We start from the raw sequence: 70,780 nt of genomic DNA on the forward strand, positions 1-70,780 counted from the left end.
TGGAGGATGAGAAGGATTTGAAAGAGGCAAAGATTGAAAGTCAACGCCTCCTAATCAACACACTCCACACCCGAGTGCAGAATCAACATCTTCTACTGGACCAGGAATCTATCAAAAATGCTAACTTGAGGGCAGACCACTTGAAGTTCGGCGATAGAGTGGCTACACTTGAGATGAACCTACCAGCTACAAGTGCTCTTCAAGCTAGTCTCAAAATGAAGATCAAGGACCCTACCAGAAGATGGGATGTTGAGAAAGAGGCTACAAATTCCAGGGTCTCCTCGATTGAAAATCAGCTTGCATCTTCTGCCTCACTTGATACACTGGTTGCTGAGAATGTGACACTCCGAACCGAGTTGGAGACCGTTCAAGCCAAGGTAACGGAGCATGATCGTCTGAATGCATTGCAATTGAAGACGAATGAAGATTTTGTGATCAAGCATTGATGTTCGGGTATTTTGTATATATATTAGTGAGTTAATTATGTAGTTTTGTTTAGTATAGTGGTAGAACTTTGGTACTTCATACGTGCTTTTGTATTTCAGGTCATTGATCGTTAAAGATGCTAAATTGAAGACTTGTATGAGCATGGAATGATATCTCGGGAATACCAGAGCATAAATTGAAGTCTTAGGAAGTGTTAGAAGGATTCAAGAGGAGTTTGGATGAGAAACCTAAAGCCAATGCTAAAACTGAACAAGATGGGTTCACAAAAAGCGACCAGGAAGTAAAACGAGCATATCCTGGGCTAGAAAATGAGTTACGGGACCCATAATATATGAAGTTTGGATTTCTTGACGAGAGGAATCCAAATATGAAGTTATTTTGAACCATCACGATTCCTAGACCATGGGGCTGCGCGATGGTTCCCAAAAACGGTAAAGTTAGGGTTTTTGTTTAAAACATGTTTTCACGACCCTAATGGATTCCATTCAGTTTCCAGAGCAGTTTTAGGGAAGGAGAGCAGCCTACCATCACTTCCAATCATCTCAAGGTCATCTACATGTTCCATAACATCATAACCGAAGACCGAGAGATGCTGATGTGTTAGTGAAATATCGAGTATTAAATGAGTTATACCACTTGCTTTGTGAGTTTATATGCCGGAAACACGTTTACTTTGTGTGTGTTTGCAATTACAGGTGTGCGGAGCTTAAAGGAGCTAAATGGGAGCACATGAGATGGAAAGGAAAGGAAGATTTTATTGCATAGAATGATAGAGCAAGTGAAGACGAAGACGTGGCCGAAAACGGGGCATAAATCGGAGTTCGGACGAAGAAGTTACGCGAGAAGTAAAATGGTGGGTGACAGGCCACCGTTGCCTACGGTGGGGGCTGCCACCGTAAGGCAGTAAGGGCCACCATAAGCTACGGTCCCCACCGTAGCCTATGGTGGGGAGACCGTAGCCTACGGTCTTCTGGACAGGAGAAAATCAATTTTTCAGGTTTTTTGGAACTATTTAAGGACGGTTCAACCCTAGGCCGCCTATCTTTGATATCACAACACCCTTGGACGTTTTTGGAGCATTTTTCCACAATCTTAACACCTTTCAATCACCCGAATCATCCATGGCATCATCTTTTCAAGAATCAAAAAAGCTATTCAAGACCACCATGCTAGGCTGAACCACTCGTGACCCTCTCCGGGTGTAGGGTTGAGTTGTTCATTGGATTGTTGGTACTATAAACCTTACTTTTGGATTTTGATTGTATGCTTGAACATACTTTTGGGTAATCATTGAGATTTGCAGTTTATCAGTTATTGATTTTGGTCATCAACGATTAGGATTGAGTTCTTAGTGTCATTGGCCTAGTTATCTTTAACCATAGAACTAATATTTCATCATTGCCTAAGATTACAATGAAATAGATCATTGTTTAGCTGTGTCAATCAATTGGATTAAGTTCTAACGATCATCATAGTCAAACATTTAGTCTTTTGGTTTATTGATTCAAACAAAGTGTATAATTCCATAGGTTTAATCATTCATCCAATTGGCTTCAAAACATGAACCCTGGAGTTTGGTTGCTTTTTAATTATTGTTTACAAATCAAAATCTTTAAAACCGCTTGACATCGTTTTTCCACTTAGTATAATAATTAATAATTAAGTATTAGAATTGATTAGCACTTTCCGCTGATTCCCTGTGGATTCGACACCTTACTTGCCCTTGCTAGTAAAGGTATTTTATAAATAGTTTTGATGACCTTTCGACATCGATCAGATGCCGAGACGCGGCTAGACCTTCGAGTCATACCCGGGATGTATAGTTTGTAATCTTTTAGTTTATTTCTCATGTACTAGAACAACTAATTGTAATTATCTTGATGTTAATCTATGAGTATTGATATTTAGTATGTCTGTGCAATCAGTCGGTTTAGGTTTATTTCGATCAGAACGATTAGTTTGTCGGTTGCTATAATAATTGCTCGTAGGATTGTTTTGACCTGTTAATTGTGAGAAAGCATACGTTTGCCCTTAGTTGAGTCACACTGGCAGGGACCGTTTGATAACCAGTGCCGTGTGTTAGCGAGCGTGGATGCCTAAAGTTTAACTGGTTAGTCAGTCTGTAGTTGACACAGGATAGTTTATCTGTTATGTGCATGCATGAGTTTGCTGTTAGTTTGCTTACTTGAATTCCCGGGTGTGATCTGCTTTGTTTGATTGATTGAATACTTGATTAATTGTTCGTTTATTATAAAACACAAACTGTTTGCTAATGTGATCAGCACTTTTAATTGAACTACTTCATAATGTTAAGAACCAGTTTCACATTACACTGACCACATACTCCTCGTGGTTCGACACCCTACTTACCCTGACTAGCTTAAGGTGATTTGGACACTGATTTAATTGTTTTTGACTAGATAGCGACAGTCTAGCATCAAGCATCAAGTCACCTCAGACCTTATGAGTATATACGAAGGTGACTTTCATGGTCTGGAGGACCGACTTGATGCGGTTTTCAGGAGTTGGAGAAGGTCTGGTGAGACTTTTCAGGTTGGTGGATCTCAACCTATCGCGGGACCAAGTGTGGCCCTGCGAGGAGTTCAGGGTGTGCAATTGGAAGGCGAGGCAACTGTTGGTCGTATTGTACAACAGGTTGGCCAAGCCGTAAGTGGAGTGAGTACCAACTTGGGTCCTAAACAACAGGTACCCCCCTCAGGCTCAAGCTGGTGGTGACGAATGTGAGAATGTTGGTAATGGTTAAGATGGTGATGATGAAGACAATGATGATGATGAGGAAGACGAGGATGTGGACGAAAATGTCCATGATAGCTTTGACGATGATGATGATGCAGGCGGTGACGGTGGAGATGGAGGGGCCAGTGTAGTAGGAGGTGGAGGAGGAGTTAACACTCAATCACCTCCACATTCTCAAGAACTTCCTCAAGACCCTGCTGCACACGACTTGACGACCAAAGTCAGGGAAGATGACTCACGAATTGACGATTTATATAAAGATATTTTCCCTGCAGGTAACATTGCAGGTATGATGGATGCATTCATTGAAGCTGGGAAGAGCTTGGCAGATTTCTTTGCAGCAACGAAGGAGGCGGTAGACACCACTGAAGATTACATCAACAACTCGCCAAATCTTGACACTCCACCAGCTCAAGCTTCAGAAGCTCCTGCCATTGATCCCATCTCAGATCCAGCTGCCGACTTGGCACACGAACCACCAAAGAAGAAGAGAAAGACGCTAATAGTGTCAAGTCGTGCTTGTGCCCACATGCTCAACTACCCTTATCATGATGACTCGTTGATCGTCTATACGAAGTACGATAAGAGGAACAGTGTTTGGGCCATTAGAAGATACAGCGGAGACCTTATCTATCTCGACCACCACCAGCTGAAGACGTTACCAGAGCTTGACATCAACTATCTCAGAAAAGCTCTAGGCCGTGGTGAGTACGGTAGTTCGTTGGAAGGATGGGTCACAACGCATCTGCATCATCAATCGAAGGAAGGCTGCAAGGACTTCGAGTTGAATAAGGGTCACACGTACAAGAACCCACGAGAGATCGACCCAACTACCGAAGAGCCCCGAACCATGTGGAGATACTGGGAACCTAAAGACTGTCACGAGATTTATCATGGCGAGCCATATCTTCCAACACTCTCCGAGACTTCATTGGTTGGGAGTTTGATAATAAAATCGGTGAGGCCGTCATCCACTGCCGTGATATGCATGAGATTCAAGTATTTGACGAGCACGAGCTTATGGGTCTACACATTGAGGATGTGAAGAAGCTCTACAACTCACCGCTAAGGACCGTCGAGGATTTGGGTCATCAGAATACAGACCGGATAGTTGAAGCCTTCAACAAGTTCGTCCGAAGACTTGTTGAACTTCCACTAACCGAGGACGAATATTTGGTCACGACACCGACGGGTTCCAATACTAAAGACTAGAGGGAGATTGTTAGGTCCCTTTTGTGTATTTAGTCTTTTGTGTTGTTTCGGTTATGTATTTGGGTTGTTTGGCCATTTTTGTATGTAATAGGCCCAAGGGAAATAGCCCAAGGGAAATGTAATCAAGCCCATTGGGCATTTGGAAATAATATAACTTCTCATGCATGCTCCTCTATAAAATAGAGAGCATGCCATGAGAAACGAGAACCTTTTTGCCAAACTATCCAACTTTTACATACTTGTATTCTCTCTCTCTCTCTCTCTCTCTCTCTCTCTCTCTCTCTAAACCCGAGCATAAACTCTCTCAAAATCCGAGACCACTTAAGTGACTTAGTGTAATTTCCGCTAGCACTAAGTTTGGTGGATCCAAAGATAGTTGTTAGATCCACCCGTCACGGACCTACAGTACGTGGTGTAAAAATCCTCCGATGTTTGCCTTCTCAATTAAAGATTTGTTAGAGGCACACCATAACTCGGGTTGGGGGGGTTTGGAAAAGAATGTTTTTACGGTATTGTGATCATCACTTGTTGGAGTATTTGGAAAGCTAGGAACGAGAGGTTGTTTGAAGTCAAAAGTATAAAGGTTGAAGACATAATTGGAGAAATTAAGTCTCTAAGCTTTTTATGGTTTAAACATAGATCTAATTGTAAATCGATAAATTGGTCTAAATGGTGCTCTTTCAAGTTTAAGTAGTTGCTTGTTTTTTGGGGCTCCTCTCCGGCTTGTAGAGAGGGTTGTGCTTCTTTTTGTTGGTTTGTTTATAAAAGTTAAGTTTGAAAAAAAGCTAGCATTGTAAACCTATATATTTAGCATTATCAAACCTTTCTCTCGCATTGCATGGCAACAAACTCCCAAGCAATCATTGAAGCATTCAACTCGATCTCTTGCCTCGTTACTGCATATGTTGGCCATTAAACTATCTTCTTCTAGTTATTGTAGCATAAGACCATCCAGTATGGGTTACAATGAAGGGGCGACATGGGGAGGGAATGGTGGGGCCTGCATCTCTCTCTCTCTATCTCTCATATACACATATACATATGTATGTATATATATATAATGGTGCACCAAACCACAGCAAGACGTTATATAGAGAAGCTTCAAAGCCCTATGACGATGATGTGGAAGGGCAACGTTGCCCCTCCATAGAAGACAGCCTAAACATGTCCCTTTTCTCTAGTATCAAAACCTTTTTTACTGTGTTGATGGCATCATTAAACCCTCCCTAAAGACCATTAATAATTACAAGTGGAACTACTTGGCATGAAGTTGATCAACGTGTTCTCGACCCTAGCCATCCATAAGTTTTTCTTTTTTTTCAAGCTCAAGGTGATGATATATTTCTCCAAGTATCCATTACCTTAATTGATCTATCACCATTGACCTATATATCATTCATCTTGTTGTGTTTCTTACTCTCATAGTCGTTGTCGAACAGCCGCGAGGCCATCACCTACCTCTCATTGTGTGGGAAAGGTGGACATTAGGCCAACACATGTCCAAAGCTCAATGAAGTTGTAGGTCCTTAGAACGGGGTCAAACAACAATATTCTTGGATCAATCTCCTTGTAAGCTAGCAGAAATCACTTACAAGTCACCAAGATCTCGGATCTTGTCGGGTTTGGTTTATTTCCAGTTATAGTAGGAAAGAGAGGGAGTAGAGAGAGTTGGTGAGTGAATAAGATAGATTGGTTTGCCAAAAGATTAGTTTGTGCATGGAAGGATGCACTATTTATAGTGCATCTCCATGCACATGTCTTTCATTATATCTGATGTGTGTCTAATAACCCTATAAAAATGACCCTCACAACTAAGCTTTAATATTAAAACGAAAATCCTAAAACCACACACAACCGGCAAGTGTACCGATCGCAAGTAGTATAGACTTAGGAAGTCCGAGTATCGAACACGTGGACACGTCAGAACGCTAAAGATCACTAACCCTAGACAAGACCTACCTTAAAATAATATTATATTGATTTTTTATTTCTTTTAACTTAACTGAACTAACTGGATTAACTAACAAAACTTACCAAAAATATAAAACTTAACGGAAAACTAACTGAGTTGACTTCGGGTGGAGAAAAACGTCTACCTAGGTCTGAATCAAATTGTAGGCCTAACAAGCTAATGGATTGAATGATATATAGACACCGGTTCCTAAAGATGACACGACTAAGGATCGCTCGGGCTCACTGGATTACCTCTCGGTCTCACACAACAAACCATAACTACTCAAAATCGGCTAAAACGACCAAACCGGGAAATAATTGCTAACGTGTTCTAATGAAGGATCACCTCTCGGTCTCACCAACACTCGACCCTAATGGTAATGAATACTACACAACCAAGGATAGAGGAACAATTCAACTTAAACCAAAATAGATCAACTAGTCGCTCAAACACCTAAACCTGACAAGAAACGAACTCGCTCTCGCGCAATCCTTATTCTAGCATGCAAAGGCAATGAGACAACCCTAACTTCCTATCACCTCTCGGTCTCAAGAAAGGTGTTTAACCACTGTACTTAATCCAATTAATCATGCAACAAAACCCTACGGTGGTACCTACCGCAAACAAACCCTAAACACAAAGTCTAGAATCAAACAATGCACCGATCAATCAATACAAAACTAATTAATCAACACACGGGGTTTATGCAATAAATCACCAAAATTTCCAGCCCTTAAACACAACCTATTTCATGTCTAAATCAAACTTTACAATAACAATTAAGGTCTATTAATCAAACAATCCATAAAACTCATCAAAACCTGACAATTATCATCATTCCTAGGTAGAACTAACAAGATTAGCCAAGCATATTAATTGGACAGCAGCAAACACTCAATAAAATCATCATAAAACTCATACCAACCATCTTAACAATCGTCCAACAATCAATCCTAATCATAAACAATTCAATCTCTCAAGTAATTGCAAAACAATTCAACAATTAAGCAAGAAACTAAAAGTGTATGAACAATGAAAAAGAGGTAAGGATATGAGGTGTTCCGGGGCTGCTCTCGACTGTAAAAAAACAGTGGTGAATGATCCCGAGGCTTGATTCTTGCTTGTTCTTCCTTCCCTAGCCGTCACACGATCAAAACCCTAGCACACAAAAGCTTTTTCTTTCTTTTTTCTTGCTGGAAATTCCGATCAGCAGCTGTTGTGCTGCTGTTGGCTGCTGTCGTGCTGCTGTTGATGCTGCTGTTGTGCTGCTGTTGATGCTGTTGTGCTGCTATTGATTCCGATCAGCAACTCTCTTGGCTGATTAGGGTTTTATTTTTTTATATAATATAATATAATATGGTCTTGGGCCTCCATGATGCATACGGGTCGGGCCTTGAGCTTTGTCTTGAACTTGTATGTGTAAAAGGCTCGTAGAAAGCTCGAAAAGTCCCGGTTTCTTCCTTTCTTTTACCCAAAACCTACAAGATTAATAAATGTATGTAAAACCTATCTAAAACGAGTAAAAACACATAAAATATAATATATTACGTAGATAAAAGGTGCGGAAAATACGTGTGTTTTACAACACATCAATATCCAGCCCAATAGGCTCAATATTATAAGGCCTCGGACCCAAACATTATTATAACAAACCGAAAGTTAAGTAAATTACATCGTGGTTAGCATGAAATAACACAAAAGACTATTAGCAAGCCCAGGCCCTACAGAAGTCCTACTATCGACCCTATTTTGGCACATGATTTTTATGCTGAACATAATATGCCAGTGACAACTCACCTGAGTTGGTTTGTTAACTATGTTGGATTTACACAAATACAGTCTTTTATAGTCAAGCACGGCGAAAATCTTAAGTCCTCGTACAAAGGTATAATAAACCTAACAAGGCTATGTCCATTAGACTTCATTATGCCAAAAGTCATTCATGTCAATCCAACTAATGTCTTCTACGTGCACCAACTCTGGTACACGCTAAAGCAGGTCACCTTATATTAATAGGTTTTATGTTTAACAGTTCTGAAAAAATCATTTATTGCGTACTTTTGGTAAATATTGTAATAAAATATGCCAAAACGAATCCCTAGTTCAAATAAATCTAGACAAGTCACCACATGTCCTGTCTTTTAATAACAACCCTTTTAACGATGGCCCAAAAGCGTCCTCTCAAATCCATTTTTTTCACATCCACGGGCGCAAAGTATTGGACATACACTTTTACTCAAACTGTTCAGCAGCGTCTCTTGGATATGCATGTTTAGAAAAAAGGTTGATGTTTGTTTCGATGTGTTCATAAACAGTCATAGTTCAAAACATAAGACGACATAATTATCTTGAATAATATATCTACTGCTGATAAACTAATAGAGCAATCAGTTGTCATAACACATGTCGTCTCGCCACTCAATCGGTGTTGGATTTACAATATCACTAAATAGCAAAATTATTAATGACATAGCCCAGTGACGGATCTAGGATTTTTAGACAGTGGGAGCCAAAAAAGGTCAGTCTAGAATGGATCAAGCTAAACTAAAACGGGTCAAGCCAAACCAGATGAGCAAAAAATTATATTAAATAAACTACGTATAGAAATTTAAGCAACAAATATCATTAAACATAATAAACAAAATACATATTACAAATGACCTCGACGTGATTTCATATTTTAAAAACAGTCAATTACAACTTTATTCGTAACACCTGCAAATGGTATGATACGGGTGACCGCCGGATATAGCTTGGGATCCATGAGGGAAGTGGTGGGTGGGTGGTAGGATGTGAGAGATAGGTGATCGGAAAATATGACAGCCGGCAAAGAAAGGTGTGTTGCAGTTGTTAGGGTTGGAGGAATGATACCATGTAGATGGGTCGGCCGGCCCATTGAGGATGGAATATCCACTGCCCAGGCCCAAATGAATAATGGGAGTAGTATTATTTTGACCCTGCTCAGAATAACCCCTTGCACCTCGACCACGACCACGCCCGCGGGCACGGCCACGACCCCGACCGTGTTCTGATGAGTTCTCTATTGTAAGATAATCGGGACGTTGATTTGAGGAGGTATCGAGTCTGATGGTAGCCGCGTGTAGGGCTGTACTGGCAGTTTGGGCAGCATGAAAGTTAAATTTGCCTTACGATATGATTCATGCATAAGTTTGGAGCGAACTTCGTGAAACGATGGTAGTGGTTTGAGGTTGGTCAATAGCATTGCAATATCCTCTTATTGCTCATTCAACCCATTAATTAATTGTTGTACCATTTTTTCATCGAAGAGAGGCGTGTCGACATTGGCCAACTGATTAGAGAGGACTTTAACCGCCTGACAATATGCAGCCATACTGCCAAAATTATCAAGCCTGGTGTTACTAAGTTTTTGAGTAAGATAAATACTTCTAGACATATTATTATCTTGAAAACATGTTGCAAGTGTGGTCCATGCTATGTGAGCGGTGGTGTTTGGCTTTAATATTGTTTGGAGAAGGTCGTTGGAGATTATGCCATAGATCCATTGAAGGACTATGGCATCGAGATGATCCCAGAGTTCATCAGCAACGGATTGTTTTGTTGTATTAGCGGCGGTAGCAGCAGATGTAGGTTTGGGAAGGAGATGATCGTGGACCTGTTATGAACGGCACAATGAATCTTAAACAATTCAGACCAAGATGCATATTGGTCGGTTTCGTTGTCAAGGGTGATTGGAATCAGGAATATCCAAACCATGTATGCCTCCTCAAGAAGTCTCTATATGGCCTCAAACAAGCTCTGTGGGCATGGTACCAGCGGTTCACTGATTTTGTGATTTCCTTAGGATTTACACAAAGTCGTAGTGATAACTCCCTATTTATCTATCACCACGGACTTGACATCACTTATCTACTTCTTTATATGGATGATATATTATTAACCACTTCTTCCGAAGAACTACGACTTACACTTATGGAGCGTCTTGCTTCAGAGTTTTCTATGAAGGATCTTGGTCCTATTAGTTACTTCTTGGGTATCTCTGTTACGCGCACGGGTAATAATATGTTTCTATCGCATCAGTCTTATGCTCATGACATCATTAACCGTGCAGGTATGATCACCTCGTGCAAACCCATAGACCCCTGTTGATACTAAAGGTAAACTTGGCTCCTCGGCCCCCGAATTTGAGAACCCATCTCTTTGTCGAAGTTTAGCCGGTGCACTTCAATATCTCACATTCACACGACCCGACATCTCCTATGTTGTCCAGCAAATATGCGTGCATATGCATTCGCCACGAATTGATCATTGGCACAGTTTAAAGCACATCATACGGTACATTCAAGGCACTTCTGATATTGATCTTACTCTCGGACCTATGCCCACCCACTCTTTACGGGCTTACACTGATTCTGACTGGGATGGGTGTCCGGACACTCGTCACTCTACTTCTGGGTATTGTGTTTACTTTGGTAACAACCTCATTGATTGGTCATCGAAACGCCAAACCACTATTTCTCAATCTAGTGCTAAAGCAGAATATCGCGGCATAGCTAACGTTGTTGCTAAAGTTTGTTGGCTACACAATCTTCTACCCGAACTTCGCCGCCCGCTTACTAATGCCACACTAGTCTATTCTGGTAATATGAGTGCCATTTTATTTTTCTGGAAATCCAGTCCAACACCAACGCACGAAACCTATTGAGTTAGACATTTACTTTGTTCTGGAGCAGGTACACCGGGGTCGCATTCGAGTTCTGCATGTCCCCTTTAGATACCAGATTGTTGATATATTTACTAAAGGCTTACAGCGGGCGTTGTTTGATGACTTTCGTTCTAGTCTGAGCCTTCGTGAACCCTGGCTTCGACTGCGGGGGCGTAATAGCGTATCCTATATTTTGTTATTAAATCTCCACATTATTAGGAGAGATCATTGTAAATCTAATATTAGAATAGAATATACTGTGTATTTGTATATATACGATATTGCTTAATGAGAAGGTCAAGGGATTGAATTCCTACACGTAGAAACTCACCTTTTCCTATGCTAAGCTCTTGCCTAACTCACTCTTGCCCCCCAAAGTAAATTTGTTGTCCTATAACCAATACAACCTCACAACATCACAATTCTGTGTATTAACAGTATTTGTATTAACCATATCTTTGCAGTGAGAGTATGCCCTAACCGTCACATCCACATTACCATTCTAACATAGGGTTTAGCTCGTTGCTATGCCCTTAACTTACACAGTGCATCCAAAGCAGTCTAAACTAGCATAGTCGTACCTAGCCGCATGTCTATGTGTAACCCGTCCACCACTAGGGGTGTTCTTCCGGTTTGTTTTTCGGGTCGGGTTCCTCGGGTTTCACAGTTTTAAATCTAGAACGGAAACCGAACCCAAATCTCTCACGATTATTTCATGTTAGGGTTAATCTGGGTTTTTTTTTTCGGTTTAGGTTAATCGGGTTTCGAGTGTCTATATAAGAAAAAAAACAGCTTCGTTAACCAAAAAAAAACAAAAAAACAACTTAAATTTATAGCTACAATATCACAATCGATTAGCCCATGCTCCATTAAACAGTTAAGACAAGCACAATATATATAATCAAACTCGATTGAACCTACTAATCGATTAAAAGTCTAAAATACTATTTAAACCATACTCGATTAAACTGAATATACCATAACCGATTAAACCATACTCGATTAAATAGTTAGGTCCAACAAATTATAATCAAACTTAAACTCAATTAAAGCTACTATTTGATCAAATAGAATATACCATATTCAAATTTTTTATTGAATCAACATGATCAATAATCATAACTTCAATAAAGAAAATATATCATAATCGAAATCGATTGAATCTACTAATAATGTCAAGTTTTAAAGCAAAACTTTATTTGGGTTTTTCGGGTTGACCTGAAACCCATAAACCCAACCCAAGAACCAATCCGAATTATTTCGGTTCGGGTTTGGATTATATGGTGCAAAACGTGTGCAAAATCATAATCGAAACAACATTCGGTACCAAACAGCTGTATAATTAACCTTCTGATTTCTATGACCCTTTTGATCCTTTTGATCTTTTTAAATTCTCAATATGTATAATCGAAACGGTGTGCAAAATATTAAACATAAACGGTGCAAAATCATAATCGCAACGGTGTGCAAAATCATAATTTCGAAACCCATAATTGTTTTGCTTTCTATGACCCTTTTGATCCTTTTAAATTCTCAATATGTATAATTGACCATAGCCATTAGATCCTTTAACATGGTAGGGAAATATAATCAACTTCAAACATGTTTGTTTCACATTACGAAAAGAGGGTGTACACTAAATAAATAAATCCTTTGATAAACAATTGTTAAGTGAAAATAAACCCTTAAGATGGTGTACACTAATATTAGTAAAGTATATGCAACTATAATGAAATTTTAATAAACAAATGTTGCATTAAATATTAAACAGCTCAAAAAGAAAATTAAATTATAATAAATTGAGATGTCCACATAAACTGACAGTGGGGCAATGCTGATTTAAATTGCGTGTACGTTGTAAGTGATGGAATGGCATGCAACCCATCCACGGGGGCGGTGACCGTGTCGTCACATGGACTGCACCATCTCCAATTCTCCATCGAGCGTAACGGCTCCAATGTCTCATGGTGTTGAAGAGAAAAACAAAACAATTATGACTAATTATTAAAAGGGACCCTTATTAAAAGGGTTAGATTTTAATAATCCCTATTTAGTGCTATTGGTCGATAATAATCCTTATTCATTTTATCATCACCAGCGGCCCCAAATTTAAACAAGTTGGCCCCCAATGGTCCCTCGTTAAAAAGGAATTAACGTCGTTATACTTTTTTCCGAATTTTAAGCTAATGTTTTAGGGCTTTTGATCGGAACGAGAATACAAGTCGACTAATGTAAAATTTAGTTCGAAACGGGCTTCAAAACGACGAAACAATGCTTCGATTCGGGTCTTTGAACATATAATTAACAAAAATCAAGTCGTTTGGATCAACGTTTCGAGCTAAGTTTTACACCAGTTGACTCGTATCCTCCTTCCGATCAAAAACCCTAAAACATTAGTTTGAAATTTGGATAAAAATATAACGCCGTTAAGTCCTTTTTAAAGGGGGACCATTGGAGGCCAACATTTTTAAATTTGGGACCACCATTGGCTATAAAATAAATAGGGATTATTATCGGCCAAAACCATTTAATAGAGATTATTAGAATCCAATAAACCTATTAAATAAACAAGTTAAGTTGGCTAAAAATAAATTGTATATAAGTTTATTGAAGTCGGTATCAAATTTGTTAACAGTTTTTTTTTTTTTTTTTGAACAGCAAATTTCATAAACCACAAACTAGCAAGAAGCTAGAATGCAAACAAAGTAAGGTTACAACTCAAATTTACACCAATCTTTTCAAAGAAAATTTTTAAAGGATGACCGATTTTTAATCCAAAGAAAACCCGTAGATTTGATGTCCACCATCGTTTTGGAGATGCTAGCCATCTTATTTTGAAAAATCACCTCGTTTCGAGTCTTCCATATACACCGACACGTTGTAAGAATTACACTGTAAAGCACCTTATTTTTCTTGAACCCCAAATTACTGTATTGATGAATGGTAAGCAAATCCCGGACCGAGAAGGCGAAAATCGGAGAAATATTATACCATTTACTAACAAATTGTCAAATTAATGTTGTAAAATAACACGAGGTGAGAAGGTGGTCGCTAGTCTCCTTGTAATCACCACAAAGACAGTTAAAATAGGCAATGATTATTATAAAATTTGTTATCCTAGAAAGGGTTATTAAATTTAATGAATTTGTATTAGGGGTGTTTATGGTTTGGTTCGAAACCGTGAAACCGCCCAAACCGGTCATCGGTTTGGTTTCACGATTGGTTTTTTCATTAACTATCGGTCGGTCGGTTTCAAAAAATTCAAACCGTAGCAAACGGTTTGGTATATGATTTACAACAAAAACCAACCGTATAAAACCGGGCCGGACCGTGTGGATTAATTATTTTAAAATTTATAAATATTATATTTTATATGTATATATATGTTCAAGTTTATTATTATACATAATTAATTTAAAGTATATAAGATATGTATTGTTAAATTGAACAATAATGGTTAAGAAAAATATGGGCAGAGCCCAAATCCATAGGTTCATGTTTTGCTTATTTCTTAATGACTTGTTTATGCTTGTTAAATTATATAAACATATGACAACATTACTAAAAATATATTATGCATTAATTTGGACATCTTGTATAATAATCCAACAAGCCCAAACCGCGAAACCAAACCGTTATTAACGGTTTGGTTCGGTTCGGTTTAGAAGTTCTACGGTTCGGTTTTGGTTTACAAAAATCAAAAACCGTTACCAACGGTTTGGTTCACGGTTTGACCTAAAAACCGCGAAAACCAAATCGTAAACACCCCTGATTTGTACAAACCATTACTTTTGTTTGGGTCCGCTACCTACACGTTGTCCCCGACACCACCGCCCTTGTCACATCCATTGACACCCAAATCAAAAATACCACCGTCGTCAATACCCCACCATTTCTATTGTCGCCTCCACCACTCACCCCGGGCACCTCCGTCCTCCGCCACCATGACCACCACCATGGTTGTGTCCGGCACCACCCCATCGTCTTCGGCGTCGCCACACCCACCTTCACTGTTGACACTAGTCACCAAAAGAAATATATAACGTGTGAACTTATTTTGATACCTTTTTTTCTAAAACAAGTCATTTTAACATCATTTTGGCAGAAATTGTTTCAAGCCTGAAAGCAAAAAATACTTTTAAAAAATTAAAGAGAAAGCATCTCATTTTGACCTAAGCACATTTTGGTCGGATCATGTATTAGCCTAAACCCGTCATCTAGTTTATCGGATTTAGGTACACATGTATTTACGCTATAGTTTCCGCGATTGTATTGTGTTTGATTTCAGTTTATAGCAAAGTAAAATATGTAATTTAAGTTATAGTTAAATATTTAAATGAATGAGATATTAATATTCGAAATTATTCGTATGAAATTATGAATTGCAGTTGTTGAGATTTTAGTTTTGTTCAAAAGGGCAAAACCTAAAGATGTTGATCATGTTAGACAAAGTCTGGTTCGACATAATTCTAGGTACATGACAAATTTGTTTTAATGTAATGACGTTAACTAAGAAGTTAGGTCTCTTGTGATTGCACAAATCGAGAAATGGTCCTTGAATAGAAACATGTAGTGAATACTGAAATGTCAAGGCCACCAAGTTCTATAAGAACGGAGATCGTTGTAGGGATGTAAGCGATTATCTAAACTCGTGTTCATTTATTTAAATTTAACCAAAAAGATGAAATACAGCAACACTTAAACAGACAGGTGTTTTTGATTTGTTCATTTAATCAATAAACGAACTAGATACGAATTATAAAATATTGTTGAAAAGCCTATCATAAAATTTAAGATAAAATGTTTTTTATACATGTCTTGTGTTTTTGTTTTTTTTTTTGAACGGCCAACAAACATAGAATGCCTAGGTACTCCATACGGGGTGACCCATTGGCAAAAGGCCACCGCCAGCTGGCCCAACCTAGCCGTACGGAGCCCTTAAGCGCCTCCAAGTTATCTCCAGTTTCGGGGAAAACCCACCGCCCGAAGGCCCACTGGTGGTAAAACCCGGATGCCTTCAGGATCGAACTGAAAATTACAAAAGATCTCAGTCTTCCTTCATTGAGCCACCCATATCCCCCAAAGTGTTGTAAGTGAGAATCAAACTAGAGTCTCCATTAAGAAACCCATAACTTTATATAATTGAAATTCAAAAACACGTGTAGTTTCATTATTAGAAATGTTAAAATCAAGAACTTAACACAACTGTCTTATTAACCACAAATAACACACAACATGACCAACCAACATACTACAGTAAAAATACATTATTGAAACAAAATTCAATCATTTTTTCATCCAAATCACACATCTTAAGCTCTTCCCATCAAGAAGCAAATCAAAAGCCTTATTAATATCTTCAAACTCAACCTCATGCGTCACGAATTCATCGAGTCGTAGTTCCTGAAAAGACCAATATTCATTAGGATTTCCATTAAGTAATGGTTTGACTTTAAAAGTCAAAGGCAGATTCTTGTTACCTTATCCATGTAGCGTTTTATAAGGATTGGAATATCAGATTTCGGTTTCATACCACCAAAAGCTGAGCCCATGAGAGACTTCCCACTGTGAAGTACCTCACTAGAACTGAAAGTCAACTTTGCGCCCGGCTGGTCAACTCCCAACACAACTGTTTTTCCCCATCCCTAAATATTATTACATTCACAAATGAAGAAACTTTAATTATGGGTTGTAGAAAATCGCATACTGGGTTGTGCTTTATGCACCATAACCGGGCTTTAAAAAGCCCGGTTCTATACTAGATGGAGGTAGAATAGACCTTTCTGCATGAAGCGTACGCTTCATGCACGAGGGAAGACAAACCGACACACTCAAAGCAATAGTCTGCACCGTCACCGGTCATCTCCATTATTACCTATTTTAAACAATTTTATGATATAAAAATAAAATAATAATGGAAAATAACAACAAAATTATGTTGTGTAATGAAAGTTTAACTATGGTTAAGTTACCTGGCTAACAGTTTTGTCACCACAGTTACGAGAGTTTACAAAATCAGTCACTCCAAATTTCTTTCCTGTATATAAAAAAAATACAATGTAAAACAAACTTTTGGTGCGTAAATTACGCTTTTGGTCTAAAAGTTTTTTTTATATATTTAACTCTTTTAATCTAAAATGAATCTTTTTGCATATCATGTAATGGGGTTACAATGTAAAGCATTGCTAATGCAGCCCCAAAGTTTTGTTAAACCTCATCACGTGCTTGTCACTTGAGGGGCATTTTAGTCCTTTTAAAAAACATGGGATTAGATTTAACTCAATTTTGGGACGACGAATGATTAAAATATGTACCTCGAGACATGATTTGTCAGAAAATTCCCTTTCGGATTAAAAGGGTTAAACAGGCCAAATCTCAAATGACCAAAAGAGTAATTTGCACTTTATAAAATTTCATAATAAACTATCCTGTTATCCTTTATTCGTGTTTATACTAACATAAATGGAAACCTTCCCATATCATTATAAAGATTCAAATTACAAGTTATAATTACCTAGTTCAAACTTGTCTTGATTCACATCAACACCTATAATCCTCTTGGCTCCACATAGCCTTGCTCCCTCAGCGACCTAGGAAAAAATGAGGCATGTTTTGTTAACATGTCAAAACCATAAATATCATAAAATTTATCATTTTTATATGTATAATGAATAACAGTGCATAATATTAATATGTGAAACAAAAGTTTCATATGTGCATATCACATTCTAAAACATCAACAATAAACGACCCAACCCCGAAAATTGTGACTAACACACTCACCCGTATGTTCATGGGTTGACACGACTACAACCCGTTTGACTCGAAAGTTTTTTATTTATTATTGTTTTCACATACTAATACTTTTTCTGACGGCGCATATCAATACTTTAAATTTACGCTTTTGAAACAACAAAATAAAATAAAACATTACATTTTAATTATATAATATTATGCCAATTTCTATTTTAGTTTTAAACTTCCCTGATTAATTTAACATATTACATGGCAAAATATATAAGTCTGACGGGTCCCTGTGAATCCGTCAGGTTAACACGAACACGACCAATCCAAATATAGCAACCGTTTGGTCGTGTAAGAAATTTGAATTTAGCGTGATAATACCGCTAGCCCGATTGCCCCCAATCCAAATATAGCAACCGTTGATCCAGCTTCCACATTTGCGGTTTTCCAAGCGGCACCAACCCCTAAAATCGTTACATACTTGAAACTTTATACGTTAACATAATACAACAAAAAAGTAAACATTTCACATGTAAAATATGAATATAATTTACCTGTAGATACTCCACAACTTAAGAGGCAAGCTCTACTTGGGGGTGTTTGGGGATCAATTTTGGTCACGTGATGAATGTCAACCATTGTGTATTCACTAAAACTTGATACTGACAAGAAATGGTACAGTTTTTCTCCATTGATGTCTGTAAACCTGCTTTCATCCAGTGAAACACTAAAACGTAGTTTTGAACAGTGGTTGCTTTTATTGGATAAGCAATATGTGCATTCACCACATTCCGGTAAAAATGTTGGGATCACTGTGTCTCCTTCAATAACTTCATGTACACCTTCTCCAACACTTTCTACTACCCTATTGTGCACAAAAGAAATGGTAATTATAATACGGTTTTGAGAAATTGGGAATCAAAGAAGGAAGTTTATAGTTGGGGAGCCAATAAATTTGTATAAAGATATCATATGGGTTGTAAGATAGTGCAAAAAAGGTTATGTGGCCTGGTCTGTATGGCTTTAGCCAATGGTCACCTCAGTTATTCTTTTGTCGGTCAAAATATCATACGAGTCATATGATTTCACCTTCATTAGACTCGTATGACCTTTTCTTTCGTCATGTAATATGGGTCGTATATTTTATGTGATTTCGCTTGTATGGCTCTTGTCAACGGTCACATCAATCAAAAGTCAAAACATATACTAGCCATATGACTTATGCCTCATACAAAACATATGACCTTTTTCGCCATATCATTCAGCCCGTACGACTCTCAAAACTACTTGTTAGACCACTTTTTGCTCTACCATACGACTCGTATGCCCATATAGGTCGTATGGCCTTTTCGCTCTGTCGTATGATAGGGCAGAAAAGATCATAAAACCACTATAGCTTTTCTCATTGATCACACTAGTCATCCTTTTTGTCAAGCAAAACATCATACGGACTGTATGATGTAGGCGTCATAAATCCTTTTCGTCCTATCATACAAAACGGGTATGATTATCAAAGTGACTCGTTTGACCACTTTTGTTGTCTGGATAGCACATCAGTGATGTTTGTTGTTGGAAATTTAAAAAAGTTGAATGGTGATTTAATTTAGTTAAATTATTAATGGGACTCTTCATATTGTTAATTGAAGATGAATTGTTTAATAGAGTTTTCTTTATGTCACTTGATTAATTTATTAAGGTGCTAAGTCTTTAGTTAAGTGAGACCCTTCATCTATCCATGACTTTTGTAGGCTTTTGTGCCTCATTTATAAAACATGAGAAATATACATAAGAAAAAATGATAGATGCAAGCATTTTGGAGAAGAGGTAAACACTTGAAGACCCATATGTTACGAAACTATACTGAGGGAGGTACTCTCAACTCGATTCAACCTTCGCATCCTTACGAGTTCTAACACTACAATTATATCTAGTGTAACCTTGGATGCATAGCCTTCCCGAGTCCAGACAGAAGTTTTTTCTCAAAGTAATGTAGTTGAAATTTTTATTTACTAAAATGATGTAGTTTTGAAAATAGTTACTAAATTAATGTTCTCTTGAACATGTGTATGCCATACAAGGGCAGAACATATATTGGGCGGGGAGGGGCTGTGGCCCCACCTTGACTTTGGGTTTAGAAATGGGTTTTAAAGCTTCGGTTGTTTTTTTGATTGTAGTTTCTGAGTTTCTTGACTTTTTCTTTTACTATGAGATGAAAAGAATGATAGGAAGAAAAAAGTGACTTATTATATTCTTGAAAATGATAAAATGGATGGACGTAAACTGAAAACACTAACACAGTTATCCATCAAACCCCTTCCCATATAATAAGTTATTAGAGACTTTATTATATATATTCTTGAAAATGATAAAATGAGTGGCTCCAAAGTTTAATTTTCGATTTGTATTATTGTTTACTTGATTATTAATTATTTCATTAGTTGAGTATATCGGCTAGTTTAATGAATTAGCTTTAATGTTGGGAAGTATCATCCCGCAATAAAAATGTCATGATTTTTTTGTTGTTTATTTGTGGAAACTGTTTTTTCCTTAGATATACGATCTTTATATAGTGTAAAAAGGTTAGTTTATTTTATTTTATTTTTTATGTGAATGAGCTTAAGATTAATCTAAGATTTTCGCCCCCGTCAATAAATATGTTCGGGTTCCGCCATTGATGTCATATATTCAAGTGTTATTGGTTAATAAGTGGTTAAATTTGATAAATTGTTTAACAAACTAACAAACAACAACATAGCATTTAATAAATTAGTGATTTGTAGTTCGAGCTGCAATATATAATAATTCATTTATTAACTTTTCGAGCTGCAAATCACTAATTTATTAAATGTTATTTTGTTGCTTGTATTAAATAAGATGGGCGCATATATAGGTAGGGTGTACGACTTTCAAACCACATGGCAACACCGTCGTCGAGCCATGTGGGTAGGGTGTATGGCTTTACTTTATGGCAAAGGTTTGCCACATAAAACTGATTTCATGACAAAGGTCGTCGACCCATGTGGGTAGGGTGCATGGCTTGAGAGGTCTCGAATCGGGTGGTTGCAGGATATAAATTTGAGTCTACTTGCTAAATGGTGGTGGTGGAAGTTCAAAACTCAACCGGAAATACGTTGGAGGCGAGTGGTAACTAGAATATATTCAACGCCCTCGGAATCAACCTGATTCCTTGTAAATATGTCCCGACAGGTGTGTGGAACAATATAGTTAAGATAGATAAGTATTTCATTAACCGAGATGTTTCTTTGAATGATTGTTTAAAAGCGATACATGGTAATGTAAATAATATATCCTTTTGGTTGGATAATTGGGTGGGAGAAGTGCCTTCATGTGTAAAATTTCCAGCTTTGTTCCAACTCGAAAAGCATAAACGTTGCTCGTTGCGGGAAAAAACGATGGAGGGTCCATCCATTAATGGTTGGAAATGGACATGGACAAGACAAGAGAACCGACATCAGTAGAGGGGTTCCAAGAACAATGGTATCTTGTCCACTAAATCGTGTCGATCGGCATTGTTTAATGGCAATACCACTAATAATGAGTTTGTTATGGATTAGAACCTATGGGTACCTTTAAAGGTAAATTTGTTTGGGTGGAAAGCAGAATTGGCAAATTGCTACATCGGACGAGTTAATAAACGAGGGGTACTTGATGGAACTAAGGTTTGCCCCTCATGAGAAGACGCTTTGGAATCGGTGGAACGCTTTTTAAACTCTTGCTATATAGCGTCGGTTATTTGTCAATTCATAAGTAATTGATGCACTATTCCCCTTGTTTGCCCTTTCGAGGTAAGAGATCTTCTTAAAAAACACTTAAAAATAAGGACCCAAAAAGGTAAGATGAATGATCAATTATTCTCGTGGTATGTTGGTGTTTGTGGAAATCAAGAAATGAGACACTATTCAACAAAACAAGAGTATCAATCAATATGTTAAAAGAAGACATAAAAGACTCTCTTTTCTATGGTTGAAGAATAGAGAAAAAAGGATGAGTCTCAAATGGAAAGATTGGTGTAGATTTTCGTTTTGATTATGGTTGTTTATTGCTTTATTGGTGAATGCTAGTCGCTTGCTTGTTTTTTCAATGAAATTTGGCTGTTAAAAAAAGTATAAAAAAATAACAAAACAACATATTAGACATACAAATTTTATTAATTTGATGAAAGCTTACCCCATTGCTTCATGACCAAATATCCTAGGAAAAATCGCTGGCGGATGCTTCACCAACAAAACACAATTCAACATCAACAAAACACTCATTAATATGACTCAGATTTCAAAAGTCAACAGCTCTGTACCTCCATTTTCCAGTATGTAACATCACTATGACAAAGAGAGGTACATATGATCTTGATTCGAACTTCATGAGGTTGCGGTGGGGCCACAATCACTTCCTCGATCACAAGTGGTGCACCTGGTTTCCTAGCAATCGCAGCTGCCAACAACATAAATAAATGTGTTAAAATTATAATCTAAAGTTTCAAACTGTTTATACTGGGATTACTACCTCTGCACCGGATAGGCTTGCCGGCGGTGGTGCTGGAGGTTTTTCCGGACATATTAAACGACAAGTTGACTTAATAAGTTTCTGAGATTGCGAGGTTTTGTTGGCGGGAATAGATGGTGAAAGATTAACTGTTGATAATTAATTATACAAAAATAGATTTTGATTTCTTTAATTATAATACTTTAATAGGTTTATTCAATTATTGGTGTGTTAATGTCTCCAACTCTCCCATTGTATTTTAGTGTAGTGCTAGGATATAGCCTGTGTGATACACGGGTTGTTAAAAAGTAAAATAAAAAGGTTAAATTTAATAACATATATTATGGATTCATAAGATATAAATAATTTACTAAAATACATAGTAGTAAGAATAATTTGTATTTGCATTTTAAAGTAATAAAATGGAAGGTTGTGAATTTATACCAATTAAGAAAAAGAGAAGACTAACATCAATTAATCCTAGTTGAGTTGGTAAACAATAAACATTTTAAAAGTAAAGTATTGAGTTCAATTCCCACCAACAACATATTTTTCATTCTATCATTCATCAAGGAAAATTTGTAAAAATGAAAACTTGTACACTTAGAACCTATATGGAGGGTCTAATTGAATTACAAGTGGAAAATGTGTTGCTTTAATATATATGCAGATTATTTTGAATGAATTAGGTTGCTGATTCATAAAAAAAAGAAAAAAAAACACTTGAGATGTAGTTTATAATAGGGAATATCTCATATAATACTAACCAACTTTCAAAAGTGTTCTAATTAGATCACTCATGCATATTTTCTCTAAATCGGGTCACTAAGGGTATGTTTGGTTGGAGGTAATGGAATAAATGGGGGAATGAAATGAGAGAAGGAATGGAATTGACAAGAGAATGAAATGGATCATTACCATTCATTTGTCTTGTTTGGTTAACCTATAAGAATGGAATAAATTATTACTTTTTGTTTGTTTGGTATATAAAAAAAACTTGTAGGAATAATAAAAACACTCTTATCTAAAAATATTTTTTTAAAAAAAAAAAAAAAAGACCCGTAACGACGATGGTGGTGGTAGCTCAGGCGACGAATATGGTGGTGTCGGTGGCGATGGTGGTGGTGGGCGGTGATGGAGGTGGGGGTGGGGTGGTGGTGGTCAAGCGGTGGTAGCATTGGTAGTGATGGCGATGGTAGGGCGGCGGCGACGGTGGTGGTGGCGGCGGTGGTGGCGACGGTGGTGACATAGATGGTGGCGGCAGCAACGATGGTGGCGGCAACAACAACGGTGGCGATCAGGTGGTGGTGGCAGCAATGGTAGTGGTGGTGGTCGTTGTTAGGTAATGGTGTTGTTGAGAAAGTAGAGTGAAGGAGGAATGGAATGAAAAAAAGAGAAGGGGGTGGGAAGGAATGGTTTTGATGGAATAGGATTCCATGTGTGATAGATGATTTCATTCCATTGAGCAACTAAACATCACATTTTCATTCCCATGTAATGAATCATTCCATTCACACTGTCATTCCCATATACCAAACGCTACCTAAATCTTCAAATCGAGTCTCATTGATTTTTTTGTGCGTCAAGAAAGAAATGGAGGATAAGATGCGTGGGTCGGAATTTGCAATATATGTAGTTAAATATAAAAAACTTAAAAAAACGTTAATTATATTAAAATTTAAAAATAAAAAATAAAATCCACGTCGTCGCTCGGTGTCAGCTTAAAAAAAAAGAAAAAAAGATTTCCTATGTGAAACAAAAAAGAAAAGGGCTAAAAAAACATGTTAAAACCTTTAATTTAATAAAATATGAAAGTTGAGTGACTTAATTGGAACATTTTTTAAAATTGATTGGCCTAATTGGAACACTTTTGAAACTTGGTTACTATTCTATAAGGTTGAGGTTTACTTAGGGATTGTTAGGTTCATTCAGATCTGAATAAGCAACAACATGAGTCTGAATGATTCAGATACAGTTTTAACTATTCAGATGTTTTTCTGTCTGAAACCTTTAAAGTCTAAATGAATCAGATGTTTCAATCTGAATGGTTCCATTCAGGTGTAAATAAACAACTCCTTAAACTACAATATAGTACATATTTATATATGAAGCTTTAATTCGTCAATGAATAAACCTATCTTTCTATATATGTTCTTCTCATGATACTTTGATTCTATACAGACTATGAAGTGTTAATGATCAAAGTTCTTATAAATTATTCATAACATTAAACAAAAGTATGTCAATCAAGCTATCTATCAAATTAGCTTTATTTTAATTTATTATACTTTCTTGTTATAATTGTATATGACATATTTGTATATGCTTATCAGTTTATGTTAAAATTGTTAACAATTTAATTATTTTTTTAAAAATGTATAATTAAATACTTTAATTTACATTATTATATATTTATTTTTCGAAACCGGTTATTTTTGAATTTCTTAACCTTGATATTTGTAATAAACTAGACAATTCAATAGCAAACTATGATTTATTTAAGTCTTTTTAATCTTCTTTTTAATAGCGTTTGGAGCTACCCTCAATTTGAACAAATGGATGTTTTATTCCCTTCATTTAATTGATGAGCAAACATGATATAAATTATGAATTATTGTTAAAATGTCTATCATAAACTTAACCAAAAATATTTTTTATACCTGTCTTTCTAAAGTACCCTTTATAAGAACAGATGGAGTGGGCACGGGAAATGCAATGTGTTTCCGGCCCAGCTTGTAACGGGAAATTCTAGCATGCATGAGTTAAATGCCAATTTACATATTTGTACAAAACAAAAGGTAAATAAATAAATTGTCACTTTCACATACAACTAATGTGTTATACGATATTTAAGTCAACGTTTGCAGGAAAGTCGTATACCCTAAAGTCAAATCAATATTAAAAATATCTTTAAATGTCACTAAAGTGTGAAGTTGGGTTTGCTTTGTTGATTTCAACAAAATATTAAAGAAAAACTTAAAAAAAACAGAATACCCTAAATTTAAAAAGCTTTGTTATTTACAGATATATGTTGTAACAAAAGAAGATCCTCTAAAACTATTTATGTCTTAATAATCTATGAGAACAACATATAAGCTAAATATGTTGTGCAACATAGAAAAATAGGCTAAAATTGGACGAGACGCGGTATTTGCCTATTTGAAACAAAATGGGAAGAAACTAGAAAATGTTAAAAAAGCTAATGTGACGTTGACATGACATGACATGCAAAATAAAATAAGGAAATCCAGGGCCATTCTTATTCTCTTATTGAAATTTAAAAACTTGTTTAAAAAGGTTATTATACTTTCATTATTAGAAATGTTGAAATCAAGAACTTAACACAGCTGTCTCATTAACCACAAATAACACATAACATGACCAACATACAATAATAAAAATACATTGGTGAACCAAAATCCAATCATTTTTTCATCCAAATCACACATCTTAAGCACTTCCCTTCAAGAAGTAAATCAAAAGCCTTATTAATATCTTCAAACTCAACCTCGTGTGTCACGAATTCATCTAGTCGCAGTTCCTGAAAAGATCAAGACTCATTAGTATTTCAATCAACAGTTTGACTTCATAAGTCAAAGACAGATTCTGCTTACCTTGTCCATGTAGCGTTTTATAAGGATCGGAATATCAGATTTCGGTTTGAGACCTCCAAAAAGTGAGCCCATGAGAGACTTCCCACTGTGAAGTACCTCACTAGAACTGAAAGTCAACGTTTCCCCGGGCTGGTCAACTCCCAACATAACTGTTTTTCCCCATCCCTAAATATTGTTACATTCACAAATGAAGAAACTTCAATAATGGTTAAAAACTTTTATGCGCGAGAACCGGGCTTTATAAAGCCCGGTTCCACACTAGGCTCGTTATCTTGGACGGGTTTGAATAATGATAGGGGCAGAATAGACCTTTCTAGTAGAAGCGTAAGCTTCATGTACGAGCGATGACATACCGACACACTCGAAGCAGTAGTCTGCACCGTCACCAGTCATATCCATTATTACCTGTTTTAACCAACAACTTTATGGTATAAAAATAGAACAATAATGGAAAATAACAGCATAATTCGGTCGGTATTGGTTAACTTCGTTACCTGGCTCACAGTTTTGTCTCCACAGTTACGGGAGTTTATAAAATCGGTCACTCCAAATTTCTTTCCTAAAATAAAATAGAAGCCAAATGTGGAATAAACATTTTAAAATTTAAGTCATAAACAAACTATCCTCAAACTGCATAAAAAACAATCCTATTATAGTACTATCTTTAATTTATGTTTATTTATAGCTAATATTAACATAAATGAAAAGCTTCCATATTGTTATAAAATTTCAAATTACAAGTTAAATTACCTAATTCGAATTTGTCTTGGTTCACATCAACACCTATGATCCTCTTAGCTCCACAGAGCCTCGCTCCCTCGGCAACCTAAAAAACGAAACGTGGTTTTTTAATGTTAAATATCACTAAACTTATCGGTATGTAACATGAATGACACTGCAGACATATTATAAAACGCACCTTTTATTTTGATGATAATAAAAATATTAACATGTGACACAACTGCTAAATATAAAATATACTCATATCCTACATTCACCCGAACCCAAAAACGTGTCAGACAAACACGACACGCATATTTGCAGGTTGACACATACACGACCCCTTTGACCCTGCTTATATTTTTTTATTATTTTCACATATTAATATTTTAAACTTACATTTGCTGAACAAAAAATATAAACAGGTCAACCCACGAACCACCAGGTTCACAGTAACATGACCCGTTTAGCTAAGCGGGTCGATACTGACCCAAACCCGTTTATACAAAGCCCAAACTTGTGAATTTCAAGGTTCGTGTCGTGTCAGAAATTTAAATTAAAAATGTGATCATACCGCGAGCCCGATTGCACCCAATCCAAATATAGCAACCGTTGATTCCGCTTCCACATTTGCGGTTTTCCAAGCGGCACCAACCCCTAAAATCGTTACATACTCGAAACTTTATACGTTAGCATCTCCTTATTCGAAGGTAAACAACAAAAACATTAAATAAAAAAAAAAGATAATATAACTTACCAGTTGAAACTCCATAGCATTGCTATTGGTGGGATATACTGAGTACGATGATGATGATGACCAGTTGAAACTCCACAACTTAAGAGACAAGCTCTATTAAGGGGTGTTTGTGGGTCAATTTTGGTCACATGACCAATGTCAACCACTGTGTATTCACTAAAACTTGATACAAACAAGAAATGGTAAAATGTTTCTCCATTAATGTCTGTGAACCTGTTTGTTTTGTCTCTATCCATGTATGGTGAAACACTGAAAGGTAGCTTTGAACATAGGTTGCTTTTGTTGGATAAGCAATCTGTACACTCACCACAATCTGGTAAAAATATTGGGATTACTGTGTCACCTTCAACAACTTCATGTACACCTTCTCCAACACTTTCTACTACCCTTTTGTTCACAAAAAAAATGGTTATAATATCGTTTTTTGAAATTGGGAATCAAAGAAAAAAAATATATAATTTGGGAGCTAATAAATCTGTATGAAATTTGAATATTTATGGGTCGTAAGCTTGGGGGGAAAGGTCATACGGCCAGCATGGCTTTTGTCAATGATCACATCAGTCATTTTGGGCCATATGATTTAGCCCTCATACAACCCATATGACCTTTTTCCTCATACAACCCATACGACTTTTTTCGTCATACAACCAAGATCAGCAAATGTACCTTTTAAAAGATTGAGTTTTGTAATTCAAAAAGGGGATAGCGGCGCAGCTTGTTGCCCGCTTGTCTTCTGTTTCGGTGTAATTTAATTTTTAAAAGCTTAATAATTAATTCCTAAAAAAAAATCTAGAAAACTATTACCCCAAATACACAAAACAAAACAACAAATTAAGTATTCAAACTCTTATCAATTCAATGAAATCTTACTTACCCCATTGCCTCATGACCAAGTATCCTGGGAAAAATCGCAGGCGGGTGCTTCACAAAAAAAACACCATCAATCAGTTATAAACAATTCAACATCAACAAAACACTCATTAATTTCAAAAGTCAACGACTCTGTACCTCCAATTTCCAGAAAGTAACATCACTATGACAAAGAGAAGTGCATATGATCTTCGCGAGGTTGCGGTGGGGCGACAATCACTTCCTCGATCACAAGTGGTGCCCCTGGCTTCCTAACAATAGCAGCTGCCAACAACATAAATAAATGTTTTAAGATTATAATAATATCTACAGTTTTGAACTGTTGGTATTGGGATTACTATTTACTACCTCTGCACCGGATAGGTTTGCCGGCGGTGGTGGTTTGTCCGGCCATTGTCCGACGAGGTTATGTTTTTGTTTTTGGTCTGTTTCTGAGACGTATGTTTGTTGTACTTGTTGGATTCCGTTTTGAGGTTTTATTGGTTAGGACCCGGCGGGATAGGTGGTGATAGATATTTAATGTAACACGTGGCACCATGTTTTAAGGTGGTTCTGTTACTTTTCAAAAATTATAAATAAGCGGTATGCTATTAGCTAGGTAGCTTATAAAAATAATATTATTTGCTTGTTATAAATAGTTAATAGACCCAATTACAAATTTTGTCCTTTAAAAAAAGCCAAATTACGGTTCGTGTCCTTTCCTTGCAGGCGGTGTCCTTTAAACTTTTTTTTTCTACACGTTATGTCCTTTACGCTAACTGGGTTAGAAAAACTCAGTTAAATGCCCTCACGTGAGACGCATGTGAGGGCATTTTTGTCTTTTTGCCTACCCTTCTTCTTCTTCTTCTTCTTCTTCTTCTGTTTCTGTGCTGCCTCATCTCACTTCTCTCTCTATGTTCCTCAAACACCATCACCACCGCCACCATAGCTCCGCCACCAGCCACCGCTCCATCTCCGATTCCCTCATCCACATCAACATCACTTCAAACCAACAATCCCAGTGAAATTATGCCGGAACACCTTCGCATCGAAATCAGCGCCTCCTTCTTATGTCCGAATCCTTTCCGTATCCTGTAACATTTCAACAAAAATCAACTTAATCTTATATCACTTACTCGTATACTCCTGATTCATGAGCTCCAGAGTCTCCTTCTTATGTCCGAATCCTTTCCGGTTATAATTATCACTCCTAGTCAAATTATGCCGGAACACCTTCGCATCGAAATCAGCGCCTCCGGTAACCGTAGAGTCTCCGGCGGAGCACCGGACGGATACTGGCTTCCGGCAGCGGAACAGTTTGACGTCCGGTGAACATCGGTCCGTACAGGTTGAGAACGGAGTGAATCGGAGTGACGCCATTGGCAGTTCGAGTTCCGGTAAGAAGTTTGTTAGGGTTTGAGTTTATATAATAACAATAACAAACGATAATATTATTATTATTATCGGAAGTGGATGCCGGAGCTCCGACGAGTTTTCCGGCGGGATGTTTCTGCCCTTGTGATGAAGAAGAAGCAGGGTAGGCAAAAAGACAAAAATGCCCTCACATGCGTCTCACGTGAGGGCATTTAACTGAGTTTTTCTAACCCGGTTAGCGTAAAGGACATAACGTGTAGAAAAAAAAAGTTTAAAGTACACCGCCTGTAAGGAAACTTAGAAAAGGACACGAACCGGTTTTTGGCTTTTTTTAAAGGACAAAATTTGTAATTCTGTCTAGTTAATATGATTTATAGGGAAAAAAGTTAAAATAAAATGAGATAAAAATGATAAGTGTGAGAAGCATTTATGAATATATAAAAATAACTTTTTAAAAATTCAAAATAATAATAATAAAAACATAACTCAAAATATAAATAGAAATTGAAAAATTTATAAAACTAAAATGTTTCTTCCGTCCATTCAAAAAAATCTGCGGAAAAGTCACAATGCCGAAAAAAAGACGCAATGACGAAAATGAACAAAATACATACTTATAACTAAAAAACACACAATAGATCATAAAATATAACACAACGCCGAACAAAATATAACGCAATGTTGAGTAAAATAATACAATATCAAGAAAAAAAGATACAGTGTCAAGGAAAAAAGAAACAATCAATGACAAAAATAAATACAAAACACAATGATAAACAAGAAGGTACAATGATCTTTTTTCTTTTTTAAAAACGACAAAGACAGTGGAAACTTTTTTGTTTTACTTTTTTTTGTTTTTTTATCAAATTTTGAGTTATGGTTTTTCTTTAATTGTTTTGAAGGTTTTTTTTTTGTGTCTACAAATCCTTCTTATTCTTCTTATTTTTGTCCCTCTTTGTAAAATAACTAGACTCATAATTTATATTACACGGGTTAAATAATTGGAGAATATAAAATTTATTTTTTTCAAAACGTAACAAAATATATATTATATATAAACAGTGAGCAAGAAGCTATACACACCGGTTACAACCACCAACACAAACAAAAACTACACAACTAGAGGCTATCCCGTCAGCCCTCGTTCACACCTACCCGATTACACAAATCCTCCCAAGGAACACCATCGCTAGTATTGCTAACTTTTCACCTAAAGAAAGCTCATCGCTTTGACTTTGTTCACCAAACTAGTTAGATGCTTCGGGGCTCTGAATGTACCAAAGTATTCCTCTTTCTCACAAACTTCAAGGCGTAACTAGACACACAGCGTGGTATATCTTGGCCTTGAACTAAGAAAACTCTAATTGTATGTAACATACTTGTATATGTTTATGTTAACTAAATACTTTATATTACACGATTATATATTTATTTTATCGAATTGCACCTTGATATTGATAATAATCTAGACAAATAAGCAAACATTGATTTATGCTTCATCCATTTTCTTTAAACTCAAAACTCAATTCTTTAATTACAACTCTTTCAAACTAAAAGGTTATGCTTATTTTATGAATACTAATAAGAAGTTTGGCCGGTAAAAAAAATAGAAGTTTATATTTATAGTAGGAGTTGTGTGAAACAGTCATTGCCCAAAAAGATATGACTATACAATTATTAGTATATTATTGTACTGTGCCAATTCAACCCCATATGTGGGTTGGTGGGTTACAATTTTTAAAATTTTATAATAATTCACATGTCCACTGAAGATACTTCCTGCATATCTCCTGTCGAGTATAAAATAAAATGAACATGAACCATTGAGGCTAATCACTAATGTCACTCTAGGGGTTCATGGTGGTATTGGTTGGACCGGTCTTAAAACCGGATAACAGGTTAATCAAAAAAAATTATATATAATTAACGTCTTCTTAAAACATGAATCATTGAGGCTAATCACTATCTCTTCTTTTAAGTATATAAATTACGAAAAGTATGCTCTCTTTTGTAGAAAGATAAAAAGAAAAAGAAAACGTGCATAAGCTGAAAAATGCAATAACAATAAATAATAAATAAAACTTTTAATTAAGAAACAAAAAATGAAAAAGACATAAAAACTGAAAAGTCAGATTGAAATCTGAAAAAGCAAAATGGACTATGTGAATAAGTTAAAAACAGGCATGCTCCTCACTGAGTCACTTACAATAATTACAATCGTTAACCTGGTTTCCGGTTCAGTGGTCACCCATCAAAAACCGGCAGGTCAAAATGGAAACGACCCACAGACACTCCGGTCCAGTTTTAAAAACGTTGATTGAGGCATTCAACAACGAACATTCTGTTCTATTCTAAAAAAAATATTTGTATAGTTTTAACATTTATCAAAACTTTATATTCGGTAAAACAAAATCAGAGTTTCTATTGACCATTTATCTATTAAGCCAATGATGTGAGTGACAATGGCATTTTATTAAGTTATGTGTTGTGGCCAAACTAGAAAGGCTAGTTAACTAACTCACTCTTTAATTCTGGTATTGTGGTTTCACTAAAAAGTTAAAAAGATGCAAGAAGAAAAAAAGAAATAGAAATTTGGTGTTGGGTTAAGATTGCAAGGGCACTTCACTCATCTCTCTAGCGCCCGTTAAGAGGGTGGGACACCATGTGTGGCGCCCTGCTAGGGTGTTAAACACCTAAGTTACTAAGTTAGGGTGGCTATTAGCTTCCGAATACACTAGCATAGGATCAAGTTCTAAAACTTAAAATAATAACACACTTGGGGTGTAATGAATCGGACGAATACAAACAATGTCTTGTTCTTGTTTGTTTGTTAAGGAAATAATGTGTTCACGAACACTAAATGAACGAGATTTTATGTTCGTGTCGTTCATTAAGGAAATTAATGTATTCACGAACACAAATAAAACCGGAAAAGCCTAGAGATTGAGACTGATGTATTCAATAACGTGAATAATGAAAGCATGTAAACGAATCGAACGAACACGTACAAGGGCATGTTTGTGTTCAATCATTTAATTTTAAACGAACACGAATACTTAATCGAACAAATATTTATGTTCATGTTTGTTTATTTAAAAAATGAGCATTGTGTTCCTTTATGTTCGTTTGTTTAAAGTCTAAATGAACATAACCGAACAAAGATAAACGAACATAAATGAACATATATGAACAAATTTGATGAACACAAACGAACATAAATGAACGCAAATTAGCAAATATAAAACTTTAAGTAGATGACTCATTTGAATAATATTTAATTATTTTTTATTAATACATAAACGAACATAAATAAACAAACATAAAACGAACACAAATAAACGAACGGAACATATGTTCATGTTCGCTCGTTTAATTAAACGAACACAATTTTTTTTTGTTCATGATCGTTCGTTATTAAATAAACGAACATAAATGAACTTTCCGTCGAACGATTCACGAACAGTTCACAACTGGTAAGAGTCAACCACATAAAAGAAACCCTGCATCTACCTTAACATAGGTTTAGTTCTCACAAACCACATAAAATATTTCTTGTTCTTAATGTTTAGTTCTTATTCATTATCAAATCTACAAAATGAGACCTAACATTAGAGTGTGTATATCAACAAAAATTGAGTATTTGTATGGCAGCTTTCATATGTATTCTTTGGATTGAGTCTTTAGTTGTACGTTAGCGATTAGGTGGGTTGATACATCTTCAGATAGACGTAACACATAATGGGTGGACTTTAACAATACCATGTGTTATGTTTTGTGGTTTTTAAAACATTAAATAGAATAGTAACCATACTTTTCATGTGACATTTAAACAACATACGATCAAATAATAAAATTCCCTTTTATTTAGGTTTATTAAACAATAAGCGGTCTATATAATATAGTTAAAAGTGGTAGTTGTTATTTGGTGGCATCTCACATTATAGTAGTTTAACAAAAACAATTAAAAAAGTTCTATTGACTAATATGACATAAAACAAATATTATACATGTTTTCATCTTTATTTGCAACTTAATAATAGTAACACCTCATGAAAGTTCAAATGAAAACTAATTAATCATTTGTTCATCCAGATTACACACCTTAAACTCTTCCTATCAGTCATCAACTCAAAAGCCTTGTTGATATCTTTGAAGTCAACTTCATGTGTGACAAAATTATCAAGACATATTTCCTGAATTGGACAAGAATTAATATTAAGTTTTAATATGAATATTTTTAACCTTTTGAAGAGTTCATAACAAGTATTAGTGTTAATTTGTACTACAACCCATATTAATTTTGGATTGAAAGAAATCTTTAGTTGACCTTGACCTCAGAAGTCAAAGACGAAGAAGCAAAGAGCTAGTATTCTGCTTACCTTATTCATGTAGCGTTTTTCAAGGATACGAATGTCGGATTTCGGTTTGAGACCTCCAAAATAGGATCCTGTGATTGATCTCCCGCTGCTAAGTAGCTCAAAAGAATTAAAAGTCAACATCGCGTCCGGTCGGTCAACGCCCAACACTACTACTTTCCCCCATCCCTAAAGATTACATTCACAGATGAAGAAACTTCAATTGGTGCATACAAAGAGTTTGGAAGATGATGAAAGCCATACAGTTACTCGGTTTTATCATTTGGGCTTGAAACGTTTAGGCCTAAAAATATAAATCGTCAAAAACTGAAGTTTGCCAGTAAGTGTGGACTTAACTAAGTTCGTTAATTAATGATTAAGTGATATCCAACAAAAAAAATCATCGATTAACGTTTACAATAACAAATATATTCAAACAAACATGAACTCTAGCGTTGCTTACGAGTTTAGTTCAGTCTTTTTGGTCTTTACGAGTTTGGTTCGGTGTTTATGGTTTTTAGGTGTTCAGTTCTTTTGAGAATGAGTACATACAAAACCAAACAGGAAATTCAGTTTGTGAGAAAACATAAAGCCAAACCTTCGGGAGTTTTGCACCTTCTAGCATCTCGAGTTGATCATTTGTTTGTATTGGTTATTTCGGTTTCATGCATACTCTTTATAAGTTAACAAGTTTTATAAGAGTAACCTCGTGTATAATTTGAGTATAAGACCATGTTTTAATTTGAGTTCACCCAAATGAACTCATTTGAAAAACCTTTTTCTACAAATCAACATTGCCACCCCTAAGAAAAATGGAATGAGCAAAATAAAAATAAATATTAAATCTACCTTTCTACAAGAAGCATAAGCTTCATGCACCACCGACTTCATACCAACACACTCAAAGCAATAGTCTACACCACCTCCGGTCATCTCCATTATTACCTGCTCCAAAATAACATCATTAGTTAGTCATTTATCATTGATCAAGCAATATCTTATTGCGTCGAATAATGATTTAACTTCGGTTAAGTTACCTGGCTCACTGTTTTGTCCCCACAGTTACTAGAATTCACAAAATCAGTAACTCCAAATTTCTTTCCTATTAATAAGGTAAAAGATTAGTGTAAAATTAACTCCACATATAAACTTTATAAATGGAAAGTTATCATAATGTTGTAAAGACTCAAATTAGAAACTACCAATTTCGCACTTATCCTGGTTCACATCAACACCTATGATCCTCTTAGCTCCACACAGTCTCGCCCCTTCTGCTACCTGTAAAAACAATTCATGCTTGTTATTATTGGTCGTTAAGCTCACATCAAGGCATATATCAAGTTTATAATTTAACTTTATTTTTATACGTTGAACTTAGTTTAAACCATTAATGTCACAAAAGCTTTACTGACTAATGTCACAAATATTACTTTTAGTTTTTACATATATCAATATAATATAATATAAAATAAATTAAAAATAAAAATTTTAGAATAAACAATCCGGCTCGACGAGCCACAACTCACAAGCAGTGGAGTGAGAGTGGTGTGGTGTGGTGCAGTTGAAACCATTTGGTTTTGGTTTTACGGTTTTCATTTTGGTTCGCTTTCGGTTTTGCCATTTGAGCTTGAAAATTTTAGTTGGAAAAAAAGTTTGCCTAAAATAATGAATTTAGTTATAAATAATTTTGTTAATCATTAACTAATTGACTATTATAAATTTTGTCAAAAATATTTGAGTTACATATTTATTAATTCCTATAAATTATTTATCTAACATAATAAAAAAAACAAAAATCTAGAAATTCGGTTCAGTTTGGATTTTTCGGTTTCTATTACATGCAAAACCAAAACCGAACCGTAAGTTCGGTTTTTACAAAAACATAAAACCAAACGTTAGTTTTTGTTTCCGTTTGGTTTTTTCGGTTTTTTGGGTTTCGGATTGATTTTTCGGTTTCTTGCGCACCCCTAACAAGCAGGCTCAAGGTCAACATTTCATCTTGTTAAGATAAACGAGCCGAGCCGAGCTCACCCTGACTCCGCTCGTTTATAGCCATAACCCATAATCGTGATATCAAGTTTTGAATAACATCAGTTACAAAGCCTTTATGTGTAAAACCATACCGCTAGACCAATGGCACCCAGTCCAAATATGGCAACTGTTGATCCAGCTTCAACCTTGGCTGTTTTCCAAGCAGCACCCAACCCTGAAACCATATTGACATTTTGGGTCAAATCTAGTAGTTTCCAAAGTCAAAATTGGTTGATCATGTTACCAATTTACCCCTTAAATACATATTTTGTGTACCACTAGCTAAAAGACATAATAGTTGTAAAATTTCTCACCAATATTGAAATAGATAAAAATTTAAAAACATGTTTGACCTGAAATGTCAAACTTACCGGTTGATACTCCACAACTTAAGAGGCAAGCTCGGTTAGGTGGGATCATCGGGTCGATTTTGGTTAAATGTACAATGTCAACCACTGTGTACTCACTAAAACTTGAAACAGACAAGAAGTGGCACAAGGTTTCTCCGTTAGCGTCTGTGAATCTACTTGTTTCTTCTCGGTCCATCCAAGGAGAGAGACGGAAAGGAAAATTTGTGCATAGGTTGCTTTTTTCAGATAAACAGTCGGTGCATTCACCGCAATCGGCTAAAAATATTGGGATCACAGTGTCTCTTTCAACAAGTTCATGCACACCTTCTCCAACACTCTCTACAACCCTATAATGTGGAAGATGAAATAGTTATGAGTTGGATCATATGCTTGCGGTAATGAATGCATCATTATTAACATAAAAAAATTTATGGACAGACAAATGATTTACAAAATAGTTGCTATGATAGGTATAACATATTAACATGTTTACCACTTCTGACAAATCATTGAGTCAATTTAAAGTTAATTATAGTTAGAAACAAGCATATTAAACAATGTCTTAGAGGACCCGCAATACGAGTATCCTTGCCTAATTCTTGATGACATGGAGCTGGCATGTGGCGTCGTGGCCATGCCATTCTTTGGGTCCCGTTCGTGGCTGGCTACATGCAGTGATGCAGGTAAGTGCTATTCAATTTTTTTTTCTCACGGTCAATAATAAATAACAAATTAAATATTAAAAAGTAAGTTGCATGTGAAAAGAATGTTTATGGTACTGTTAGGGGTATAAATATGTTTGTCTAAAAAGTTGATGTAACATGCTGACTAGGGCTACGTCACAAATAGTATAAGAGCATTTTCATCCGGTTTCCCAAAATTTTGTGAGGTGAGTTTGTAAATTATAGGGGTGAGATTTTGAGTGGTTGTGAGTGTAAATTATAGAGTGGAGGGAGAAAATGTAGTGATTTTTTGTAAATTAATGGAAAATGTAGTGATTTTTTATAAATTATAGGACGAATAGAGAAAATGTAGTGATTTTTTATAAATTTAGGAAAAATGTAGTGATTTTTTTGTAAATTATATGGTGGAGAGAGAATTAAAGTACAAAAAAAATATTATTTAATTAAATAAAAGAAAGAAATATAATGTTTTTTAGTGTAATTATAGAGATGAGGATAAAGAATTGGTTCAGAATCTCAACACTCTAACATAAATCTAAATTAGGCATGCGCAGATACACACATATAAGTCGTAAGTTAGAGAGTTCAAGAGCTTTTACCCCACTGCTTCATGGCCAAGTATTATTGGAAAACTAGCAGGAGGATCCTTCACATAAAAAAAAAGTTTAATTAACTAACATCCACCAAACATTTGATTATATTCAAATTTAACTCAAAATATGGAATTTTTTTTACCAAACTACTGTTGGTGGAAAAAGTAGTGTTCTATGAAAATTATTACCAAACTAGTGTTTTTCTTTATTTTCTATTCACCTTTTATTATTAAATCATCATATTGGAGTTTCTTTTTTATTATTTTTATATTAGTTAACCTTTTTTTATATATTATCAACGAAACTTTTCTTATCTTTTTTTTATCTCGTTGCTATTCTTTTTATTTCTTTTTTTTAATTGTTTTCAAATGTATTTATTTTTTGCTTTTATTTAAATATATTCATTTTACGAATTTTATTTTTTAGGTTTAGTTTCGAGACTTTGACGAACCTAACCGATACCGATCAAATCCACGTTGAATAATCACTGCAACGTCTGGGTTTTATCAAATTATGTTATTTTTTTGTTTTAAATATGTTCATTTACGAATTTATTTTTGGGTTAAGTTAAAGTACGGTAACGAACCTAACCGGTACTAATGTTCTGGATTCTTTTCGTTTTAAATATGTTCAGTGTAGCATATTCATTTTATTTTACACATTTTTTTTAAATTTGTTTATAGTTGTAGAGATCGGTAGCGACTCAACTTCATTTGGCATTTCTGCCTTTTTGTTTGTGTTCTTTGAATTTCATATTTTCGTTTATATTTGATATTGAGACTGGTGGCTCGTAGCAGGTTAAGTTTTAATATTTGGTTATCTTTTTATGTTTCTTATTTCATTTTGAATTTATTTAGATGATTTATTTGTTTTTATATTTGACAATAGTAGATAAAAAATAAAAGAACAAGAAAAGAATTATAACAATTAGTGAAAATACTAAAAAAAAAGGAAAGAAAGAAAGAAAAGAAAAGCTGACTGATAAGAAAATATATATAAAAAAAGAAGATACTGGATTAATGGATAAAAATATACATAAGCATTATGCTATAAAGAATAAATAATCGATTAACTAAATAAAAAAAATTAAAAGACTCCAATAAAAGAATTTAAAAATAAAGATGAATAGAAAATAAAGAAAAACATTAGTTTGGTAAATAGTTTTTATGATGGTAAATATTTTTTTCACCCAACACTAGTTTGGTAAAAAATTCCAAAATATGTAACAATTTACCTTCATTTTCCAAAAGGTAAGATCACTGTGACAAAGTGATGTGCATATTATTTTAATTCGAACTTCACGCCGTTTCGGTGGCGCAACTATCACTTCCTCGATCACTAGTGGCTCCCCTGGTTTCCGAACAATCGCAGCTGCCCGTGCCAAGGAAATCAAAATGTTAAATTTCAAACATATTGTTCTCAGTTTCAAACTATTGAATTAGAAGCTTACCTTTGCAGCGGATAGGCTTGCCGGCGGTGTTGCTGGAGTTTTCTCCGGCCATAGTGACTGTTGGCACTGGTTTTGTTCTTGTCTGTTGCTCACAACAAAGTTGTGTTGTTTTGAATTCTTTTTATAGGGGTTAAGAGTGCCACGTGGTTAGTGTTTCATATTGGGGGAATATGTGGTAAATGGGCCCATAGCCAGTGGTCACCTACTTGCCGTTTGTTTAACGTTTTACGAATAAAACAGAATATATATGGTTCGGTCTAGTTTGGTGTAACCGTCTTGCTTTTGTGTGTGTTCGATCAAGATACCAGGCACGGAATATAACATGGATCCATATGATCCCATAACCAATTACCATAAGCGCCCAAATAAATTAATTAGGAATTTAGGAGTTCACTTAACATAACACTTAAGCTCAAGTAAATTCTTAATTTAACCTAAGTATAAAACCTACCTTGAAGAACCTATTGTTTCCTGTGTTATTTACAAGTAACAATATTATATATCACAATTGTATATGCGTGTTTAGAATTGTGATTAACTTCAATTTTAATCTTACCAAGTTGAAACTAACTGTAATCGGTAGACGCTTCATATATGAATCTTGATTCAACTTTTTTCTTATTATAACCTTTTGAAAGTCACATTCCAATCATAAAATGTAATTTACTTTACCCTATTGATCAGTGTACCGTAAGCTTTCAAATGACAAGTTCTAAAGGTGGACAAAAGTACCAGTTCACGAAAAAAAAAACCGCACCTAAGCCAAACCCGAACCGCTATTGAAACCAAATTGAACATTCAGGTTATAATCAGTTTGAATACTCCTCCATGAAACCGATTAAACCAACCGAACTAGTTACAAACCAATTACAAACCAAGCATATCTCCAACCAAACCAATCCTTTTCCGTTTACAAACCGGTTTCATTCCAAACCATTTTGTACAAAAACTATTTCATCGAAACCAAACTGGTTCTCAGGTGGCAAGCCGGGTTTTTTCATGAATCAGTTCCGATTTTTGTCAACAAAAGTAAAGAACGGGTTAGGTAGGAACCTGCTCCGAGCATGGTCAGGTTTTGGCCAAGTCAGATCCGGGTTTTGACAGGGTAGAGGTGGAACCGGTTTCAGCGAGTCTGAGTCGGTTCCAGGTACGACTTCTCCGAAGAACCGAAACCTGGTTCGAACCCGTGGGTCTGTTAGGCCCGGCTGGCCGGGTCCGGAAGCAGGTTTTTTCACTCCCTGTAACCAGTTCCAATTCCAAACCAAACCCGCTAGGCTCAAAAACCAATTTGTGCATCTCTAGTTTGGGCTCATCCTTGAAAACCTGAAGCTAAATAAATACCTCATAAACATAACACCAACCAAAACCCTTAAAACCATTAAACCAAACCGCCATCCAAAACCACCATGCCTCCATCAACCACCACCACCACCGCCCAAAAAATCGCTAGGATTCATGGCCAACGCCATCAAACGCAAACACAGCTTCATCCAATTCTTCGCCATGACCGGTATCTTCCTATTAAGCATGCGATCCGTAGGCCAAAAGTACCGAATCCAAGATCTACAGGACGATACCGCCGCTTTGGAGAAAGAACAAGCGTCACTCAACGATCGCATGAATCACATCAAAAACAGCCTTCTAGTTGAAGCCGCACTCGATTCCACCGGTACTTTTGCCGCCAAGCTCCGTGTTCTGTTCGGTGATGATTAATCGCCTAATCGGCATGTGAGTCTACTAACTTAGGGTTTATTGTTTGAGTTTGTGATTGGTGTTGTTATACGCTTGTTATTACTGCTGTTAAGCCTAAAGTTGATCTAATGTTAAGTTTCGACTTGTTGTGCTAACTATGTTGGTGATAGGTTAGGGATATATAATGTTATAATATTTTAGTTACTAGTGTTTATTGGATAATGTTATAGAACTTCACCTCAGGACTCTCAAAAGAGAAGCAATTTGTTAGATAGAATATGATCATATTAGCCAATCCGAGTTGTCCCGGGAAAGTACCTTTTCTTTGCAAACGCATCGAGTGATAGCCGGGGGAAATTCACGGATCGTTGGATCCAGGTGGACGGTATTCGTATCGATGTGGCCCTTGTATGATGATTATATAGCGGGATTTCTCGAAGATTTCGGGTGTGGTGTGCAACTAATGAAGTTAACCTTTGTTTGTACAGAAGTTTTACTAACTAGAATTGTTATGGTAATAAACAAAACAATTTTTTTTGTAGAAAAGTGATCTATTAAAATGAATTGTTAGGCTCTTCTTGCATTTCTGTAGATGTCATTGATACTGAAATGGTCAAGAAGGCTCTATAACTTCAGTTGATATAATATGTCAAACAAATGCTATTACATAAGATCTTTGTCTTCAAATTCCTACGGTCTCTAGGTATCAAAATCAAATAGTGTTTCATAATCATTGTAATGTTCAGATCTTGGTTTAAAAGAAACCTACTTGATCGCTTTAATTAAGACGTCTTAGTCACTTATATTCTCATCGAATTGTTTTTTTACTAGGAATCAATGCGCTTGAGGGAAAACTAGATCAATACTCATTTCAATGGCTATTTTCTTCGCTTCATCATTGCCTTGGATAATCGTTTCTCGTATTCAATCTACATGTTCACATTTTCTAATAGCAGCATCGATACACATATCCAATGATTGTAACTTTCTGTTATCAAATTTGCTGTATGTAATATTTGATCCAAATGACGTTGATATAACAATTTAATCACTAAGTTCATTTATTCTCTATTGATTTAGATGTACTTATTTTAAAATCATAATAATCTTCTTAAACTTCCACTAAAGTTTCTTTTACGTCTGAAAGTTGAAATCTAATAGCTTTAACACTATCAACACAAATTTCCCAACAAGTGTTGGGTAATAACTTAGGATTCAATTCTACAACTTTTTCTTTCAAAGTTTGCTACCACTTAGTCTTAAGTGGCAAAGATAGTATAAACGTTTTGTATGACCCTAAACCTTTCTCTAGCTTTACTACAAGGGCGCGTTCGTTTTACTGAATTCCTAGGAATTCAAAGGAATTGGAATTAAAATCCCATGACATGACGTGTTCGTTTCATTAGAATTGGAATCTTAATTCATGGGAATCTAAAATGGTGTGTTAGGTTGTCAAAGGATTGGAATTGGAATTTTATTCCTTCAAATTCCTTTAAATCAAGGGATTCCAAGTCCTTCCAAAATGTGGAGGATTTCAAGTGAATTCGTTGGAATCTTTTGTCGAGATTTTTTTTTACGAGAACAACGAACAAAACATTTTAGTTTTTTTTTTACTTTTTTTGTTTTCAATTTATATTTTGAGTTATGAATTTATTATTATTATTTTTGAATATTTTTTTGAGGGGTTTTGAACCCCTAATAAATATTCAAAAATAAAAATAATAATAAGAAATTTATAACTCAAAATATAAATCGAAAACAAAAAAAATAAAAAAAATAAAATGTTTCCATCGTTATCCTCGTTAAAAAAAAAAACCTGATTTCAATTCCTTTGTCAAATGAATACATCAAGAATAGAATGAGATTTCAATTCCTTCAAATTCCAATTCCTATTGGAATGTTTAGATTCCAAATCCAATTACTTCCAATTCCAAATCCTAAGCAAATTCCAATTCCCATTCCATTAAACGAACACGCCCCAAGTGTTAGCCATGTTCCATAGTACAAGATTAAAAGTATGACAACCACATGGAGTAAAAAACGCTCTAGAATTTATCTGAAATTCAGTTTTGAAATCATCAATATTTCACCTTTATGTTTGATCCATTGTCATAGCCTTGCTCGCACATACGATTAATATGAATTCCACAACAATCAACAAACATACCCCGTCAAAAGTCCACCCTTAGCAATGCCATTAGTGGGGTCCGCAAAGGATGAGATAGAGGTAAATCTTATCTCTAATCAAAAGGGTAGAGACTACTTCGAGGGAAACCTTAGCTTCAAAAATATCAAGGCCAATAGACATTAATTTTTCTTCGTGTGAAATATCAAAGAATCATTTTATGGTGATATCATCAACATTCAAAAAATTTAAAAAGATTCTTAGTAGTAACAAAGTTAGAGGAGAAGGTCGAATATCTCACTATTAAAAGACATTTGTTCTTGGCAATTTGTTTCAGGGTGCAATCAAGTATGGTAGAGTAACACTTCACTTCATTTTAACTTTATGGTGAGTTCTAATTTAATTTCATTCACAGTAAAAGTATTAACCCGTTTTGGATGTTAAAACCGAGATAATGCGCATGAAATTCTTCATTTGTGATATGCCGCATATGTTCTTTTATAGCGGGGTTAAACTCTTCCAATATCTCGATGTCTTTTAAAGAATTTCTATTATCTTTATTTATGCAACGTCTCATTTGATACACGAAAGACTAAGTTATTTTTAGCAAGATATTTCACCAGTGCAATAATTCCTAAAAAGATTTGTTTTCAATGATCTATGTCTTCTTAAATTGTTAGTTTACTTTTCAATCTTTGACGCTCTTTAATCCAAATTGTCATAATCAGAGATATTTCAAGCCAACTTCATGTTTTCTTGACCTTCAGCCAACCCACCTTTCAGAAGCCCTATTGTAAGTAGTTTACAACAAAAATAAGATTCTTTCAATCTCTGTTGAATACACTAGCCATTCTCTTATCATTATAGCGCTTATCACTAGTGTAATCTCGTTTCTCTACCAAACTTTAAATCATGTTTGGATTGCGTTCATTCGAAGCTTTGGATCAAACATATCAAAATGATGAACACCAACTTCATCTTCATCAACATTAGCATCAACAACATGATCCCCATCAGCATTATCATCATCGACATGATCTCCATTAATAAGGTCGTTAATGAAGGTATTGCGGATTAACACGTGTTAGCACTAGATTCGAATGACAAAGTTTTCGTAGAATATCTCAAGAATATGACATCTTGGTTTGAAAGATAAAAGTAACGAAATGATTGATAGATAGCATACGAGCAATATAAGATTAGAAAAAGATTACCGAAAACAAGTCCTTTTTTTAAGGTTTATTGGATTTTAATAATCCCTATTGACTGGTATTGGCCGATAATAATCCATATTCATTTTATCACCACCGGTGGTCCCAAATTTAAAAAAGTTTGCCCCCAATGGTCCCCCGTTAAAAATGACTTAACGGCGTTATACTTTTTTTCGAATTTCAAACTAACGTTTTAGGGCTTTTGATCGGAAAGAGGATACGAGTCGATTAATGTAAAACCTAGCTCGAAACTGTGATCCAGACGACTTGATTTTTGTTAATTGTAAGTTCAAACACCCGAATTGAAGCATTGTTTCGTCGTTTTGGAGCACCGTTTCGAACGAATTTTTACATCAATCGACTCGTATCCTCCTTCCGATCAAAAGCCCTAAAATATTAGTTTGAAATTCGGAAAAAAGTATAACGCCGTTATGTCATTTTTAACGGGGGATCATTGGGGGCCAACTTTTTTAAATTTGGGACTGCCAGTGGTGATAAAATGAATAAGGATTATTATCGGCCAATACCAGTCAATAGGGATTATTAAAATCCAATAAACTTTTTTTTAAGAATTATTGCATTTGTGAACTATTTTGCTAGCCATAGACTAGCATTTTGTAGATAAAATGAGAAGTTGCATTAAAAACGTAGTGGAATTTTTTCTAGAGTTATTTAGATGTTGGAAGGGTTTGACCGATTATGAAAGAATGGGCGCGACGCATCAAGTGATGAAATATACATTTTCTTCAGCAAAATATCCAGAACGAGTTAATACTTGTATTAGGTTATAAGATTAAATTATAAATCATAAAGAAGTTAAATCAAGCAATATATTACTTCGTCATACTTGATTGTATTCCCGATACAAGTTATCAAGAACATATGTCTTTAATAATGAGTTATTTTAATAATGAGTTATGTAACTTTCTCCTCTAATTTTGTTACTATTGAGTATTGAGGAATCTTTTTTAGGATCTAGAGGGATGATGTTACCACCAGCAAATGACTTTGATGTTAACACATGAGGAAACTTAGTTTCTTGGTTGTGATAGTGATGATGTGTGCGGTCAAAGCTATGATAATGGATCAAAATGAAAGGAAAACGTTAGGGAGTTTAAAAGGGGCGTTGAGATATAAATTCTATTGTGTTTTATGCCCTATGGGTTGTCATAATCTTGATCTTGCATTATGTAACATGAATAACGCTTAAACTATAGATTTTTTTAGTTGTGTAATTTTTTAGTCACACAATGCGTCCATAGTATCTTTGTAATTATACAAAGAGGTGACAAATTTAAAATTTTGAAAGAATATGTTTTAAGAGTTGACTTCTAAGTTACTCTTATTACTTGATGTGCCAATATATAATGAATGGCATCCCTTTTTTTATGAATAAACCTGGAAGTTCATGAGATGCTTATTTTCTAAGGTCTTGGGTGGGTATATGGCATTTCCAGTTCAATTCTAAACAAGCCCGGCTACAAATTTTCGAGTGAGTGTCTGAGTGATGAAGATTGTCTGAGAAGTTGTTTGTTGAGGAATTTATTGAATAAGTTGAGTCGATTTTCTTTTGCAAATGCCTTTCATTTGGTCTTTGGTTTATTGTCTAAAAGGAAACATCATTCTTTAAATTATATATTGATAGTAATTCTAAAAGTTTGTACAATTAGTTTGGGGCCATGTTTATTATGTCCTGTCACTGTAAAAAAAATATAACCAAACTTTTCTTGAAAGCTTCTTGATATACTACTTCGCAACCAATTTTTTTGTCATTACGTGAAAGATGCATAGTCTCATGGCATTGTGTAGAAGAGCCATTCAACAATTCTTGTGTGTATGCATAACCAGTCAATGACGGATTCGGGTCTCTTATTTGTTCATTTCTTCTTGAGACTAATTGTAGCCAATGCCAACAAAGTAAATGAAAGCTATAATCTCATCAGCAAATATCATAAAAATACCATTTTAACATTAAAAAATTATTCATAACTTAGCATACAAAAAACATCCATAAAATCCTATTAAAAAAAAAAGACATTGATGGCAATCACACATAAACTGATATAAGTCAAAACAATCCCCTTTGCTTAACTCATAGTTCACAAGCGTGCGACTGAAGTTGTAATCGGACTCTCACAACACTTTGCTTTTTTTTTTCCTGGTGAAAGTGTTGCCACTAAGAAAGTGTGGTTACGACTTAAGTCGCTCACTTGTGAGCTATGGGTAAAGAACGCATGAGCAAACTTCATTATTTTTTGTGTGATGGACATGGTTTTGTGGATGTTATATTTATAGGATTTTGTGAATGGTGATTTTCTTTTTCATTTTCATTTTGAATTTTTGGTAATTTTATGATAGGTAACCTATAGATTTGGACGATGAGATTATGGTTTTCATTGTCCTCCTTTGTTGGCACTGGCTATGATTAGTCTCAAAAAGAAATGAAAGGATACAAGACCTGAATTGGCACCGACCAGTCATGCATACACACAAGAATTATTTACGCAATGTCATGAGATTATGCATCTTTCATGTGCACTTACTGGCTCATAGTCTTTTACTCAATCAAACCTCTTACTGGCACAACACTTACCAGTGAATAGGCTACCAAATAACTCTTAATTCCATAAGAATTTGAAGCTCAAAGTAACCAATCGAAATCCAAAGTCAAAACTCACACACATGCCAAATATTAATGTTAGCCAACATATGACTTTTCACCAAGTCTATCCATACACATTAACTCAGAGCTTAAAAATACTGAGTAGTAACCCATCGTGTTGCGCAATGCAGCGATGCAAATTTTATCAGTATTAGCTATGGCACTCTTATACTTATGATATAAAAGCCTTATTTGTCAATGTCCAAACGCAAATTCGGTTGATATCGATTAAGTTCGTTACAGACCTAGTCTAAATTAAGTTGGCATAATTTAGGTTCGTGATATACAAGAGGTAAACCCAACGATCAATCAAATAAACGAGAACAAAACCCAAAAGATAAATCCATCAACGTCCAACCGCAAATTCGATCGGTATCGATTAGGTTCGTAACATGTGCAATATTTTCCGCATCCTAGGTCCGAATTTTAGAAACAACTATCATTATTATTTTAGTTTCAAAAAATAAAAACTTATATATAATAAAAGAAAAACTTGTAATATCAATTAAGGTTAGGTCATCCACGGCAAGGAACATATAAAAAAAAATCAAAACGATTATGTTGAAAAAACAGTTGAATTTATCCAAATAGATGAACAAACTTGAAGATATAATCCATTAACATAGACATGAGAAGTTGATCATACAAGAACAATTATTTTTGTTCCGTTAACGAAGGATTGTGTCAACGCCTAACAGGAGGTGGCACATATGGCTTGACATATACTCCAATACCGCTCACAAGTCCGCGCCCAACGCTTCCATAAAAACCTCCACATCGCCTTGGTTTAAATTCACACTTGAAGTTTGTATATAAAGAATACTTACTCCTAACGCCAGTACCTCCAAAGGGTCCATACTGTCCTTTGTTGGTACCAAATACAATTGACGACAATCTACCATCCATATACTCACCAGCCCTCGTTAGGGTAATCAAATTCCACCTGTGGTTTAGTTATAACAAATAAAGATAATAAAGTTGTAATTATAGAAACAAAAAAAAATTGTTTAACCAAAAACTGGGCCTGTGCGCAGTGCAGTTCAGTGTGGTTTTGGGCTAAAACCGAATCAAAAACCAAAGTTTTGATTTTTGTTTCTTCAAAACATTTGGTTTCAACTTTTTTGGTTTTGGGTTTTCGGATTTCGGGTTCAATCCGGTTTTGCTAATTAGGCTAATGTCTAGTAATTTTAGGGCTGAAAATTTTGATACATGATATTCTGAAAATTGGGCATAATATATTAATAGCTAATAGAAGATAGAAGATACTTACATTTAAAATGATTTAATCTTATCATAATTGACAAAACATAAGCGATTAACGTTAAAAATAAACAAATATCCAAGTTTATAAAACATAAACGATTCAAGAGAAAAAATAATTATACAAATCAGATTTTTCGGCTTTGTCCGGTTTTTCACAAAACACAAAACCGAACCAAAACTGATATTTTGGTTTTTACTAAAAATCAAAACCGACCGGTCGATTTGTAATTTAGATTGGTGTTTTCAGTTTTTTTTTTTTTGAGTTTTGTTACACCCTACCAAAAATCATACAAAGGAGGTTCTGCTTACCATGTTAAAGTTTGAACCATTGGGTTCTCCATGGATTTGCGAGTGAACGACTTTCGAGCCTAGTCGATAAGTAAACTGGATTGAATTTATGCTATCTTTTTGATGTGAAATTAAAATCTCAACGAGATCATAACTGCTCTTCTCGTCCCAGATCTCGCCTACCATTTGTGGCCCCAATTTCAACATGTTGTCCATCTGATAACAAGAGTAAGATTCTTCAAGTTTGATCAGGAAGCCATAATCCCAATCAAATTATATATATAAGCACACACGTAAACAGATATATTTAAAATTTTGATAACTTTTACTAACAAACACAACTTAATAACCGGTAGAATCAAGAGTAAAAAAAGGGTAAACTTTATAGAATAGTAATCAAGTTTCAAGTTTCTTCCAATTAAATCACTCATATTTTATTTTGTTTCAATTAGGTCACTCGACTTTCAATTTTGTCTCAATTAAGTCACTCAACTTTCAATATGTCTCAATTAGGTCACTCAATTTTCAATTTTAGCTCAATTAGGTCACTCAATTTTCAATAAATGTTCTAATATTATTATCTTCATATTATGTGTTTATAAATAACTTAAACATCATTAAAGCCAAATTTTTTTATTTTTTATCAGTAAATGCATCACTTACGATAATATAATAGTCGTCCCTCTCGTTTTACAACACAAATTGAAATTTAAGTTACCTAATTGAGACAAACTGAAAGTTGAGTGACCTGATTGGGATAAAACAAAATATGAGTGACTTAATTGGTACAAACTTAAAACTTGGTTACTATTCTATAGTGTTTTCCCAGTAAATTACGTGCATATCTATAAGTGAATCAATAATATAAATTATAACATATCCGCAAAGTCTTAACAACTTTTAAAACGCTACACAAATTTGAATATATTTAATCGAGAAGTCCTGTATTTGAAACAAATAAATAAAATACAAGCTAATCTAAAAGCTGCTAATAATAATAATAATAATAATAATAACAACTAGCAACTATTTGTGATTAACCGTGAACTTGATTAACAGGTATAAGAATAATTATGACTTCAAATTATATATTATTATTATTTTAAACAGCTAAATATTACACGCTAGTAGATGGATAGAAACATTGAACTCCTATTTTACATCTTTGATCTTACTACCCCACCGGAGTGATAATTGCATGACTTAATATTGTATAAGTTAAGCTGCTTGGAAATAAATAATAAGATTTATTTTCTCTCTATTGTTTGGTTAATATATATTAGATGTGCAATTTCTTAGAATTTAAATTTTTGGGAATTACAAGAATTGTAAGTATAGTTCTTTATGCAAATTTTGGGAATTACAAGAATTGTAAGTATAGTTCTTTAGTTTCTTTGTTGGAGAAGACGGTGACGGTGGTGGCAGCCAGAGAAGACGGCAACAGTGGTGGCTGCTGGAGAGCTTGGTGGTGGTTGGAGGAGGAAGAAAAAGGGGGGGGGGGGGGAGATAATATAAATATATATTAAGTTTTTTTTATTGTTTTTGTTTATTTATTAAAATTTTTTTTTAATTTAATAGGTAAAATGACCAATTTGCCCACACATACAAGACACATGACAAAGGACAAACGTTGTTGGATTTATAAACGTAAAGGATAAAAAAAATCAATTTTGAAGATAAAGGACCACGAGTGAAATTTGGGGTAAATATACAAAACAATTTCTGTAATTTCTGTAATTCTGTCTAATATTTATTAGGCATTTTAAGTTTAAATTAACTAAATTAAATTTAAAAGATAAAATTGGGTTTACTTTGTTTACACGGACACCAAAAGAAATTAAATGTAAGTTAAAAAACTTAATTGTTGAATTAAATCCGAGATGGCTCTTCTTATTCCTGTGACTTCTCGTTTCAGTAGCCTCGACTACCTGTCACGTCTCTTGCAAGTCTGGAGTCTAAACTGCACTCCACCCGTTCCCGACCAAGAGTCCGACCCATTGCTACCTTACTTCAATAAACAAGCCAAACTAGCAAGAAACTAGGGTGAACAACACGACATTCATTTATTTCATTTTGCTTAGTTATTTAACTTATTTTCAAATAAGTTAATAAGTTATTGGGGTGTTTGGGATTGCTTATTTTAAGCAACTTATGACTTGTTAACTTTTAGAAAGGTTAAACGGTGTTTGGTATTGTGTGTTATTATGAGTAGATAAGTTAATAGGTTACAAAGTTGTAACTTAGTAACTTATAAGAAAAGTTATAATGAGTTAAAATAAGGAATCCAAACACCCCCTATATACTTATATATGTGCCCCCGGACCTAATCCCATGGATGCTGATCAATTGGATATTTCCATTAGTTAGTTTTTTTAATAATTTGGAGTGGTCAAAAGCACATGGTCCATGTTTCCTATTTGATATCTTAGCTTTCAGTTATTGTATAACTAGAATTTCGTAACCCCTAAGTGCTGGTAATGTTGTTGACCTGACTAATGATGCTGATTACAATATTGTTACAAGACCTGCAACTCATTGTTCTAACTTTGGTTATAAGGGATATGGGAATCTCTCTGACTTGGGTCGGTCTTTTTCTTCCTAACTGAACATAAATCGAAAATTCCAATTATAAGATTTTGAGAACATATCGGATTTGGTTATATCGGGTAGCAGTTTCTTGACTCAAAACTGGGTAGTACCCGACCCGACTAACCGCTCTAACCGGTTATTTGATCGTCGGCCACCAATCGGTTTTGAAAATAACTGGTTTTCAACTAACCGGTTAACAGGTTTATGCACCACTATCATGAGGCCATATTAAGTATTGGCCCAGTGTATTGAATCTACACCTGAAATTTTGGGCTTAAAGTCATATATCTAGGCGGCTAGCCTTTGTTTACTATTGGTCTATTGTTAGGTGTTTGGGCTTGAATATTGTGAGTTTTGCCTTTATTTGATAACGAACATTCAAAAACAAAATGATTTAATTGAAACAAAACATCACAATATATCAAAAACGTTGACAAATTCAAGACGATCTTCAGGTGAATCTTGTGCAGTTTCATATTTAATCACCATTTTCATTGTAGTCTTTGCATGTTTTTTCGTTCTGGTTAACAAACCTAACACATACGAATTTTAAATAAAAAAAAGATTAATATAGCTAAAAAGAGAAACGTCATAATCATCTATTTTATCCAAATTTCGGCCATATCTTCGGTTCTAATTCATAAAGCTGAGAGTAGTTGGTGTAGATCAAGTGAATCTTGTGCACAAATCAATGCCTTGACTAGAGGTGGCAATATGAGTGGGTTGAGTTGGATTTGGGTGATAGGTTAGGATGGGTTTGGGTCAGGATGGATTTTTAAAATAGAGGGTTAGGATGGGTATGGGTCAAGATGGGTAAAGTTAATCCATCTTGACCCAAGTAAAGGTTAAAATGCAAAGGATTTCAAAAACCCCTCAAAAAAATATTCAAAAAATTTAATAAAAAATTAATAACTCAAAATATAAATAAAAAACGCAAAGTGTAAAATAACTAAAATGTCATCGCCGTTGTCCTCGATTCATAAAAAAAAAAACTCGTTTTTGTCACGGTTCAGGCTCGGTTTTTTTTCGGTTCATTTTTGTTTTTTTTCGTTTTGGTATCTATTCGGTTTCAATGTTTTCGGATTTTGTTCGGTTTCAATTTCTCGGTTTCATTTGATTTAGGATGGATATGGGTCAAGATGGGTAAACTTAACCCCTATCTTGAACTAAGTTACAAAGGGTTCAAAAACCCCTCAAAAAAATATGCAAAAAAATAATAACTTAAAATATAAATCGAAAACGCAAATACTAAAATAACTAAAATGTTTTCCCCGTCATCCTCGTTCATAAAAAAAAAAAAAAAAACCTTGGTTTTGTCTCGGTCCAGGTTCGGTTTTTCATTTTTTTTTTTTGCTTCTGTTTGTTTTTTTCCATTTCGGTCGATTTCGGTATATGCTCGGTTTCAACGATTTCAGTTTCGATTTCTTGGTTTCTATTCGGTTCCGTGGGTTTTGTTTGAAATAAAATTGGATAAAACTTGTTTTAGTCCATTCTAACCCATAAACAAACTCATTCTAACCTATAACCAAAAGTCACTAGCATTTTCTCAACCCATCTTGACCTTTTTGCAAAATTCTTTTGATCCATTCTGACACATCTCAATTTTAAAAGTTATCCAAATTGACCCAAAACAACCCAAATGGGTTTGTTTGGCCACCCATAGCCTTGACAATGGCAAAAGCGAGTTTTTTAATTTATAACACCCCGTTATGCAAGTGTTCTTTATGTGGATTATTGCTTAAATCCGTCTGTTGATATGATGAATCATGACTTTTGAAAGAAGTTAGTGGTGGTTTAAACTAGGTGCTTGATATATTTGAACACCAGATGACTACTGATGCTTTAGAAGACATAACTAGCCAAATTTTGTGAACCAGAGAATAGTCTTGGTGGACCATTTGCTTTTGCATTTCGCAAGGTTATAATTGAGGTAATACAAACTAACTTTTAGTGATAGTTTTTATTACATATATCAATTATATCTTCGATGATATCGTAACGTAGTGGTAGAAGGCTTGAGTTTTCCAGTAGCGACTCAAGTTCAATTCTCACTTTTAGTGATAGTTTTTATTACAGAGTTTTGTTGGCTGGCTAGTGTGGTATTTGTTAGTTGTTCATTTCGGTATGTGCTTGAGTTCGATTCCCGGTGCGTGTTTCATTTTTCGCCTTATGATTCCTCTATTTCCGGTTGATGAGATATGTCATGTTTGTCGTAAAGCGTGTTTAGACTCATATGGGGAGCACGCGGTGCACTGTAAAGAGCTCCCGGGGTTCAAGTACCGACACGATCTGGTTAGGGATGTGCTCTTTGATATATTCAGGCGAGCTGGAATTTCTGTTAAGAAAGAAGCACCTGTGAATTTCCTGACTGACCCGTCGGAGGGAAGATCATCTCTTCGACCGACTGACATTTTGGTGTTTGGATGGATAGGAGGGAAACACGTGTGTGTGGATTTAACAGGGGTTTCTCCTTTGGTGGGCTTAGGGAGTAGTGGTTTCACGGTCGGTCAAGCCGCATTAAAAGCTGCTTCAGGTAAGGTGGCAAAACATGAAAAGGCGTGTCTTGACAACCAACATGTATTTATTCCTTTTGCTTTTGACACTTTTGGTTTCCTCGCGCCTGAAGCTATGGAGCTACTTACCCGTGTTTAGCGAGTCATGCATAGTAATGTTATGACTCCAAGATCAGCAAATACAGTTTTTAAAAGATTGGGTTTTGCGATTCAAAAAGGGGTAGCGGCGCAGCTTGTTGCCCGCTTGCCTTCTGTTTCGATGTAATCCAATAAACAATTTATAATATTAATATAGATTTACAACCAAATTTAATTAATTCTCACTTGTGTTTCTTGGAGGGATATTGACAATGAATGATTTGAGTTAGGCCTTGTGCAAAGGTTATCAGTTCGAACCCTGAGCTCACCCGATTATCACTTATGTCATTTTGGAGAGATTTTGGCAATGAATGATTTGAGCTAGGCTTTGTGCAAAAGCTGTCAGTTCAAACCCCGAGGCCACCTGGGTTTTCGTCCCACTGATGTTCGGTTTATTTGTACATATATTAACATGATAACTTAGTCGTTTTATTAGTTTAGTTTAGAAACTTTGGTACTTCATACATCTTTATTGTGTTTCAGGTCACAGGTACTTAACGCGCTTAATTTGGACCTGTACAAGCATGGAATGAAGACCCGGGATGTCCAGCACGCGAATCAAAACATTTATATGGACTTGCTGACTGAAGTGACCCATCGCGTAGTGTGATGGGTGTTGAAGGTGGGGCATTGCGCTACGCGATGCCCTGTAATTTACTGGCGTTGACTTTGGTCCATCGCGTAACGCGATGCACCAGGAGAGGAGACCATCACGCTACGCGATGGTCCCCAGAATCGTGAAAGTTAGGGTTTGAGTTTATATTTCGTTTTGACGACCCTAGACGCCATTGTTCACTATCCAGATGATTTTTAGAGCAGCAAGGAGGAGAACCATTGATCCCAATCATCTCAAGGCCCCGTACATGATCCTATCCATCATAACCGAAGCCCGAGAGATGCCAAGACACGGCTAGATCCTTCGAGTCATACCCGAGATGTATAGTTTGTAATCTTTCAGTTATTTTCTCATGTACTAGAACGATTGATTGTAATTATTTTGATGTTAACCTATGAGTATTAATGTCTAGTATTATTGTGCACAACGTCAGTTTAAGTTTATTTCGATCAGAACGATTAGTGTGCCAGTTGTTATGATAATTGCCTATAGGATTGTTTGACCTGTTAATTGTGAGAAAGCATACGTTTGCCCTTAGTTGAGTCACACTGGCAGGGACCGTTTGATAACCAGTGCCGTGTGTTAGCGAGCGTGGATGCCTAAGGTTTAACCGGTTAGTCAGTCTGTAGTTGACACAGGATAGTTTATCTGTTATGTGCATGAGTTTGCTGTTACTTGCTTACTTGGATTCCTGGGTGTGATTTGCTTTGTCTGATTGATTGAATACTTGATTATTTGTTTGATTAGGATAGTTTATCTGTTATGTGCATGAGTTTTCTGTTAGTTTGCTTACTTTGATTCCCGGGTGTGATTTGCTTAATCTGATTGATTGAATACTTGATTATTTGTTTGATTGATATAAAACTCAAATTCCTTTGCTAGTGTGATCAACACTTTGATAGAATCCACTTCATAAATGACAAGACATGTTTTCTATCTATTATATAGTATGTGTATTAAGTATAGGGGCTAATCTCACAATATGTCTGGAAATATGGGCTGCCGATATGAAACATATATACCCGTCCCCTTAACTCGTTATACCCGCTTAAACGATTCCATTTTTTTCAAATTCTCATTTTAAAAACAATTGTCGGGAAAACTATCGAGAAGCTGAAAAACCAACCATGACCAAAAACCTCTAACTCGGCATTAATAGCAATAAATGACAGTTAATAACTTAAGTTTCTGAATACTCTTCGAGGTACTATCGGGCTAAAAATTTTCAATCTTCCCTCTTCCCCACACTTGAGGTTGACATTGTCCTCAATGTTAAAACAATAAAATAATTAATAATCATTTGGGAGACGGGGTTGAACTGACAGTTTGATCACTTAAAAACTCGGGGAACAAATGTGATGAACTAAAGCAAATTATACAATTACGATTCTAAAAACTAAAATAAAAATAACAAAATAGTTTATAAAACTAAAATCACCTAATAACATTGACAACGCAATGCTAAACTCGGCCCACAACTCTCAACACACTCGTGACACACGTCTCCAACACTGACCAATACTGTCTAACCAAATCTGCACAAATCTCGAGACATGTATAAACAACCACTCACAAATATAAGACTTAGGTCTTTCGAGAGTTTATATTATTATTATATTATAAAAATCATTACTGAGCCGAGTTAGTCAGTTTCATAAAAAATTTTGTTAATTAATTAAAAATAATAAAAGACCTAACTCACTTTCGTAGGAATCACGGTTGCATTTAGCGTATGCAACAAGCCCTTTAAACTCCCCGGTAGCCCGGATGGACGAGTGAGGTCTCGTGAGGGTTTATAGTGAACACACCCACAAAGTTCCAAAAGCAACACAAACATATAAACAAATATATACAGATATACAAATCAAACACAGCAGACAAACATCACAAGATATATACAACTGTTACCCAACCGGTTACCCATACATGTTTTCCCAAATATAATATAATATTATATAGACCATATGAATAAAAACAAAATAAAAGGAAAAACCTCCAAAAACGGTAACCGGCGTCTGCTGCCATCTACTCGTCTCCCGTGGGGTCAGGCTGATCAACTGCCTGACCCGAGCCAGATGCTTCCGCCTGATCTTCAGCGCTCTGATGTGGCTGTAAGGATGCTGGGATCGGTACCTGCAGATGAGTAAACAAAATGCCAAAATACTGGTCCTGGCGGGCCATGTGGGCCCGCATCTCCATCTGCTGCTAATGTATACTCTCGAGTGTGACTGGCGGTTGCGGCTGCTGTGGCTGGCGGAGAAGGTGCTGCTGCTGGGGTCTCAAAATATGGGGGACATGGACGGGCTGTCGATGTGTCGGGATACCTATCTGAAGCGCGATAGCCGCGTCTGTCCCCGGAGGTGGTGGTGCCTGAGGACCCTATCGGACCAGGACGAGCATAGGTGGATCGTGAAGCTCACAGAACCCCGCCTTCTGGGTGTCTTCTAAAGCATATAGGGTCGTAGCAGGCCCTCGGGTAAAATAATCAAGCGGGTAACGATGGAATACCCCGAGGCACTCTGCAATACGAGTGATGCACGGCCCCATAGCCAACTGGGCAGACCGGCCCTGCCAGCCATGGCTCCGGAAGAATGACGCAAGAAGCAGCGTCGCTATATTGGCCTCCCGGCCCGAATGACGGCCCACGATAGAGCAAGCAACAATGCGGTGAAGGTATCGGTGGACGGGGTCCCGAATGGACGACTCGACAACGGTGCTTGAGTGGGCCCCGTCCGCTATCGTAGCCCATAACTGGCCCAACTAGGCCTCGGTCAGCCAAAACTCCCGATCGGTCTGCGATCGTAGAGTATAACCCCGGGCGGTCGTACGGAACGTCGGGGTCAGCACCTCCTCTGCGGTGTAATAGCCAGTGGCGACGGCAAGCTGAGGTACCGACATCTCAAAAGTCTGCTGTCTCACGGCGAAAGACACTGCATAGGGCTCGGAGAAATCGGTGGGTGTGTGTCTGAAAGTGGAAAAGAACTCACGTGTGAGCTCGATGTACTGTGCCGAGTCACACGTGAGGACCTGGACCCACCGATCGTTCAACATCGCCCGGATAGCCCCCTCCTGTTCTACTGAACGGAGCAGTACCCAGTCGATCGTCCGATGTCGGAGCAGCTGCATCGCCATGAAGCGGTGATTCGAAGTCTGATCCTCCGACAAAGGAGCGAATCGTAGAATGATATGAGGGATCATGCGACCGTCCCCCATGATCGATTCCCGATCTGTATCGGGAGTGATCGGGATCTCCGTCCCCATCGTACCTGATGACCCGTGGTAGGCGCACCACAAGCTGTGGGGGCTCTAGAGAACCTCTTGGTCGGGCTACGGGACCTCGTTGTCCTGCGCTGGCTGGTCTCTGTCTCTTGCGCCTGGCGGCGCCTAATGAAGGTCTTGGAATGTCTGACATACTGCACGATACAGATGGAAAATCAATAAAAGACACGAAAAACGAGAGAAAAATCGGGATATCCTATTTACATCTAAAATAAACCAGGTATCTCTGCCTGAATGGAGATTGAGTACGGGCGGATAACCTAAATTTGATTAGCGCTCAAAATCCCGAACCACGACACCATAGACGACTCGACTCGAACAAAACTGACTCGAACAACACAAAAATAGACACAACTGACTACTGTCTCGAAAAACGTGCAACACAACAAAAACATAAATCGGGGCTCACAGAATCGGGCAGATCGGGCCTCAAAATCCATTTATATTATTATAATATTATTAAATTAAATTATTATGTTATATTAAAAGGTTATTATAATTATAGATTAATTTGTTTATATAATTTATTGTTAAAATATTAAGTTTTATGAAAGAAAATATGATTAATGGTATCATTATTAGATTATTTATTATTATAATATTAAATTATATTAATAACTAAAAAAATATTACTAATATTATTATAAGTATTAATTGAAATATTAAAATATTATTATTATATGATATTATATATATTAGTTATTAAAATTAAGTTTTATAATTTTTATATTAAAAAAATATTATACTATTAAAATAATATTAAAATTAAATTTTTTTTTTTTTGAATCTCAAAACCCGGCCTGACACCAAATATTTAAAATATAACCCGAGACAAAATCTCCTACCAAAAATCAATCTGCTAAAACCCGGCAACCATAAATCTCAACTGACATAATCCCATACCTAAATTAATTACACAACTGGCTCGAATCAACCCGCAATCAATTCAAATAACTAAGCTCAGCCACGACTCGAGAATCGACTATCATACTAACCAAACAATATCCGACACATTTGAATCCGACAACCCGAAATAATAGATTAACATTAAACTAACCTCGGAATCACGGTGATGACGGTGACAAAAACGGAGGACGATGGTGACAGTGGAAAGGTGGTCACCGGAGGTGATGGTGATGACTGACGGCGGATGGTGGTTGATAAGGATGGAGGATGGCAGATGATGGTAAGTAGAGACGACGGTGGTGGAGTGGCAGTAGCGGTGGTGGTGGGTACGGTGGCCGGCGGTGGTGATGAGAGGAGGATGATGAGAGATGAATATGATGATGATCGATGGTGGTTGATGGTGGCCGGAGAGAGAGAGACAAGAGAGGGAAGAGAGGCGGTGGGAGGTGGGGGGACGATGATGGTTATGTATATATATAAATATATATTATTATTATTAATATGTATTTTAATTTTTTTTCGGATTATCCATGGCCCATCGCGTAGCGCGATGGGTCATGGACATTGGCATCGCGCTACGCGACCCAATTCTGGTCTCGTTAGGGTTTGGGCCCCATCGTGTAGCGCGATGGGGTTGGTTCTGGCGTCATCGTGCTACACGATGACGTCAGATGTCTGAAATGTCCCAGCCACCATCGCGTAGCGCGATGGTGAACAGTCTAGGACCATCGCGCTACGCGTTGGTCCCTAGTGAACAGAAAGTTTTTACCGATTTGTGGTCGGGCATTTTCCGACCCGGTCACTTTTCGAAATCCCGACATCACCCTGAACACGTTTCCGAAGTCGGAATTTGCAATGCGTACCTGGATTGACGTGAAATTGACCAAATGCTTATCGAACCTCCATGATGCACACTTCACCAAAAGCCTCCCAACACTTGGGATTTTCTACACATAACTCGAGACAAAAGTCAAATAACGACTCAACAAATAGAAAATAAAATGGAACACACTTACAAACCCGGGTTGCCTCCCGGTCAGCGCTGAATTGCGTGTCTACAGCTCGACAATGCCTCGACTGCTTCAAGTAGTTTTATAAACCGGTGAGGTCACCATAGAACTCACCGATTTCTTTCCTCTCCTTCCTTTCCTTGCTGTCGGTTTCTCTCCATCTTTCATCTTAACGCCTCTCTCATTCCAACCTTTCTTCTCACTGCTACCTTTCAGCTCGTTCCTGTCAGTTACAAAACGCCCCTCTCTTGTATGATTTGTGCACGATAGTACACACTTGTCAACAAGAGGGTTAGTAGCAATTTCAAACAATAATAACCGCTTAACACGGTTCCCGCACTTAATGCCCAAAAATCCCTCAGCACAATCAATTACCGCATGTGCTGTGGCAAGGAATGGCCTGCCCAGTATGACTTCAGATTGTTTAATATTACCCTTAGCATAATCAAGTACAAGGAAGTCAACTGGGTAACTAAATTCATCCACTTGAACCATTACATTAGTGACCATACCCTGGGCTTGTGTATGAGTTTGATTCGCCAACACCACGGTGGCGTTTACACTTTCTAACGGGCCAAACTCATACTGATCATATAAACTGCCAGGCATGACACTAACACAAGCTCCAAGATCTAAAAGTGCCCCATCAGTTTTAAAATCTCCAATTTCAATTGATAAAAATCGCACTCCCGGGTCTTGGAGTTTACTTGAGGTGGTATTACCCTCCACCTCCTCATCATCCGTGTTGGTCGATTTGCTAGTTAAACATTTCTCACAAGTGTAGTTTTCACAAAAAGATAACTCATCAGTTTTTAATTTAACTTCATTTTGGAAAACCATTTCATTTTGACCAACACATTCATTCTCATCACTAACATCATTCACCACCACCTCAACAACCTGCGGTGGTGACTCAACTTCAACACAGGTAATTTCAAAATGAGGTACAAGACTTACCGTGTTGATGTGCATACTATTACCTTTCTTAGAGCTTGAACTGGCATGTTACGGGTTTACTGTGGTATCGCTCGGTAACTGACCCGCATTCTTCTGAAATCTCGCTACATCTGCTACGAGCTGACCAATCTACTTTGACATTGCTTTTGCTGACTTGTCTCTCAACTCGAACTGTCTCTGCTTTTCCTTCTGATTATCAGTCACGACCTTCAACAATGCATCTAACTTTGAATGTATTGACTCATTTGAATTTTCCGAATTACCATTCTGCTGGTCCTGATTTTGATTACTTGACGAACTGTTACCTCGGTAACCATCTCTGTTATATCCCCAACTGTTATACTGACTGTTCGAACCACCCTGTCGGTAGCTGTTCTGCTATTGGTTCTGACTGGATCCCTGAAAATTCGGGTTCGACGCGTTCGCGTATCTGAAATTCGGGTGATTCCTTTGGCCCGGGTGATAAGTGTTCAAATTGAACCCTTGGCCCTTGGACTCCCCGTATGCGTAACTAACTTCCTCCTCGTCGGTATACTCGTCATCATCAACCCCGGGGCAATCTTCAACCTTATGCCCCAACTCGCCACAATCTGAACAAACCGGGAATTTCACCCCGACTTTACCAACCTCCTTCTTCTTCTCTTTTCGATAACCTGCGAGCTCTCATTCTAACTCAGCAATTCTGTCTGACTCGCTCGAGGTTGATTTAACTGTTCGGTTGACCCCGACTTTTCGTCTTCGATCTGCAGCTACCTCTGCCTTGGAATCTTCACACATAAATTCCAAAAATTCCCAATCATCTTCCTTGGGTTGATTCAACAACTGACCGTTGCAAGAGGCTTTCAAATGTTTTCTGTCTTCATACGTCAACTCGTCAACGAAACACTTAAACAATTCCCATAACTCGATCTGATGGTGTGGGCACTTCCGAATCATTTCCTTGTAACGAGTAAAAGCTTCGTGGAACAACTCACCCGGTAACTGTGAAAAGTGTCTAATCTCCATTTGGGCCTCGATGGTCTTCGACTGTGAATAGTACTCGTTAAGGAAAACCTGCTGCATCTCAGCCCAGCTCTCAATACTGTGCATCGGTAGCGAGTTAAACCAGTGTTTGGCTCTGTCTTTCAGTGAAAACTGGAACAACCGCAACCGAACCTCATCCTGATCATACGTACCATCACCGATAGACCCACAATAGCTGAAAAATCTGACAGATGTGAATACGGGTCTTCGGATCCCAGTCCGTGAAAATGGGGAACTATGTTGATGTAGGACGGACGGGATTAAATGTCGGTTGTCCCTATACGTGAACCTGTGGGACAATCGGTGAGGCACCATCTGAAATAGCCGGTCTGAACCGACTGTTAACACCCTGAGCCGGGAGCCCATAATTCCTTTGTCTGGCTCTCGGTTCCTCAAAACCTCCTTTATTAACCTGGATCGGCTGTGTCTGTTCCTCCCGATATGTTGGTGCATGATGTCAGTAGTTCAGTGTCGAGTGTCTGTAATCGTGTTAGTTAGATTTGAGTTTTGTATGTAAGCGAAGTTGCTAACAAGTTCGCTTGTATGGGCGAACTTGTTAGACAAGCGAAGTTAGGGACAACTTCGCCTGAACATGCCAGGCGAAGTTGTCGTGTCTATATAAGCTGTTTTGTTTACGGCTTATTAGTTAGAATTCCAATTCATTCGTGTATTCGAGTCTGAGAGTTTGTATTTGGTGATCATAGTATCACGTGTTTACGGTTGGAATACAACGTGTGTTTGATTATCGTATCGTGTGTTAGCTCGTAGTGTTTTCTATACTCGTAACGTCTTACGTAGGGATTCCGCACCTACGTAGAACGCGATATCTCGTGTAGATCCGGCTGGGAACCTACAATTGGTATCAGAGCATTTGCTCGATTGTGTGGTTCGGGATTATCACGCGGGTGTAGATATCATTCCGTTCGACTATTCGCGGGACGAGTTTTCTGAGTTTTTGTGCTATACTCACCTCCTACAATCATAAACAACCCATAACACCTTCACAAACCTCGAAAAACCCAGAAATCTAATCTGCAGAAAGTTCGTGTTCATCAGGCGAAGTTGCTGTCACTGTTAGTAGGGTTTCGGCGAAGATATAAGGTTAAGCGAAGTTATCCACAACTTCGCCTACCTCTTCAAGTTCGCTTACCTCAAGCGAAGTTACCCACAACTTCGCCTACCTCCCAAGTTCGCTCAACTTAAGCGAAGTTATTCTCAACTTCGCCAATCCGGCGAATTTAAGAAAGTGAGCGAAGTTACAAATTCACGCGAAGTTAAGTCTTAAGCGAAGTTATCCACAACTTCGCCTACAGTGCTGTTTGAAAATAAAATTTTTGATTTTCGGATTTCTTTGAGTTTTGTGAAAGATGTCTTCGATAAACATTACCGAACTGGTAAAGATGGAAGTAGAAGCGGGTTCGCTACAAAGGCACCTAAGATGCTTAAGAAAACTGATTATGTAGCGTGGAAAGATCGTTTTGAACAATATGTCAAGTACCAAGATGCTAAGATGTGGGTGTGCATACAAGATGGTTACATTCCACCTACTGCTGAGTATGAGGGTCGTGATCAGATCTAGAAATACAAAGAGATGGAAGAAGAAGAGAAGAAAATGTATGAGGCCGAAAGCAAAGCTCATGCAGCGATTACAATGGCTCTTCCACAAGAGATTCTGCACACTTTCAGAAAGTACAAAACTGCCAGAGAGCTTTGGGAAGCGCTTGAGAACCGGTTTGAGGGTAACGTGGGAATTCGCGCGTCAAAGATTAAACTTCTAAAAACCCAATTCTCGGTCTTCAAGTATCTGAAGAATGAATCACTTGATGATATTATCACTAGATATTATCATCTGATGACTGAACTCAGCAACTATTCAATTGTTTACAAAGAAGATGAGATTGTTGAAAAGCTTCTTGATGCTCTCCCACCGAAATGGGAGATGTATACTGTGTTGATGAGAGAAGACAAAGACTTTGCTGACTATGACCTGGAGACAGCAGTTAACAAGCTAAGAACGTTTGAACTGAACATGGTACGAAAGGAGACACCTACCGATCAGGTTCAAGATCCGGGTATGTATGGTGCAAAGGTTAACTCAGGATCAAGTTCGAAAACTGAATCATCTGCTTATTACTCTAAGGGAGAGTCAGGCGCTAACTCAACACACGAAGGACATGTATCTCTCAACATGAACGGTGATGTGTGCTTTGTAGCTGGAGGATCAAATGCTTCTCAACCTCAAGTGACCAAGAGTAGTTTTCCCCCAAGTGTTTCAAACAACAACTACTCGAAGATGCCCATGAGTGTTAAATCTGCTGAACAGCAGTTTGCTCTCTATGCATCTTTTATTGCTTCGTATGAGAATTACATTCAGGGTAAGATTGTTGATCCTGCAATTTTGGATGAAGACTATGATCAGATCGATGTTGATGATCTGGAGGAGATGGATCTGCAGTGGCAGATGGCTATGATTGTGAGAAGAGTTAAGAGGTTCATGAAGAAGACTGGCAGGAAGTTTGTCGGTGAGAGGCCAGGGTTTGATAAGTCGAAGGTACGCTGTTACAACTGTCAGAAGAATGGCCACTTTGCAAAAGAGTGCAAAAATGAACGTGTAGAACTCAGTCAAAACAGATCTACACAGCAGAGTGGTAGTGGTAATGACTATAGAGCCATGATTTCCAGACAGAACGAGGAGTACAACTGGAATCTGCATGTTGAAGAAGTATTTGAACAGGCCAATTTGGCAAACATCGAAACTGCAGATAGTGAGAAGGGAACTGGCGAAAATGAAGCTTACATGGCAGATGTGGCAGACCAGCTCTCCGAGGTAAGTACCGAACTCCCTTGTACTAAGTGTGAACATCTTTCTGAACAACTGACAACTATAACTGATCAGTTTGTTAGTTTGGATGCGCAATTTAAAACTTTAAAAGAAGATCATCATTTCACTAAAGCTAGAGAAAATAGTTACAAAGTAAAAATTAAAGCTAGTGAGAAAGATATTAAAAGTCTTAAAGCAAAGCTTGCTGAAAAAATTCAAGTGATTGATCTTAGCTATGAAGTACTAGAAGAGAAAACCAAACTAATAGCTGAAAGGGAAAAACAGATAGCTGATCACCAGGTAAAAGTGGTGGAACTTAACAGGAAACTTGAGCAATTCAGAAATTCCTCCGCTATACTTGATCACCTCGTTAGTGATCAAGGTTCCCCAAAAAGGGGAGGAATTGGTTATCATGAAGTTCCACCACCTTTCAATCATAATTACACTTATGATCCTAGTAATCAGAAATCTGTTGATGTTGACTATGGTCAGACAGTTCCAGTTAAAGTTACTATTAAAGAACCAGAAGGTAGTAAGCCTGTTGCAAGTGTTAAGATTTCTGCTCCGAGTCCTGTCTCATCTAACTCTGACAAGTCTTCTGAGTCGAGTGAGACAAAACAAGAGGAAGTGTTACCAAAAAGTGGAGAGAAAAATAAAACACCTGAAAAGAAGTCTCCACTAAACCCGTATGTCCCACCATATGTGAGACAAACGGGTAGTAATACAGCCTCAACATCTAAGACAACTTTTGATAAGAAAGTTGGACACAGGAGTTGTTTTAGATGTAATCAATTAGGACACCTTGTTGCTAATTGCCCTCTTAAGCAGAAATTCAGAGGTGTGAGGACTTCAAAATCTGAGAAAAGAACTAACGTTAATCAATATAATGGTAAAACTGAAAACCCATCAAAATTCAGAAATTGGACTAATCAAGGTTTTCAAAGAAATAGATCTCAGTTTTTCACTGCTAACAACCAAACCTTAAGTAATAATTCTTTTAATTCACGAAGGTTTGGATGGCCTCATTGTCAATCCACAAGAAGGTATCCTGTTAGGACTCACAGAAATTATTATGATACTAACTTTGGACAGCCAAGGTACGGAATGTATCGACCCAAGACCAATCGGTCTTGGGTCCCCAGATTTTAATCATCTGCTTTAATCGTGCAGGAACAGTTGAACAGGGCTGCCAACAATCAATGGGTTGTGTATAGCGGCTGTTCCCGGCACATGACGGGTAACAAGAAATTGTTACACGACTTGAAACCTGTTCAAGGAGGAAGAGTGAGTTTCGCAGGAGAGAGCGGTGGAAGGATTACAGGAATAGGGACGGTGTCGAATGGAAAGATGACTTTGGAGAAAGTAAATTTTGTTGAAGAACTGAAGCACAATCTGCTGAGTGTTTCGCAGATCTGTGACAAAGAGTACACCGTACATTTTACAAAGAATGAGGCGATCGTGCTATATCCTGGTTTTATGATACCAGAGGATTGGATTGTTATGAAGGCTCCAAGAGTGAAGAATACGTATATCATGGATATGAGGTCGACTGAGATGGCCACAGAAGAATCGTGTCTTCTGTCAAAAGCAACTGAATCGGAGTCCGAGTTGTGGCATAGGAGAATGGGGCACATTCATCTTCGGAAAATGAACTACCTTGTCAAAAATGGGCTTGTGCTGGGTGTTCCCTTGAAGAATTTCAACTTTGAAGACAAATGCTTATCATGCAAAAAGGGAAAGCAACACAAGAAATCCCATCACACCAAGAAGGTCAAATCAATTGTCAGTACCCTAGAATTACTTCACATGGATCTCTTCGGTCCCGTGAATGTAAGAAGTCTAGGAGGAACATCTTACTGCTTGGTGATCACTGATGATTTCTCTCGATATTTCTGGGTATATTTCTGAAGTCAAAGGATGAAACAGTGCAGATGGTAAAGAATTTGATTACCAAGGTTGATAATATCATGGGGAAACGGGTTAAATTCATCAGGAGTGACAATGGAACTGAGTTCAAGAACTATGAGATGGAGATCTTCTGCTTACAAAAGGGGATAGAACACCAATACAGCGCACCGTATACACCGCAACAAAATGGAGTGGCTGAGAGGAAGAACAGAACCTTAATTGAAGGAGCCAGAACCATGCTGGCTGATTCGAAACTTCCCGTGGTGTTCTGGGCTGAAGCTGTTGCAACAGCCTGTTATATCCTTAATAGAGTGTTAACTGTTAAAAGATTAAATAAAACCTGTTATGAACTTATGCATGGGAGAAAGCCCAACTTGAGTGGTCTTGAACCATTCGGGTCCCCGTGTTCGATATTAAAGACCAATTCTAAATTTGGTGAAGTAGCCGACGAAGGAATCTTAGTCGGATACGTTGTTGGAACTCCCAACAGGCGGGTCTTTAATACATCGACCAGCAAGGTTGAGGTGGTGTGTAACACTGATATCACAAGTTACAAATCACCAAAACCAAGCACGGGACCCGCTGGGGTTTTCGACTATGATAGACTTTTTAAATCTTTTAACATACCTTATTTGGATTGTGCAGAAGTTGAGGAAAGAATTGCTACGAAGATGATATGCGATGAGGAAGACACTTTGGTGCAACGACCACAGTATGATGAATGTCAGCCTTCCTCGTCAAATGCTGTCAATACCCCTGCTGCCTCTACTGAAGAAGAATTCATCAATCCGTTTCACTCTCAACATCAATCACCCATTGATGAGCTATCTTCGAACTTGGAAGATAATCTGAATGTCAGTTCGGTTCCGACTACGAGAATTCACAAAGATCATCCTTTGGAGAACGTGATAGGTGATCTGTCCGCCGGTGTACAAACAAGAAAAAGCTTGAATGAGCACACCTGTGTTTACACAATCATTAAAGACACGGGCATTATCAACGAATGCTTGTACACCTGCTTCATCAGCCAGATTGAACCAAAGAACTATCAAATGGCTCTTAAGGACAGCTCGTGGGTCGAAGCCATGCAAGAAGAGTTAGCTCAGTTTAAGAAAATGGAAGTATGGAACTTGGTTGCAAAACCAAGGAATGTGCATGCAATTGGCACAAAATGGGTCTTCAAATGCAAGAGAGATGAGAAAGGGATTGTTATCAGGAACAAGGCGAGGCTGGTTGTTAAAGGCTTTAATCAGCAAGAGGGGATTGATTACAATGAGGTGTATGCTCCTGTGGCAAGATTGGAAGCCATTCGGCTGTTTTTAGCATTTGCTGCTCATAAGGAGATGAAGGTTTTTCAGTTTGATGTGAAGAGTGTGTTCCTAAATGGTAAAGTCGATGAGGTTGTGTACGTTGAGCAACCTCCGGGTTTTCCTGACCCTGACTTTCCCGATCACGTGTACAAGCTAAGTAAAGCGCTGTATGGACTACATCAGGCACCTCGTGCCTGGTATTCAACCTTATCAGATTACTTGCTTGAGAATGAGTTTGAAAGAGGTAAGATTGATAGCACATTGTTCTTCAAGAGAAAAGGGAGCGACTTTCTACTGGTGCAAGTCTACGTGGACGACATTATCTTTGCTGCATCAAAGGTCGCCATGTGTCAGGAGTTTGAGGCCGTCATGAAGAAGAGATTTGAAATGAGTGCTATGGGTGAACTAACTTTCTTTTTAGGATTGCAGGTTGATCAGAAGAAAGACGGGATGTTCATTCATCAGACGAAGTATGTCCATGATGTTCTCAAACGCTTCAAGATGGAGGACAGCACTCCATATGATACTCCAGTCTGCGTCAATCACAAATTGGGTGCTGATTCAGACAACGATGCAGACGTGGACCCAACCCAATATCGGGCAATTATAGGTTCTTTAATGTACTTAACTGCTTCTAAGCCTGATATAATGTTTGCTGTTTGTCTTTGTGCACGCTTTCAGGCAAACCCAAAAGAATCTCATTTGAAGGGTACGAAGAGGATACTGCGGTATCTCAAAGGCATGCCGAAGCTGGGGTTGTGGTACTCGAGATGAGGAGACTTGGAGCTAGTCGCTTACACAGATTCTGATTATGGAGGGTGCAATCAGAGTCGGAAGTCTACAACTGGTGGATGTCAGTTTCTTGGTGGCAGACTAGTGTCGTGGCAATGCAAGAAGCAGACCTCAGTGGCAATTTCAACCTGTGAAGCAGAATACATGGCAGCATCCAACTGCTGCTCCCAGGTTCTTTGGATTCAACAACAATTGCGCGATTATGGTCTGAATTTCTCATTTACTCCTATTTGCATTGATAACACTGCTGCTATCTCAGTAACTAACAATCCCGTAAAGCACAGTAAAACTAAACATATTGACATTCGTCATCATTTTATACGGGATTGTGCTGAGAAGAAACTGATTGTGCTCGAAAAGGTTGACACATTAGATAATTTCGCTGACTTGTTCACGAAAGCGTTTGACAAAACTAGATTTCAAAACCTTGTTGAGCTGAATGGGATGATCATTCCCGAGTAACCATGTCGTGTGTTTTTGTTCGAAAAAAAAAAAACGTCACTATCGCTTAAAATTATGTCGGTTGCCTCAGTTTGAAGGACATATCTTCGGATATGTTTGATCCTCATTTCTACTTGTAGAATATGAGGATAGCCATTAACCAGATGACTGAAAGTGACCGGGGCGGTTTATGATGTGTTTTCATTCTTTCGCTGAAAATTAGTCGATCATACTTAGTTAGAAGGACACATACTAGTATGTGGTCGGTCCAGCTGATCCATTGGATCTTCGGGATAGCCGTTTCCCTGAAGACTTTGATTTTGTCGGGGCGATTGAAGTTAAATTTTTTCTTTTCGGGAGATGAAATTATTTTTCAAGTCTACTACTTCGTAAGAAGTTTCTTTACTATGTTAACAGTAAATTGATCCAACCTTGGAAAGTGATAGATATACTGATTCTGTGTGCCTAACTAGTGAAGTTATTAGGCCTAAAAGACTTTAGAACAGACATTTTATGTCATGGTAGCTTTTTATGGTGCGTAAAAGTAGAAGTGATACTAACTAAATCTACTCGATTTTACGTGGAAACTCCTTAAGAGTTGTGCATGTCTTCATATATATCTTTCCAAATGATAGGCAGAAAAGCGATTACCCAGTCATACACGAGCCCATGAGTGTTCTGATTCCCGTGAAGATAGCGTGTCAAGACACTGCAGTGATCCAGATTCGGGACTTGCAGTTGTTTTCTACTTGAAGTTGTGTATATACATGTTAAATAAAAAAAATAAAAAAAATAATAATAAATAAATAAAAATTCTAGTGTTCATAATGTTAATGATTATCAATCAAGACGCAAGAAGGTGAACGGGAAGCAGAGTCTAAGATCGAAGAGTAATTACTACTTAATCAGACACTACGGGTCGAGGTCAATTCGGGGTGACTTGGGGAAAGCCAAATACGCTTTGAGAATAGATAGGAGATATCATAATCTCTGAGTTGTTGCCCACTTAAGTTTTGAGCTTAATTGAACCTAACCCGTATCACAGAAACAATGAAAATCATTTTAAGTATATTACCTGCTTACAACCTGTTTCTTTATGTCATAATACAGCTGAACACGGATCTGTGTGACAGTCACGTAATTAGTATGATTCCTGTTCGGATCTTTTCTAAAACATGGTAGTCCCTGTCGAGACTGAAATTTGATCCCGTGTACTTTATTTTTTCAAATTTTCGTTACTTATGTAGTTGTATGATTTTATACGTGGTTACTTGGTCTTGATCGTATCATTTAACGCTTTAAAGGAAGTTTTTAAAACTTTATTGAAAATTGTTCAAAGTATAGGGGTTTGTTTTGTAAATACCGGCGAACTTGTTCATAACTTCGCCTGGAATAGGCGAAGTTATCGATAACTTCGCCTGTACTAACTTTGACCCTATATAAAGAAGTTTTTAGGTCAAACAGTTTCATTATTTCAAAACCAGCGAACTTATCCTCTCCGAGACCTAGGCGAACTTATCGAGCATAACTCATCGATCATCTGTGTTTTTCTTACTTCGATTCTAATCAAATTCAAGGTGTGTAGGGTTCGATTATCATATTATCATTGTCTATTAAGGTTAATCATCGGTCGTTTCGACTTGATTCACGACCTCGTTCTTTCGAACCTTAAACACCCGATTTAAAACTTGTTATTACGTGATAGTAATTTACTTGAACGTCTAAAACTTCATAAAATCATGTGTTACAGAGTCCTCGATCTCAAATTTCATCATCTACACGTCGTTCGATTATCCTAACTGTTGCCGATTCAAATTCAGCGAAGTAACAGTTTAGGCGAAGTTATCCGTAACTTCGCCTGAGGTTTAACTTCGCCTGATTATATATTTTGAAACTATTTATGAGGCGATGTTGTGGTTAGGCGAAGTTATCATTAACTTCGCCTGGACCATTTTACTTAACAGTTATCAGACGAAGTTATAGTTGAAGCGAAGTTGTTTCCCAACTTTGCCCCACCTTTAACTTCGCCTATACAGAATAGATCACAACTTCGCTCATGGTAACAAGCGAACTTGTGATTTGCTTTGACGTTTATCTAACTTAGCCTGTTTGTTGAAGATATGGCTGCTGTAGCTGGAGCAGGTGGTGCAGGCGGTGAT

General features: G+C 36.8%; 3 protein-coding genes and 2 pseudogenes across 4 annotated transcripts; 1 reads left to right on the forward strand and 4 right to left on the reverse strand.

Moving 5' to 3' along the window:
* Positions 1 to 16,227: 16,227 nt before the first annotated feature.
* LOC143588273 (alcohol dehydrogenase-like 7) lies at positions 16,228 to 22,403 on the reverse strand. The gene is made up of 10 exons (XM_077069327.1): positions 22,323 to 22,403; positions 22,114 to 22,250; positions 21,987 to 22,033; positions 18,353 to 18,663; positions 18,180 to 18,262; positions 17,569 to 17,644; positions 17,027 to 17,091; positions 16,834 to 16,929; positions 16,535 to 16,699; positions 16,228 to 16,457 (listed from the first exon to the last, which is right to left on the reverse strand). The coding sequence occupies exons 1-10, from the start codon at positions 22,372 to 22,374 to the stop codon at positions 16,341 to 16,343; spliced, it is 1,149 nt and encodes a 382-aa protein (XP_076925442.1). The 5' UTR covers positions 22,375 to 22,403; the 3' UTR covers positions 16,228 to 16,340.
* A 3,162-nt stretch (positions 22,404 to 25,565) lies between these two features.
* Positions 25,566 to 28,656, reverse strand: LOC143588274 (alcohol dehydrogenase-like 7; annotated as a pseudogene). Its single transcript, XR_013145076.1, has 10 exons — positions 28,611 to 28,656; positions 28,401 to 28,526; positions 28,267 to 28,313; positions 27,454 to 27,779; positions 27,210 to 27,292; positions 26,666 to 26,741; positions 26,410 to 26,474; positions 26,225 to 26,320; positions 25,916 to 26,080; positions 25,566 to 25,842 (listed from the first exon to the last, which is right to left on the reverse strand). The product of XR_013145076.1 is annotated as an alcohol dehydrogenase-like 7 (transcript).
* Positions 28,657 to 33,691: 5,035 nt separating this feature from the next.
* LOC143588271 (alcohol dehydrogenase-like 7) lies at positions 33,692 to 39,190 on the reverse strand. Its single transcript, XM_077069325.1, has 10 exons — positions 39,078 to 39,190; positions 38,862 to 38,998; positions 37,634 to 37,680; positions 36,373 to 36,698; positions 36,094 to 36,176; positions 35,173 to 35,248; positions 35,008 to 35,072; positions 34,820 to 34,915; positions 33,995 to 34,159; positions 33,692 to 33,808 (listed from the first exon to the last, which is right to left on the reverse strand). The coding sequence occupies exons 1-10, from the start codon at positions 39,127 to 39,129 to the stop codon at positions 33,692 to 33,694; spliced, it is 1,164 nt and encodes a 387-aa protein (XP_076925440.1). The 5' UTR covers positions 39,130 to 39,190.
* Positions 39,191 to 40,511: 1,321 nt separating this feature from the next.
* On the forward strand, positions 40,512 to 40,790 carry LOC143588276 (uncharacterized). The gene has a single exon (XM_077069328.1). The coding sequence runs from the start codon at positions 40,533 to 40,535 to the stop codon at positions 40,788 to 40,790; it is 258 nt and encodes an 85-aa protein (XP_076925443.1). The 5' UTR covers positions 40,512 to 40,532.
* Positions 40,791 to 47,451: 6,661 nt separating this feature from the next.
* On the reverse strand, positions 47,452 to 48,591 carry LOC143588275 (jacalin-related lectin 2-like; annotated as a pseudogene).
* Between the last annotated feature and the right edge of the window lie 22,189 nt (positions 48,592 to 70,780).

Source organism: Bidens hawaiensis, unplaced genomic scaffold (genome assembly GCF_021521415.1).
Source record: "Bidens hawaiensis isolate Kalapana, Puna unplaced genomic scaffold, B.hawaiensis_p1.1 tig00036293_1, whole genome shotgun sequence".
Taxonomy (NCBI): Eukaryota; Viridiplantae; Streptophyta; class Magnoliopsida; order Asterales; family Asteraceae; genus Bidens; species Bidens hawaiensis.

What these genes read in the sequence shown, in the direction of transcription:
- LOC143588276 (XM_077069328.1), top strand. Translation starts at nt 40,533, where the DNA reads ATGGCCAACGCCATCAAACGCAAACACAGCTTCATCCAATTCTTCGCC.
- LOC143588271 (XM_077069325.1), bottom strand. Translation starts at nt 39,129, where the DNA reads ATGGCCGGAGAAAACTCCAGCAACACCGCCGGCAAGCCTATCCGCTGC. An exon ending in TTACCTTTTGGAAAATGAAG is followed by an intron (nt 37,681 to 38,861) that starts GTAAATTGTTAC and finishes TTTTATGTGAAG; the next exon opens with GATCCTCCTGCTAGTTTTCC. An exon ending in AAAAACGCTACATGAATAAG is followed by an intron (nt 33,809 to 33,994) that starts GTAAGCAGAATA and finishes TGTCCAATTCAG; the next exon opens with GAAATATGTCTTGATAATTT.
- LOC143588273 (XM_077069327.1), bottom strand. Translation starts at nt 22,374, where the DNA reads ATGTCCGGAAAAACCTCCAGCACCACCGCCGGCAAGCCTATCCGGTGC. An exon ending in CAAGCCTATCCGGTGCAGAG is followed by an intron (nt 22,251 to 22,322) that starts GTAGTAATCCCA and finishes TGTTGTTGGCAG; the next exon opens with CTGCGATTGCTAGGAAACCA. An exon ending in CGTACGCTTCATGCAGAAAG is followed by an intron (nt 16,700 to 16,833) that starts GTCTATTCTACC and finishes AATAATATTTAG; the next exon opens with GGATGGGGAAAAACAGTTGT.